At 41.6% G+C, this 72,089-nt stretch overlaps 1 protein-coding gene across 1 annotated transcript; it reads left to right on the forward strand.

The window, feature by feature from the left end:
* Positions 1–6,462: 6,462 nt before the first annotated feature.
* On the forward strand, positions 6,463–29,491 carry VGLL1 (vestigial like family member 1). Its single transcript, XM_012756348.2, has 5 exons — positions 6,463–6,619; positions 11,014–11,252; positions 21,603–21,881; positions 23,788–23,847; positions 28,253–29,491. The coding sequence occupies exons 2-5, from the start codon at positions 11,039–11,041 to the stop codon at positions 28,294–28,296; spliced, it is 597 nt and encodes a 198-aa protein (XP_012611802.1). The 5' UTR covers positions 6,463–6,619; positions 11,014–11,038; the 3' UTR covers positions 28,297–29,491.
* Positions 29,492–72,089: the final 42,598 nt, after the last annotated feature.

Below are 72,089 nucleotides of genomic sequence, written 5' to 3' on the forward strand. Positions count from 1 at the left end.
GTCCTTATACATGCAATATTCTCTTGGACATCTCTGAAGATGCTAATTAGAATTTTTTTTTTTTTGACAGAATCTCACTTTGCTGCCTGGGCTAGAGTGCCGTGGCATCAGCCTAGCTCACAGCAACCTCAAACTCCTGGGCTCAAGCGATCCTCCTGCCTCAGCCTCCCGAGTAACTGGGACTACAGGCATGCACCACCATGCCCGGCTAACTTTTTTTCTATATATTTTTAGTTGGCCAATTAATTTCTTTATATTTTTAGTTGTGACAGGGTCTCCCTCTTGCTCAGGCTGGTTTCAAACTCCTGACCTTGAGCAATCTGCCCGCCTTGGCCTCTCAGAGTGCTAGGATTACAGGCGTGAGCCACCGCGCCCGGCCCTAATTAGAATTTTTAAAACATATTGGCTTCTGTTTTCCACATTAACTTTTCCCTCAGGAGGCAATTGTTTGGCCTTGTCATCTTAGTCTTTCTATATCATGCTATCGGTTTTCCTTAAATGTCTGGTGATTGGTCATTCATAGGAAGGTCTAGATTGCTACAATTTGGTAACTGGTCTGGGGTCCTCAGCAGTTGTGGAGGTCACTATTTACCTGACAAGCCTCCTCTCTGAATGTGACAAAGCTGTGCAGGTGAATGGTTCGGGGTGTGCCAACAGGAGGGTTCCTGTTTATGAAAGGTGGATAGGGAGCTGGTTGAATTCTGAGAAGCTAGTAGTTCAGAGGTTGGCAAAGTGTTATTTGGATGTATAGTGCTTTAGAGGATTTAAGTGCTGGGCCAAGATGGATTTTCTATATATATCCTTATCATGGCCCCCAAATTACCTGGCACCCCCACTTCTCTCTCCAACCACAAAGTCCATGCTAGGTTTCCTCTCTGTGCACAAGAAGAGCTTTATTTAGAAAACTATTCTCGGCTGGGCGCAGTGGCTCACACCTGTAATCCTAGCACTTTGGGAGGCTGAGGCAGGAGGATCGTATGATCTCAGGTGTTCGAGACCAGCCTGAGCAAGAGCCAGACCCCATCTCTACTAAAAAAAAATAGAAAGAAATTAGCTGGACAACTAAAAATATATAGAAAAATTAGCCAGGCATGGTGGTGCATGCCTGTAGTCCCAGCTACTTGGGAGGCTGAGGCAGGAGGATTCCTTGAGCCCAGGAGTTTGAGGTTGCTATGAGCTAGGCTGACGCTATGGCATTCTAGCCCGGGCAACAGAGTGAGATTCTGTCTCAAAAAAAAAAAGAAAGAAAAAGAAAAGAAAACTATTCTCACCAGCTCACCAGCTATAGCCAGCGGTGAACACTACAGCAAAACACTGTACATAGAGTTGGAGAGTGGCCCAGTAGCTTTGGCAGACCTTCAACTCACTTCTCTCCTTTCTGCTCCGTGACTATCTCCTAGCCCCTCCTAACTCTGAGCTTTTTCTGGGACTCAATTTGGAAGATTCATGATCATTTCTCCAATACTTTCTCCTATTCCAGTGTGAGCAGGGTATCGATTCTACATTATAATTTCCAGAAATCTCCTACTATTTCTGGGAGGTCACATAACATAGTGGTTTAGCATGCAGCCCCTAGAGCCAGACTGCCTGGATTGGACAAGTGACATCATTTCTCTGTAGCTCTGTAGTTCTGTTGCCCAGGCTAGAGTGCCATGGCATCAGCCTAGCTCACAGCAACCTCAAACTCCTGGGCTCAAGGGATCCTCCTGCCTCAGCCTCCCGAGTAGCTGGGACTACAGGCATGCGCCACCATGCCCAGCTAATTTTTTTCTATATAGTTTTTAGTTGGCCAATTAATTTATTTCTGTTTTTAGTAAAGACAGGGTCTCACTCTTGCTCAGGCTGGTTTCGAACTCCTGACCTTGAGCGATCCTCCCGCCTCGGCCTCCCAGAGTGCTAGGATAACAGGCGTGAGCCACTGTGCCCAGCCTATTTACTCAATTTTTAAAAATTAGATAATAATAGCACTTGCCCATTAGAATTATTCAAATACATATAAACAGTTTAGTGAAGTACCTGGCCCACAATAGTTTTCTGGTCTGCTGGTGATACTTTTCTGAACTTTCTAGAATTCCTCTGGATTTTTTCCTTCTTACTTTTACATTTATTTTAACATTTTAGTGGGATTTTGGAAGGAAGATGAGATTAAATACATTGGTTCGGTTCATTACCTTGAACTGGAAGTGAACACTTGCATTTGAAAACCTAAAATTAACATTCTAAGTTAATAGTCTTCTACCATTTTGGACTTTACCTTCTCTTGATTTACTTAGACTAAAACAGCTGTGAGAAACCTTATAGATAATCTGATATAGCACCCTCACTTTAAAAATGGGCAAAGAGATGAGAAATAACTTTCCCAAGGTTGAGAATCTACTTGGGGGAAGCTCCCAGACTAGAGTTAAGATCTCTGGCCTTCTAGTCCAATTCCTGTATAACTAAAAATAAGTAAATAAATAATGTCTACCACATGTACCAAGGTTATAAACTTCACTGTGTCTGTGCCCATCCTATGCCCCTTTCCTCTTCTAACAGCAGAACAGTGCCTCCTCCTACAAAAAAGCAATCCTAGCCAGGCATGGTGGCTCGTGCCTGTAATCCCAGCACTTTGGGAGACCTAGATGGGAAGACTGCTTGAGGCCAGGAGTTTGAGACCAGGTTGGGTAACACAGTAAGAACTCATCTCTACAAAAAATAAAAAAGAAAGAAAGTTAATGGTTCCATCTGGACTTTGATCCTAGCCTCTCCTCCTGCTTTCTCCAGAATTTTATATTATTAATAAAACCATCTTTTTGTGGAATATTTAACCTCTTGCTCTCTACTGGATCCTTTACCTTGTCCTTTAATTATGTCAAAATCTATACTTTTAAGAAAAAGAAACAACAATCTCACTGGAGCCCTCCTACTCCCACCCCCAGATTCTGTTTTATCTCTGCACTCTTCCACCTCCAACTCCACATTGTTGTCTCAGCTCTTCCTCCCCTCTTCCTCCATCCCACTTGAATCTGCCTTTGGCCTCATCACTCCAGCAAACAGTTCTCACTAAGGTCACTTATGACTTCTATATGCTACTAAATCCAACAGACATTTTTATCAGATGTTCCCACTTCTTGGCAGCGTTTGGCACAGGTGATCAGTTCTACCATGTTGAAATACATTCTTTGGGATTTAGGATATTATCATCCTTCTCCTTTTCATCCTACTTCCTTGCCCATTCCTTCTCAGTTGTGTTTGCTGGCTCATCACTTCCACCTGGCTGACAAATGTTGGAGCAACACAAAGCCTGGTCTTAGTCCCTCTTTATGTCTCACTTTCTATCCTCCATGGATGAGTTAGACCCCAAGACTTCAACAGCCATCTATATACCATTGGCCCCCAGATTTATATCTCTGACTCAGACCTCTTTCCCAACTAACCAACTGCAGTCATATCTTCTTAGATGACTCTCAGACTCCTCAAAATCAACATGCTGAAAGTAGAAGTCTTTCTTTCCTCTCCTAAACCTGACATTCTTCCAATGTTTCATATCTCAATCAAAGGCACACTCATCAATTTATGTGACCCACAAACCTAGGAATTATCCTTGATATTCCTTCTTCCCTGTATCCAATTTAGTACCAAATCTGTCTATTTTATTTTCTAAATACCTCTTCAATCTATCCACTTCCCTCTACTTCCATCTCTTGCCCCCCCATTCCCCAGATGCAGCTATTAATACTATCATCACTTCCATAGACCATGAGAACAGCTCTCTAACTGGTCTATTCACATCTACTTACTCCCTTAATCCTTTCTGATGGAGCCAAACTGTTTACAAAACACACATCTGCTTATGTTACTTCCCTTCCCCTCTCCTTCCCCACACTCCTCAACGCAGTTCCATAAACTCCTTTAATAGCTTCTTATTCTTAGGACGAAGATAAAATTCTGCACTATGGCCTGCAAAGCCCTGTCAGCTTTGGCCCCTGCCTACCTTCCCAGCTTTCCTTGCGCGGCTCTCTCCCTCTGCCTCCACTCCAACCACACTGCTGCTTCTTCTCCTGTCACTCAGGTTTGCCAAGGCCCCTCCCACCTCTGGGTGCTGGGAACACTCCTCCCTCTCCTCTTTCCTTGGTTAACTCCTTCCCTGCCTATCACATCTGAGCTCAAGCACTATTTCCACAGGGAAGTTACCCTACTTTCCCAGATTAAATCAGGGGTCCTGATCACGGGCTCTTCTAGTACCAGGCATTGAGTCATCACTGTTGCAGTTGTACATTTACTTCTGGGAATACTTGAATAATTCCCCCCTCACACACACCCTTCTCATACGTTCATTCAACAAATATTTACTAAGTCCCCACTATATACCAGGTGTTATTTTAGAAGGGGTGACAAACTGTAAACAAATAAATATGTAATATGATATTGATAGCTGAAAAGTGCTATGAAGAACCACAAAGTGGAATGATAGGACAGAGATTCCAAAAGGCTACTACTTTGGATAGGATTGTTAGAGAAAGAAGAAGTGACTGAGAGGAGGTTTGAACACAATAATGGAACAAGTCATGAGGATGCCTGGGCGATGGGCATTCTGGGGAGAGGAAACAGGCCAGGGAAAGACTAGAAGGTGTTTAACCTATTCAAAGAGCAGCCAGGAAGTCAGTGAAGGGGAGTGGCCTGAAGGGGAGAGTGGTAGGAGATAAGGACAGAGATGGGAGCAGGGGCCAGTCAGGGAGGGGCCTGGCAGGCCATGCTGGGCGAAGAGAAGCCATTAGAAGAAGAGAAGCCATTTTTTAATTGATACATAATATTTTACATGTTTATGGGGTACATGTGAGTATTTGTTACATGAGCAGACTGTGTAATGATCAAGTCATGGTATTCGGGGTAACCACCACCTTGAGTATTTATCATTTCTATGTGTTAGGAACATTTCAGGTCCCCTCTTCTAGCTACTTTGAAATTTACAATACATCATTGTTAACTATAGTCACCCTCATTTGCAACAGAACATTTGAACTTATTCCATCTAACTGTATGTTTATACCCATTAACCAAACTGTCTTCACCCCCCTTTCACACACACACACACACACACACATTTCCCAGTCTCTGGTATCTATTATTTTACTCTCTATCTCCATGAGATCAACTTTTTTCATTAGAAGCTTGTAAGCAAGGAGTGAGTGCATTCTATGAATGTTCTAAAATGATCATGTATCTGTCTTGGGGTGAACGGATTAGACAGGGCAAGTGTGGAAGTGAGGTGTTGGGCAGGAGGCTGTGGAGGTGGTCTTGGGGAGAAATGATGGGGATTTGGGTGAGGGTGAGCATTGGGAAGGTGGTGAGAAAGGACAGATGGGAAAGTGTGTGGAAGGCAGAGCTTTTAGGATTTGTGGGCCTCCTTCCCACTTAGATGAAAAGCCAAAAAGCCTTAGCATGGCTGATGAGGTCCTATGTGATCTGGCCCCCATCACCCTCTCCCCTCACTCTCTCCTCTTCAGCCACACTGACCTCCTGCCTTCTGTGAACAGACTAAATGTGATCTCATCTTTTGCATGAGATGTTCCCTCGAGTATCAGGAAATCAGATATTCATGTGGCTTTTTCACTCAGGGTTTTGCTTAAATGTCCTTATCAGAGAATCCTTTCTTGGTCACCCTCTATAAATTAGCACTAGACCCCAGCACTCCCTCCTCCCCTTCACTGATTCATTTATCTTCATGTACTTATCACCATCTGACATTATACATATAATGTACCTATGCGTGTGCATATACAAACACATAATGTGTGTGTATTTATCCCATGAAGGCAGGGATTTGGTCTGTTTTGTTTACTATAGAACACAACTTCCATAATAGTGCCCGGCACATAGCAGGTGTTCAATAAATATTTTTTGAACTAAAGCTGTTGAAATAGAGAAAAAGAGGAACAAAGAATGACTCCAGGGTTTGGGGCCTGAATGACAGTGCCATTTACTGAGGTAATATTGAGGGTTTTTAAAAATGAGGATTAGGACCCCCCTGCTCCAAACCTCCTACTGAAGTCTCTGAACTGCTTTGTCTATGGCAAGTTCAGAGAAGTCCTCCCTCCCTCTGCAGCCCACAGAAGGCTGTGACTAGTCCAGAATCCTGGGGATCTGGGCTCCCCTTTTCTTCCCAAGGAGAGAGAGAAAAATTAGACATACCCAAACGAACTCTCAGTTCCTGAGATCAAATATGACATCAGTTTGATCTAAACCCCATAACTGATGTTTTAGATGTTATTGACCCTGTGTATGGTTTCAGGCGAACAATTGGCCTCCTAGTCCAAGAGAAAATCTCACAAAGTATTTTTTTTAATGCAAAAAGAAAGAAATAAAAAAGAGCTACCACTTTCCTCATTCCTGCAGGTGCCCAACCAGGTTGACTCGTTGGAGTGCATTTTCTGCATTCTTAATAGATAGCTAGCAGGAAACGCCTTGCGTTGCCCCAGCTAGAGGGGTAGAAAGTAGCAAGGAGGGGTACAAATTTCCAGCTCCTGCTTCTACAAGTACTGGACTGCTCCGAAGTGAGCCAGGCAGCTCTGGCCAGCAAAACGCACCTTTTCCAAGCCATAGACTCTTGCTCGGTCTCAGGTGATGGTCTGGAATTAAGGTAAGAGAAGCTGGGGACTTTTGGGGGGAAGAAAAATGGAAATTTAACTGGGAAGAAATGGGGGGCATCACGTGCTTTGCTCAATGAGATACAATCTCGTCCCTTTGGAGCTTTAGTTTCAAGTGATTGTTGTGCCAACCAACCCCTCTAACTTCCCACCCTAGCCCCAGAATGTTAGGTACCATTTTGCAGAAGTGTGGTGAGTGTGTCCATGCAGGCAGGCTGTGTAGAGTTCAGAACAAACTCCTGGTTTTGAATTCTGTGTTCAAAGATTTTTTTTTTTTTTTTTGCAGAAGTTGGGGCAATATTTTGAGGTCCACTTGGAGCACATGGTGTCTCTATAGATTGTGAGCTGGGGAAATTGCAAGCTGAGCGTGGTTTTGTAATTATACCATTCTGACTGCACAGCTGGCAAAGCTTAGCCTTGAGGTTTGGTCTACAAGAGGCTTTTGCTACCAGCCAGGCACTGATACAGAAACATCTTCTCCAGGACACTCCCACCCTTTCTTTGGCTTCACTGACATCCCCTAAGACCCAGCTCCATAGCATCTCCTTCTCCTAAGCCAGATCCACCCCACCAATTTGCTCATGAATAAAGAGACCCCTTATGGAAGGCTCGTTTGAGAATGAAGCTGCTCAAGTTTTTCCAGAGGTGCAGGGAGACACAGTTCTTCATAGGATTAAGCCGATGACAATTCTTAGAATTTTAATGTCCTTCAAATACAGTTCATCTCCACTCCGGTCTGAGTATAGCCTGGGGAGCTGCTTGTGAGCTGCATCCAGAGAAGTAACCCATGGCTTTTCTTTTGAGTGTGTGTCTGTGTGTTTGGGGAGGAAAGAGGGGCAGAGATAGTACTTTTGGATGATTCAGGATCCCCAGCTGCCTGAGGTCTGAGCCCTCCAAGGTGAAGCGGCTGAAACATAGCCTCCGACTTTCTCCATCTCTAACCTTTCCTGGCTGTGGCTGGTTGGTCTGTGGTCTCTATGAACTCTACCCAAGGTGACTAGGAACATGTTTCAGGGCCCTGATGTCCCTAGGATCCTGCCAGCTCCTTCCCTTGTGGCTTCAGGGGGAGTTAGCAAAGAGAGATTGCAAGTTGTGTCAAGTCTGAGCCTAGAGCAGTGGCCACTGGCAGTTCTGAGTAAGAGGGCAAGTCCTCCAGAGGTGCTCACTGGCCTTTGCATTAGCAAGCAGGGAAGTCCTGAGGGGGCAGACTGAGTTTCTGCCTGCATTCCCTGACGGAGACCAGATAGCTGGTTTGGGGTCCTGGCTTGAGGCCCCATAGGGATTAGAGGCTAAGCCTGCCCCCACATTTGATAGATGGAGAGACTGGGGCCTATAGAGGAGTGGGGACTATTAGACCCAGAAGTAAGGGATGGATGGGGGAGGAGAAAGATCTGAGTTCAAATCTCAGCTCTGCCACTATCTAACTGCATAGCCTGGGCAGTTTATTTTACCCTCTCTAAGCTCCAAATTGCTCATCTGTAAAAAGGAGCTAATTAATGCCTATTTTGAAGGTCGTAAAGATTGGAGAAGTGGCTGGGTACAGTGGTTCACACCTGTAATCCCAGCGTTTGGGGTGCTGAGGAGGGAGTTCAGGGTTACAGTGAGCTATGATCATGCTACTGCACTCTAAGCTGGGTGACAGAGCAAGACTGTCTCAAAAAAAAAAGGATTGGAAAAGATATATGTGTAGTTTCTGGCACAGATTAGGTATTTTGTAAACTGTGGCTTTTAAAAAAGTGCTGCCTCCACACTTATCATTACTTTATAGTTCATGACACCTTTGCTTTGTTTCTACCACTCCAAGTATCTGAAAATAGCATGTGTTTTTTAAAAAATGAGAAATAATTTACCTACAGTGAAATGCACACATCTTAAGTGTAAAGTTTTATGAGTTTTAACAAATGTATACATTCATGTAGTAACCATCACCCTCATCAAGATGTAGAACATTTCCACACCCCTGAGGGCTCCCTCATGCTCCTTCCTGGTCAGTCACCACCCCACAGGCAACCACTGTTCTGACTTCTATCTGTTCTGACAGATTATTTATGCTTGTTCCATGTAGGTGGAATCATACAATATGTGGTCTTTGGTGTCTGGCTTCTTTCCGTCAACACAATGTTTTTGAAATTCATCCATGCTGTTGTATGAATTAGTAGGTTTTTTGTTTATTGCTGAGTAACATTCCATTGTATAAATATGTCACAGCTAGTTTATTTCTTCTTCCGGTGACAGACATTTGGGTAGTTTCCATATTTTGGCTGTTATGAAGAAAGCTACTATGAGCATTCATGTACAAGTCTTTGTTTGGACATAGTTTTTGTTTCTCTTGGCTGCATGTACCTAGAAGTGAGGTTTGCTGGATCATATGGTAAGAATATGTTTAACTTTATTAGAAACTACCAGTTTTTCAAAGTGGTTGTTCACATGTTTTTTGAAATAAGGGTGCAATGGATTCATTTTTGAGGTAGTTCCTGATTATGCTTAGCATGACTGCCAACCAGGAGAAACAGAATAATGGTGCTCAATCAAAGGCTTCTCTAGACATCACAATCCAGTTGTAACTGAAGATAGAATGATTCTAAAACAAGAACATTTTTTTAAAAGGGTGGCTTGCTTATTGCCAGATTCCTTCCTAATGTCCCTACCATTACCTGTTGACACATTCAATAGAACCGTAAAAAAATTCACATACTCCAACTCCTTCCTTTTACGCAAGAGTAACATGAAGCCCAGAGAAGCTATGTGGTTCCTCCAAAGTTATACAGCCAAGGAAAACCTCAGGCCTTCTGACTCCTAATCTGGTGTGATTTTTTTTTTTTTTTTGAGACAGAGTCTCACTTTGTTGCCCAGGCTAGAGTGAGTGCCGTGGTGTCAGCCTAGCTCACAGCAACCTCAATTACCTGGGCTCAAGCAATCCTTCTGCCTCAGCCTCCTGGGTAGCTGGGACTACAGGCATGCGCCACCATGCCCGGCTAATTTTTTCTATATATATTAGTTGGCCAATTAATTCCTTTCTATTTATAGTAGATACGGGGTCTCGCTCTTGCTCAGGCTGGTTTCGAACTCCTGACCTCAAGCAATCCGCCCGCCTCGGCCTCCCAGAGTGCTAGGATTACAGGCTTGAGCCACCGCGCCCGGCCTGGTGTGATTTTTTGACATTGCACTTTCTCTGCATGAAATAGCATTCAGTTATTCAGCCATGGGTTGCTGAACACCTACTTTGTACTAGATGCTCGAGATGAAGAAATGAATAAGAAATGCTCTCCATCCTCAAGGATCTCATAAACTAGAGAGGGAGACAGTCTATTAAACTCTAGCATTTTCTTTATATTGACAAGAATGAATAGATTAGATACATCTTTAGCCAGAGCACCTGGCAAATCAGATTGGGTAAGGACGGTAAGGAAAGGTAAGGAAACATCCAGACAGGCAACTTCCTTAGTAAAGGAGGGCCACACCATGTCTTATGTGCCAGGTCCTGTCCTAGATGCAAATGGATAGCCTTCGCTTCCCAGGAACTCACAAGGTCGAATATGATGATGCCACTACTAGGGAACAGGTCTAAGGCAATTCAGCAGATAGCTTTTGGGCATCTATTAATACTTTTTTCCAGGCACTGTTCTAAATACAGGAGCTATGGTAGCAAACAGAGCTTACAATCTTACGACCTTTCAGGAGCTTTCCTCCAATATTGCCATAATACATCAGCGTAAACCTGGTTTTTGGATATCTGTATTTTGTTCAGAATATATCTGTCTGGAGACCACAGAGCTGGCAGTGTTTGTAATTGCTATTTTCTAAGATGGGTTGGGGGTAGGTGCAGGACAGGGTCTTTTATAGAGTAGGGCAGCAGAAAGAGTGGGAAAATTTGATGTGTTTTACTCTCTTGCATGGAAGTAGTCAAGATGGAAAGCGATGCTTACTGTGCAAGCTGAAGTTGGCAAGCAACTGCTGGATTGCTTAGTCTAGCTTGCCAGGGGACCCTGTGCCTATAGGTAGTTCTGGGCCGACCTTGGCTTATTCTTTTGGGAGGAAGGCACCTCCCCAGAAGGCAAGTTACTCTACTATTTGGCCTCAATGACCTCCCACCTCCCCATTTCCTGATGCTCTTCTAGTCATGTTGCCTGATAATTCTCATTTGTAGGAGAAGGCCCCTCTCAGTGCCTTGTGGAGCTTTTTCGTGTTGTTCTCTGAACACTGATTAGACAAAGGTCCTCAACAGCATTGTTGTTGACCTTCAGGAGTTTGGTGGCTCCCTGGGACCCCAATGAGAGCCTGTGCTTGGTAGGAGGAAACTTCTTACCCCCAAGGATGCCACTTGTCCAAACTACATCCAAGCCACTTGGTAAAATACTGCCAGTGACATTTTGCATTTGGTCTGCAGCTATCACCTGTGTCACTCTCCCACAATGGAAGAAATGAAGAAGACTGCCATCCGACTGCCTCGGGGTAGGCAGAAACCTATAAAGACTGAATGGAATTCCCGGTGTGTCCTTTTCACCTATTTCCAAGGGGACATCGGCAGTGTAGTGGATGAGCACTTCTCCAGGGCTCTGAGCAGCGTCAAGAGCCCCCAGGCATTGAGCCCCTCGAGGCAGAGTGAAGATGTGATCCTAAAGAATGGTGAGCTTGTCGGGAGGGAGGTGGCTGGAATCCCCTGTCAAGGCTATCACTCAAAGATCCATTCTTGGATGCACTTAACACACTTGGACATGTGCATATATGATAAAGGCAGTCAGGCTGTGTAGTGAGAAGCCACACTCCTTCTTAAAAGTTGAATGTATTACAAAAATGGGTGCTGTTTAATCAAATTAGTTCACCTATTTTATTATTTCCTCAATCGTGTTAAGTGCTAGGTTCATTGCTTTTGAAATGTGCAAATAGATCAGGGTCTGGTTGATTTTAAGAGCTCTTTATTGCTGTTGCTGAGAGCACATGTTGAACGTCTTGCTCCCATTGGAGGACATGTCTGCCTCCCAGTGGGGGCTCTGCCCATGGGCGAAGAGCTCACCTCTTTGCAGATGCCTTCACTCTGGCATTGCTCTTTGGGTCTGGACAGGAAGTTGATGTGTATCTGATCTACTCACCTTTGTAGAATTCACTTCTCTCTGAGAAACAAACCAAGTGACATGATTTTCTCAGAGGATCTTGTGGGTTAAGTAAACGTGTGGAAGTGCATGTAGTAGCAGCAGATATTAAAGGAAGAGATGTGGAGCTTGCTGTTAAAATGGGCAGGTGAGGGTGGGTGCAGAGCAGGGAGGTGATGTCTAAGAGTGTGTGGAATAATCAGAGCAGGAACAGGAAAGACTGTGATCTTGAGTCATTTGGGGGATTGACATGTGGTAGGAGCTCAGAAAGGTGGTATGTGGGATTCAGAGAATCTAAATGACTCCTTGCAAGGGTCAAAATCCCAGGCACTTAATGCAAGGACAAGTATGCTGACTTTGGCTATTTGACTGTATTGCTGAAGACATTGGCTTGGATTCATTACAATCACTCTCTTGTAGGCACCATCAATCCATGGTCCCCCACGTCCTCTATTCTACTTACCTGGTAAACTCAAGATGGGATCAAACCAACTCTTGGCCAATTGACCCATTTCTCCACTTCATTTTGCAGTAAAACTCAAAAGTGGTGTTCATGCACACTCTGTCATCCTCCTCTCATACTGTCTTGACTCTATTCACCTCGTGCTTTCAACTTCATCACTTGAGACCACTCTCTCATCAAGGTTAGCCAGTGACCTCCACTTACCAAATCTAATGGTTGCTCTCTGCACTCATCTCGTGTGACCCATCAGCAGCACTTGCTGCAGTTGACTTCTCCCTCCTCTGGGAAACACCTCCTCCTTTGCTTGGATTCCACAACATCACATTTTCGTGGCTTTCCTCCAACCTCCCTGGTTACTACTACTCCTTCTCAGTTTCCTTTGCTGTATGTCCTCTTCTCTTCAACTTCTAAACATTTCAGGGCCCCAGGACTTAGATCTTGGTCAATTTCTTTTCTCTACCTACACTCACTCCCCTAGATGATCTCCCACTGTCTTGGTCATAAATGCCATCTACATGTTGATCAATTCCAATGCATATCTACAGCCCCAAATGGATTTCTGACCTGCTTATCTAACTGCCTGCTTGGCATCTTCATTTTGCAGTTTTAATAGGAATCACAAACAAAGCAGCCCCAAACTGAACTCTTAATCTCCCCTTCAACCTCTCCCACCCCATCTTAATAAATGGCAGTCCCATCCTTCCAATTACTTGAAGTCACGTTTAACTCCTCTCTTTGTTTCACATGCCACATCCAATCCTTTGGGAAATTCTGTAGGTTCTACCTTCCAAACTTTCAGCATCTGACCACATCTCCCCGCCCTGGGCTGGAGAAGCTACCATCCCCCTCCCTGGATTACTGAAGCCTCCTCATTGCTCTCACTGCTTCTGCCTTTTCTCTCCTTCAGTCTAATCTCGAGATAGCAGTCAAAATGGTAGTGCTAAAGTAGAAGTCATACCATAGCACTCTTTAAAATCCTCCAACAGCTTCCCATCTCACTTAGAATCAAATCCAAAGTCTATAATGAAGCCCTACTTCATCTGGGTCTCTGTTGACTTTCTGATCCCAAATCCGACCACTTTCCACCTCACCCACTCCAATCTAGGCTCCTCACTATTTGTAGACTATGCCAAGGACAATCCTGCCTCAGGCTCTCCCTTTGTACTTGGTCTCCCCTCTCCTTGGAATGCTCTTTCCCCAGATATCAGCATGGCCTTCCTTTCCTCCATTCAAAGCTCCCTCTGAATGGCACTTCAAGACAGGCTTTCTTCCTGAACAGTCTATTTATTTTTTATTTTTTTTTTTTGAGACAGAGTCTCACTTTTGTTGCCCAGGCTAGAGTGAGTGCCGTGGCGTCAGCCTAGCTCACAGCAACCTCAAACTCCTGGGCTCAAACGATCCTCCTGCCTCAGCCTCCCAAGTAGCTGGGACTACAGGCATGTGCCACCATGCCCGGCTAGTTTTTTTTTTGTATATATATTTTTAGTTGGTCAATTAATTTCTTTCTATTTTTAGTAGAGACGGGGTCTCGCTCAGGATGGTTTCGAACTCCCAACCTCGAGCAATCCGCCCGCCTCGGCCTCCCAGAGTGCTAGGATTACAGGCGTGAGCCACCGCGCCCGGCCTGAACAGTCTATTTAAAAAATAGAAGCCCCTGTTCTGTTGCTCTCTGTCTTCTTACCTTGCTTTATTTTTCTTCTTAGCATTTGTCATCATGGGGCACATTATATGTTGATGTGTTCCTTTTTCGACTCCTCCCTTCCCTTAGCCTCTGAGCTCTGTCCAGGGTGGACTCTGTTAACTGCTGCTTTCTAAGTACCTAGCACAATGCCTGACACATGGAAGCCCTTAATGCATATTGCTTGAATGAGTGGAATTGTGATTCGGATCACAGGGTATTTTCCCTACAGATGGGTCACCACAGAGAGGGGGTAGGGTGTGTTCTACAGCTGTAGAACCAGGCAGCCTGGGTCTAGACCAGTTCCACCACTTAATAACCATGTGGTCTTTGGGCATATCATTTCACCTCTCTGTGCCTTGGTTTCCTCATCTCTAAAATTGAATATTATTTAATTACAGAAGTGTGCTTGCAAGGAGTTAATAAGATAAAGCATGTCAAGTGCCACATGGTGCATGCTATGTAGGTGTTAGTTATTTTGAGGGGGGTGCCAAAGCTCGACACAATGTTTTGGAAGGCTAGGATAGATGTGAGGACCTGCATTCAAAACACAAGGATCACCGAGCAGCAGGCCTGTCCTATAAGCTTCCACACTTTCAGGGGACTCCCCTGTGGCTGCTGTAGTGTTTCCTGTGCCTTCTGACTTACCCTGTATCCTTCTGTGAAGACCCTGCCCACTAAGGGAGATTGGGCATGGCCCTGTTTCTTGTTCAAGCCAGCCTTTGCAGGCCAAATAGGGAGGCGGCTTTCTTCTCCACCTGCATTCTTGGGAATTGCATTTTCCCTGTGACAATCTCACAACCCCCTTGAGTATGAAGATGTCTCTGGCACAGAACATGCTGTGGGCTTGGTAAATATTTGTCTGCTGATGGAGCAAATGAAGGAAAGACTGCCTCCCTCAAAGCCTCTCTTATCACCACTGGGAGTCCAGTTTCTCATAAGCTCCGCTGTCTCAGGAGAGGGCCTATGAAAAACTTCCGGTTCCCTAGAGGTTCTCGCTGGAGGTGTTACATGACATACATGAAGCTTTGAAAATGGTGGGAAATCTATAAAGTGGCCTTTCATTACTGACTGTTAGCATCCTCTCAACCCCTGTGGGCCAGCGCCAGGCCACCAGCCCAGCCAGGCCATGTAGGAACAGGCTCCCATTCATGGGCTCCCCTTGCTGACTGGCCTACATTCTCAGGGTGCTGTGTCAAGCCAAATATGCAAAGCCCAAACACGGAGACCCGGGTGGCTAGGAAATGCCATTGAATTTCCTGTCATCTCTTCCCAAAGCTATTTTTTTTACTTACTTACGTATGATTTATACTGGCTGTACTTCAGAAACCACAAGTTGAAGGTATCTTTTTGAATTATTTCCCTTTTAAAAGGACGTTGGGGATTTCGGAGTTGGTAACGAGAAGCTTCAGTGACTATGGTTTCCAGGGGGTGGGGCGCACGGTCCTGGTGCACAGGCCACTCTGAAATCTTCCTGCCCTCCCCGAGCCACAGTCCCCAGCCTCACCTCAGGCCTGGCAATGTTGCTCAAAGGCTGCCAAAAGAAGGTGAGAGGACGTATATCTGAGCACCCAGTGGTCTTTTATAGCCGCCTTCTTCTCTCTCCCCTCCCATCTGCCATAATCCATGGGGGTGAGGAAGAAACACTGTCTTTCTTTTCCAAAGTGAATATCCATACGAGCTATAGTCACGCTATTTGTTTATGGCCCCTGTGAATACTGACAACTTCGTGTCTTCCTTTCCAGTGGGGGAAAGGAATCTGTACAGACATATATTGAGCCCCCACTAGGTGCCCTAAAATTATCACATTTAGCTCAGGCCTCAAAGTCACTGTGACTTACAAAGTTCAAAGACGGGCAAACCGAACATATAGTATTAGAAGACAGGCCAGTGGTTACCTTTGTGGGGGCTCGCGGCTGGAGGGGGCTGCTGGGGTGGTGCTCAGAAGTGAAAACCCCCCCAGGCTGCACACTTCTCTTTGTGCATTTTTTTGCGTGTTGGTTGTACTTCACAAAACCTCGTTGCAATGGGTATTATTATCCTCATTTTATAGAGCAGGAAACTGCAGCCCACCAAGGGTAAGTGTCTGGACATGGGCCACACAGCCAGTGAGTGATAGAGATTGAAACCCAAGAGATTGAAAACCAATTGTCAGACGCCAAAGCCCGTCTCCTGACTACCCCACTGTTACACCTTTGTAGACCCCAACAATCCCCTAGTGACAGAATTGATAGCCATGAGAACTATCGCCAATAATGTTTATAATGGCTAACACTTAGCAAGTACTTCCTGTATGTCAGGCCATTTGCCAGGGACTGTCACATGAATTACTTCATTGAATCTTCACACCAATCCTAACTCTTACTGTGCCCATTCTCCTGATGAATAAACTGAGGCTCAGAGAGTCAAGTGACCTGCCCAAGATCCCACAGTTAGTAAGGGGTGGCTATACCAATCACCACCAGTTGTGTTTGATTCCAGACCCTGAGCTGTTATCCACTCAACTTTCAAAACCCTAGAGCATGTTCTGTATTTGATCTCCATTTTCAGTTGGAAAGAGGAACCTGAATATACATCAAAAAACTAGGTACCCCAGGGAGGCAACTGAAAGAGAAAGTGAAACTAGACAGACCCTCCTGCTGCCCTGGAACAAGACTGTGTCCTCTAAGCTGCCCATCTGCCTCCAGTGTTATTTTGACCTCAGCTAATGCAAAGAATATCCTCTTTGTTCCTGGGGTGAATGAATGAGAGATAAGTATCACCAGCCAAGAGAACAGAAAGGGGAGAGTCAATGTGTGCAGATTGCAGAGGACAAAGGTTGCACTACCATGGTGCAAGATGTATGTGTATATGTTCAAAGGGTTCTTGGTTTCAACTTCACTATAAAGCAGGGTTTGTATTAAAGACACAGATAGAGTGAAGAGAAGGAAGGAAAGAAGAAAGGATACATGGAAGGAAATCAGGCAGTCATGGATTGGTTCTTCATGACTGTGATTTATCTTTTGGGAGATTCACTGGTCATGTGATTTCTTAAGTTTTTGCTCAAAAATAACTTTTCTTAACTACAAAAATAATATGTATTCATGTTTGAAGATTTAAAAAACACAGATAAGCATTCGGGAAACAAAAACTACGTGTGCCTCTCTATATAATATACTAATTTTTACAACATGGTGTCACTTTGCACATAATAGGTCATAACCTGCTTTTTTATTTTGACAATAAGTCATGTACATCTTTCCATGCCATTACATGTTCTAGTACAACACCATCTTAATGGTTCAAGTATCATTTTATAGATGTATCTAATTTATTATAGATTTTGGACATTTAGGTTGCTGCCATTCTTTCATTCTATTATATACATCATTTTGAACATCCTTGTAGCTAAATTTTTGCATGCATCATTGATTATATCCCTAAAATAAATTGCTATAAGTGGATGATTGGGTTAAAGAGCATGCACAAATTTTAGGGTTTTGATATATACTGAAAAATTGCTCCCCAGAAATGTTCTGCCAATCTGCCAACCCTTCAGGTCCAGGAGCATGTGAAAGTGCCCAGGTCACCACATTCTTTGCAACATTGGGGAGGCATGGCCTGTAGGAGTATGAGGTTTGGAATCAGACAGCCCTACCCTTTGCTAACTGTGTGGCCTTAGGCAAGTTACTTCAGCCACTCTGGGTCTCTATTTTCTTATCTGGGTGCTGTGAGGAACACATGAGATTGTCCATGCAGAGTGCTAAGCAAAGTGCCTGAATCACAGTCAGCGCTCAATACATAAAAGCTATTTTATATTTACAAATTGTTCCTGCCCGCCTTGGATGTATTATTCCCCATGAATAATGATAATAGTAATAATAATTCCATACATAGACTGAGCAAAGTCTTCTGACATCTCTTTTTTAATTTTTATTTTATTTATATTATTTATTTATTTATTTATTTTGAGACAGAGCCTCGCTTTGTTGTCCAGGGTAGAGTGAGTGCCGTGGCATCAGCCTAGCTCACAGCAACCTCAGACTCCTGGACTCAAGCAATCCTCCTGCCTCAGCCTCCTGAGTAGCTGGGACTATAGGCATGAGGCACCATGCCCGGCTAATTTTTTCTATATATATAGTTTGCCAATTAATTTCTTTCTATTTATAGTACAGACAGGGTCTCGCTCTTGCTCAGGCTGGTTTCGAACTCCGGATCTCAAGCCATCCACTCGCCTCAGCCTCCCATGACATCTCTCTCTTATAGCTACTGTCTACTCCATCCTCCACACCAGCTCTGAAGTGCTGCCACTTCTGCTGCTGTTGTGGGCTTCTCAGCTCAGTCGTCTCCACCCCTCACTTTTCCAGCACTAGGTGACTCTTGGCAAGAAGGATTCTCTGGCCTCATACGTTAATTTCCGTCTTGCTTTTTCCTGGGTTGGTTATTCTCAGTGTTGCAAACCAGTAGAGAAACCCAAGGTGGGTTTCTAAACTGAAATGATTAATAACAATAGCCACAGCTACCACTTATTGGGTGCCAATTGTGGACCAGGCACTGTGCTAAGGCTTTTACGTGGGTTGTCTCATTCAATCTTGGAACAGTTTCAAGAGGCTAGGAGGTGGCAGAGGACTTGCTCAGGGTCACACAGGTAGGAAGTGGCAGATTTGGGACTAGACTCCCAGCTTGTCTGACTTTAAAGTCTGTGTTCTTAATCACTTTCATGCTGCCATCCTCAATATAGAAAAGTTCAGTGGGGAGGGGTGTGTATGTGTGTGTGAGAGAGAGAGTGTGTGCATGTGTTTGTGAGTGTGTACATATTTGCAACTGTGAGTGTGTATGTGTGTGTTTGTGTGTATCATGTGTGTGCGCATGTGAGTGCATGCATATGTGTGCCCTTATTAGAATAATATTTAGTCAGGGCCTACTACGTACCAGGCACTGTGCAAGTTCCTGGGGATATAATGGTGAACAAAAGAGAAATGATCTCAGCTCTCTCAAAGCTCACTGTATAGTGGGAAGAGCAATAGTGAACGAATCAAGAAATAAGGACATTACAGGATTACTGCTATGAAGGAAATAAACAGGGTGTAGTCACAGAAAGTAACAGGGTAACAAACTTTAGATTGGAGGTTCAGGGAGGGCATTCCTGAGAGGGGACCTTTAAGTTTGTATGGCTAGAAACTAGCTGAAATAGGAAGTCAGGGTCCCCACACAAGGATAAAGTGGAGGGAGGGTCCTCTGTGGTGGAGACAAACTTTTCAGTACTTGGAGATGCTTTGAAAGGTTCTGGGCCTTCCAGAAGTATATGTGAGTGATTGTGGGTGGTGTCTCTAGGTGTGCTTGGGAGACGGGGGAATGGCATGCCAGTTTAACCCTAAAGAGACATAGTGGGAAATGGAGACTAACACTCTCTGGCTGGGCCTGGTCTTGGCAACAAGGGCCTTTGATCTAGAGACATGGATAAGACTAAGATGTAGGGTCTAGATGCCCAGGGTTGGAGTCTACAGAGTGGAAGCTTTTTGTATTCCTACTGAAAGAAAAATCCTAGCCTGCTCCAAGTGTCCTTGAATGAAAGTGTTGTTCACCTGCTCTCCATTCACTAATGAGGTTTGGGGTTTGAGAAGGAAACAGTGTCTCCTTTGGGGCTTCATCTCTCACTTCCAGAATAAAGTAAGAGGGAGTACTTGGGTAAGAAATGTCATCAGGGCCACTTTTAATAGTAGTGACAGCCTTGAGCCAGTGCAGGCTCCTGGTGTAAGATGACTTCACCCATCCACAGAGTGGATGGGTATGGTTGCTGGAACAATTGGCCCAAGAGCCCTAAGAAAGAGTGGCCCACCCAAATTCAGGGTCTCCATTCCATGGCTCACCAACACCCAAACGTGGTCGGGAAAGGTGGGTTTCGCTAGGCCACCCAAGGCCTGCCATTGGGTTGCTGTGAGCTTAGGGTTGGGACACCCTGTGCATCCTCACAAGCTCTCATCCAAACTATGCTTTGATGCACTCAGTAACCACATTGGACCTGGGACAGTGGCATACCACCCATTCCCCTTAACATTTCAGTCAGAGAATTCTGGAAAGGAAGCAGTTAAGAGAAATATTCAAAATACTCTGGGGTCCTGCTTTTAACATTTCAAACATTCAGCACGTGGTTCATATGTATGAGATCTGTAAGGCCAGTTCAGATGGAAACTGCCCAGTTGTCAGGGACTATACTTTGTTTCTAATTTGTGCTTAGGACATGCAGTACCCTCATTCAATGCGAAGCACAGACAGCGATTATACCAAATCAGCTTAATCGCTCTATTTGTGCTACACAGTGCCCTGAATTGCTTCTGGCCTCATCAATTTTCAAAAGTAGCATTCACTCCCAGAACATATCTTAATATATTGCCTTGGTTTTGGTTTCATTAGAAGAGGCCAACCACTGCCCATCACTCATTGTGAACGCTATGAGAAGTTGGGCCATGTGGACTTGGGCTTCTGTTCTTATCATTTGTGTTACACAGGAAGCAACGGTAGCGGGTGGTGGCAATCCAGTAACACTGTGCAGGCCTCTCAGATGCTTTTATCTTGCACAGAATCCAGCCAAATTGAACATTCAGGAGAGCTGGGAGAGGCGCACGTGGAGGGAGAGAGGACCAGTGTCCCAGACAGCCTCTCCAGGCAGCCAATCTTCCTTTGTCTCTGCACCCACAGCTCCCTCCATTATCTTGGACAGATGAGAGGCCCCAGGCTTGAAACACCGTCTGGCAGAGCTCTTTCCTTCTTCCCCTCTTGCCTGAGTGGATGTTGACAATGGGGAAAACATCCATCTATGTCATGAACTCTCCTAGACACTTGAGATCTCAGATTGAGATGCTATAGTAGGCACAATTAGAATAGTGCCTATAGGACCAAAGGAGACTCCATCCCAATTAGCCAGTCCATGTGAACTTTGCAAGAAGAAACTGAGTCACCTCTTGACCCTGAGCATTCTGCTTTTGCAGAATGAGGTCCAAGCAGCTACTTCCCTACTTGTCACTCTCAGGCCAGCTCACTTCCCTACTTGGCTACCATGATCCACTTGGTCCAGTCTCTTACCATCCCTGTGCCCCAGATTCCTCTGGAAAATCAGGTTTCAACCCCCAGAATTGTGTGAGGGACTAACCCAGGTAAGCATTAAACCTCATTTAAGGTTCTGTGGAATCCTCCTGTTTGGTGTATTTAAAACACCAGCCATAAAATAAAGCTAAACGATAGCAGCAACCAAACACAAATCCAGCACTTATACTTCTAGAAAAATGTCTTTAAGGTGCCAATTGGACCAGGGTACAAAGATGTCTATGAGAAAATGCTCGTCACATTGCTATTCATATAACTGAAAAAATGGAAATAATTGAGCTGTCCACAAATTTGACATCTGTTAGTCACATTACTGCTTTATGGTAGAATATTGCACATCCCTTTAAAAAGCTGATGTTCGGCTCTATTCATTGCCATGGGAGGATATTCATGATATTTCAATGAAGCAAAAGCAGCTTGAATAACAATGTGCTGTGAAAACAATGCATACATGAATAGAAGCAAATCCTAGAGAGAAGTATACCTAAGGAGGACAACGGCTGTTTCCGGATATTATGATCAAAGTGATTTTTTTCCGCCTTTTCTATATTTTCTTCAAGTTAAAAAATACAGTATGTATTAACCAGAAAAATATTAAGCTACTTCCATTTTGAAAACAATAAATAAACACCTAATGTATCTTCTAAATCTTTCCTTCTCAGATAATGACATGCCTCCAAATCAGTGGCGTTTTTCTTCTCCACGGACAAAACCACAGCCAGAAGTATCTCCTGCAAACCGTGCCTCCAGCTGCCGCCTAAATGTGTCTGGTCCCCTGACTGGGGACCAGTTCCCACAGTCGTTGAGTGGGAGCCCCTTCACTCAGTCTGGGGGGCTGTGGCATTTCTCCTCCCTAGCCAACCCCAGCTCCTCGGAGCCTGGCTACTCTCAGGCCTTCCTCGCTGGGCAGCTGGTTCCAGAGCCCCAGCCTGATGGGAAATGTGAGTCCCTCCTAAGTCTCCTCCCACAAGACAGATGCCCAGCCCGTCCTCAGGAATCTGCCACAAGGGAGGACTGCAACCCTGTTCAGATAGCTGGAAGCACAGGATTACTCCTCAACCTGCCTCCCAGCTCAGTCCACTGTAAGGAAATGACTACAGATACTTGGAGGATTGCCTCTGAGGGGTTGTGGTTGAGAGGGAGTTGGCACGAGATGGGTTGCCAAGACTAATTGCTGCCACTCTGGACATGGGACTGCTGGAGGGACAGAATGTTCTGCTTACATGTTCTATATATCTTCACTAGGCTTCATTGACATTCACAGTTTAATGGCTAAAGTTTACACAGATAGCCAGCCAGGCGAACTTGGACTGAAATATTCACTCTAGTATGTCGACTTAGCCTTACCCTAGAAAAATGATGCCTAAAAACATAGGGTCTGCGTTTACCCCAATGTGAGCCACTAAATAATCGATTTGCAAAACAGCTCTGTGATGTACTGACAAGCTCAAACTCTATCCTCCAAACAGGTTGGCAACTTGCAGTGATGCCAAGCTCCTGGGCAAGAACAAGGGCAATCTATACCAACCATCTGCTCCACACATTAAAATTCAAAGCAACTATAGAGGCAGCCACATCGCTGCTTGGAGACGTAGCAGTGCCTGGCTGTCATTGGCTCACTCCTGCACACTGGAATCCTCCTGCTTGGTTTCACTTGGGTGCCTACTCCCTGACCACCACTCCTCCCCCTAAACTAAAAACACCCCTAAGGCTCACTCCCTACTACATTCACTCACTCACTCACTCAGAAAATATTGAATTAGTGCCTACTAGGTGCAAAATACTCATCAAAAAACAAGGCTCCCTTCTTTGTAAAAGGACGGGGAAGGATTGGCCTGAATTATACTCTCACCAAAAAAGCAACCTACTCTGCTACAAGATTTGCCTTTCCTATGAAACATTTGTAATAATATGTATTTTACAGTTTCATGGGGCCAAGTCTGCATCCTCTGGCATTCTGTACTCTGGATGAGTTTCCTTTTGCAGCTTCCTAGTCCATACATATCTGTGATTCTAGTGTTTCATGCCTGAAAAAAATTACTGGAAGCCGTCTTTACTCTTAACTAAGCATATAGCACACAAAGGGCCCATTCAGCAGAGCCTACCTAAGTCAGGCACTGTGTTCCATTCTAATGTTGAAAACAAATTTCCCATTAAAATGCCACTCTGTCACTTCCAGAGTTTGATTAGGAATGTATTTAGAAAAGAAATCATAAAAATATCATGCTTAGGAAACCTGTGAAAATTTCCACCCCTACACTTTTTCAAAAATCTTCTCCTACTAGATTCAGAGGGGAAATTTGGCCAACTGTGCTTGCACACGTGCCTGTGCATACACACAGCAGAGCCCTGCTTCAACAGTTGGTTAGAACACAGATGGCTCAAATCATCACCTTCCAAAAATAACAACTCTATACAGTTCAAATCCAATTTGGCAAATATTTAGTGAGCATCTATTATAAGCTGGGCACATCATGGAGAAACTATAATTCAGGCAATATACTCTTCCTGTATACCTCTAGACACACTCACAAACAAATGTTTATCACCAAGGTATTGGATGTTATCAACTCTCCTACTAATGTTGACATCAGTTGTATTAATTGGTGACTGACAGTCCAGAACTGTTGAGGAAGTCAGTGACCCTTAATTAGGAACACTGCCTAGAAGTTGGGAACGAGGTTCAAGGAGACTTAAGGACAGAAATTCCTCTGTTTTTGTAACATCTGCTAAGAGAAAATTTGCCAGGTATCCATAAACTGATGGTCAGACAATTGGGGGTCCCTGAGGCATTTTCCAACCCAGCCCCAGAGATTGCATTTCCAATCATGTTTTCTTCTTTTCTAGATAAGAAAATATATCTCTCCCCCAATCGTGGACGTGCCAGTACCAGCCTTGCAAAGGAAAGTAGGTATTGGGTTCAGCCTTTGATAGTGTGTCTCTGTGTTCTGAGGACAAACTTGTGGAGCTTGTAGTGTAAACACTAGGGTATCCAGCAGTGGACAGGAGCCTTACTTCTATTATTCAGTATCTTCATAGATAGAATTTGTTTCATCTTACTCTGAAAGAGGAGCCCAAGCACCTCCCATCTTATAAAATTTCTTAAATATATTCTCATTTTGCTATAGAACAACTTATTATTTTTTTTTTCACCTGAGCTGAACTTCACCAAGGTAAGCAAGGTGACTCAGAAAAATGAACAAATTCATGAGGATTAGCTTGCCCTGTCCCAGATGTTCAGTTTTCAGCCTAGTACATAGGGCCACCCCAGGACTCTGCACTCAGGGCAAATGCCAACTGAGGCCCAAGGCCAGGACTCTGGGCTCCACACTCAAATTTGCAAGTGGTGTCAGTAGGAACTACACAAGAGGATACTCTGGGTGGAATGACAGCAGGATCGTCATGGCCTGGGTTTGGGGTTCAAATTCCAGCTTCATTATTTACTAGCTTTAGGAACTCACACTTCTTAACCACTCTGTGGCTCAGTTCCCTCATTTGTAAAATGAGCATAAAAATCGTGTCCATCTTATAGGGTGAGATGTGAGGATTAAATGAAATAATGTACACAAGTGCTTAGAATAATGTCTGGCACATAGTAAGCCATCAAGAAGTCTTTTTGGAGGGCATCCTGTGTGCCCCAAGCTGTGCTCTGTGCTCTGTGTTTAAGAGAGGACCAAAAGGAAGAATCCCTGATCTTAGGCATTTTACAGTCTAGTGTGAAGTGGGCATGAGGGAAACATATAGGCCCCCACTAGAATGCTAGCTCCATGAGGGCCGAGACTTTGAAGGGTACACCAGCACCTGCAATGGTACCTGGCACAGAGGTTCACACATATTTATTGAATAAATGAATGAATTAGTGAATGCTGGCAATAATAAAAGAACACTTTAAAAAGAAATGGTAAGAAAATATCTGCCAATGTAGTAAAAACTATTCTGTTTGAAGCCCTCATGTGAGGCAAACAAACAAAACAAAAACTGACTTCAGTGATTGATTGGCCATGCTAAAGTGAGAAGTTACAATTAGGGCTGATTTGAAAGCCTTAGCATGGCCGAGTCAGGCTTCACATAAGTCCCTGCCCAAGAGAATGAGCGCTACCAGCCTTCTAACTTGTGAAAGTCAGGATTGTGATGTCTCCTAAGTACTTGTTACTAGTTTCTACATTTGTTTATTGTGAGTCTTGGAATTATTGATAACTTGATGGTTAAAATTGTTCATAGGCCAAAAATAACAGGAACAACATTTATTGGGTATTGACCAGGAACCATATACCACATACCCCATCCTGCTCATTGCCCACAATGACCTTGTGAGATGTTTATGAACTTTACTCGATAGATATTCAGTAATAGTGATTGAATGAATAAATATCCCCATATTATAGATGATGAAACTGAGCCTCAAAGAGGTAAAAGGACTTACCTTAAGATCACACAGCAGCAGGTGGCAGATGCAGTATTATCTCTTTGAGCTCACAGTGTCATAAAATCATCAAAACCAATCCCAACTGAAATCAATTGTACAGCTGTGAAAATTAGCAACTGGTGAGAGATTATTTTACTATCCATGAGTTCACTGTCCATCTGTGGCCAAGTTACTATCCTAGAATAAAGGAAAGTGGATGCAGAAGGCTCAGACAGCAAGCAAAAGAGCAAAGAGTGATATTACCTTGAGAAAAGGGCAAGGGGATGTCGTTCCCTTGCAAAGCATAGTCTAGGGGAGGTGGGGAATGGAGGCTAAACCAACAGTCCCAAGTCTGCCATTCTACCACCATAGCTCTGGGCAGAGGGAGGCTGCAGGGAGCTGGCAGTGGGGAAGGGGAACTTCCTGGGGCTCCAAGTAAAAGGACTGCAGAACCCAGAAAAGCCCATGCTCGTAAGCAGGACACCTATGTCCCAATCTTGCCTGATGGTAAGAACCACTGGTGAGCTTGTTAACTGCCCAGATCTTGCACCCCGCTACCTGGTTGGGTAGCTTTGGCAAAGGACCCAGTTACCTCTTCATATGTTTTATTCTTTATATAATTTATATTAAGCTCATTTTTTTGCTCAAAGTGAAGCAAGAAAGTATATATTAAACTCATTTTGAAGTGAAATTGCATAAGCCTTTTTCAGTAGGAATTTCAGTAGTTCTGAGAGATTTCATATGTGAGGCCCCAGATAAATATTTATCAAAGGAAGGAAGGCAATGTGTCCTCCTCCTCCTGCACTATGGACCTAAGTCCCCTCATGCAGGCTGTCACACACCTAAGAGACAGGGGCCATGCGCAGCAGAAGAGAAGTTAGAGCCAGAAGGGTGGTCAGACCTTGGAGAAGGACGTTCTGGATGTGAGTCCCACAAACACTGATGCCAAAAGTTTTTGTAAATTTTATTTTTTTTAATCTGTAGAAATAGACACTGGTTATGCATTGTTTCAATGTACACAGATAATAATGACAGTTGGTGCTTGCTACTTGCCAGACACAGTGCTGTAATACATATGGGCGATATAACAGTGAATATGACACTGTCTTGGTCCCTGCCCTCATAGAGCTAATAGTTTAGCAGGGGAGACATATCCCTCTCCCAAAAGGAAAAGTACAAAATACTTGCAAGTTATGATAAGTGCTGTGAAGAAAACACACAAGGTGTTGAAATAGGGGAAAATTGGGGCCCACTTTAGATAACTTTAGACCTGAATGGAGGGAGAGAGGCCAGTGTGGGGAAGACTTAGGGTGAAAATGGAGGGAGATAGAGGAAGTTGCCCCTGCAAAGGCCTCGGGTGAGTGTGAGGAAGGGAAAAGCAGATCGTGTGGCTGGAGTGCAAGGAGAAAGGGAGAGTGTGGCATGAGACAGGCTGGAGAGGTAGGCAGGGGCCAGGTGATGCAGGGCCTTATAGGTCATTTGGGGAGCTTCAATTTCATATTCTAAGTGATTTAGTGAGCCATGGAAGGGTTTTAAGTGTGACCCAATTTGCATCTGCTAAGGTCACAAAAGCTGCTGTGGGGAGGATGGATTGAAGAAAGGCAAGAATGAAAAGAAAGAGACCAGTTAGGAGGCAAGCTTGAGAGGATGATAGCCTGGAGGAGGTGGCAGCAGCAGAGAAAGATACAAGTAGCTGGATTTGAGATCTATGCAGAAGGGTTAGCTTTTAGGACTTGCCAATGGATTAGGGTGGGAGAAAGGGGAAGAATCCAGGTTACCTTTCAGGTTTCTGTTTGAGCAACTGGATGAATGGTGGTACATGAGTTAAGATGAGGAAGACTAGAGGAAAACACAACTCTGTTCTGGCCGTGTTAAGTCTGGGGTGCCTATTAGACATCCAAGGGCATATACCTTTTAAATAGTTGATCTGAAGTCTGAGATCATGAATTTCAAGTGCAAATAGTTGGCTGGGTTCTGTGATTTTCACCAGTGGTGTTAGGTTAGTGTAATATGCAGAGATGGGGAGCCTCAGCCAGAGGTGAGGTTGTGTCAAGTGTGCATGGTAGATAGAAAATAAGGAAAAGGAGATGAAGGTAATCGCAAGTGAATGATTGTAACAAGAGACCGTGGTATCCAAGCTGCACAAAGAAGGATATGGAGGCAGATGGAAGTTGACAGGCTAATGGAGGTTGATGGATTGGAAATTATGTAAAAATATGGTGATGAAACTATTTAAGCCAATGATGCAGGAGGTGGTGGTTGGATAATGGGTGCTTTAAACTGAGATTGCAAAGGTCTCACCTGTGTGGGCAATGACAAAATCTAGCATGTGACCATGGGAATGGATGGCTGAGGTAGAGTGAAGTACAAGGTCATCGGAGATGAGGAGAAAGACAAAAATCATGAAAGTGAAGCAAAATAAGAACCAGTAGCTAGCTACCTACAACATAGGTTTTGTTTTTATCCTCATTCATGCATGGGAAAATTAAGGTTTAGGGGATTAAGTAACTTGTTCAAAGTAAGTGCCAGAGTCAGTTTTCACTGACTTCAAAGTCCTTGGTCTTACCCACAAAGCTAAAATGCAGCTTGATCACACAGTAATTTGACTCTAACACATATAGAGACACTACGTTTTTAACAAAATAATAGTAAACATTTATTGAATATTTATGTACTGGCCACTGTTCTAAGGGTTTGATACGTGTTTAACTCACTTAATCCTCACCAGACTCTTGGGAAGTAGTTATTATTAATATCCTCATTTAACATGAGGAAAGTGGTGCTCAGATAGGCCATGTAGCTTTCCTAAAGTAACACAGCTAGGCAGTGGCGAAGCCAGGACTCAAACCTAGTCTCCTTTGACCTGAGAGCCAGCTTTTTCATCATCATGCTTATCCTGTTTTTCAGGAAGCCAGTCTCCAGAGAGAAGAAAAGATCTGTTCTTTTACTGAACTTCAGTTTGAAGAAAAGAATTCTTTTTCTCAAACCTGCTTGTGATTTTCTACTGTGAATCCAGACGGTCTAGAGACGTCACTGTCCTCTTTTGTTTCTCAGCATTGAATTAGGAGCAAGTTTATGCTCTCCCTAAAATTGTGCACTTCTCTTCCTTGGCACCTATGCCTTACAGTAGGGCTTTTCAAGCTTATTAAGTGGTTAAAAGAGTTGATCTGGAATGGGGAGCATAGAGGCCGACCTGCTTGTTCATCCCACCATTCACCGCCCTTGCTGCCTTTTTACTTAGAAATCAGAGGCCCCTGCCACTGCCCTAGCAGGGTCCTTCAAACCCAAACTGACCACATGGTATTCCATGGGGTTGTCTCAATTTTCCAGCTGAATTGAGATACCAGAACAGCATGAAGCTTTCCAGCCTTAACCAGACTGTGGCCTCTACCAAAAGCAAAATTAAAATGGGGTGGGCAAAACCCATTGAGAATGGATTGAGGCTGTGGGTTTCCTACATCTTCAAAGTCTGAAAATAAGCTGAAAAGTCTCAGCCTGGCCCTGATGAATGAAATACTTTCACTGGAAAAATTTGGTTCTTCATTTCTAAGAAAAGTGATCCCAAATGGAATAGTTGAGAAATCTAATAATTTATTTATTGGAAATTAAGCAAACTGCCCTGTCCCAAGTTGGGCCTGTGGCTGGATCAGTACTTATTCTGCATCCAGAGCATTTCTTAGATGCAGTTCCATGAGTTTCTGTCTTCCTTTGCTCTGTGTACGAGGATTCTGGCATCTGACACCCCACAGGCATTTGTCTGGACCTTGGCAGAGCTTTCCAGCCTTCCAAGGGGGCCTCCATTAACAATGTAACTTTTCCTTTAGCTCTTTCACAGTAATTGCTATCTGGGAAATATTTGCCTTCTTTTCAACACCAAACTTTTGGGGCCACCCACATGGATACCCCCAGCATCTTTAGTTAAGTCGAAGGACAAAGGCAAGGCTTAATCCAAGACATGGCAGCAGGACCTCCCTGCAGATTATTCCAGATAAAATGACAAGTTCTCAAACTCATTCATTTCCCCAATCTGATAGATAGCCTTGTGTCTAGTTTGAGCTCGGTACTCGCCCCATGACAATCCTGGAAGTCCCTGCTGTCAATGTTTCCAATCTACATCCTGCTTGTTGCTGTGTAATAGCTCAGAGAGTGAATAATAATAAAACTGAATTTTTTCGGAAGGCACTGTTTTGAATTCTAAGTTCTTTCACATCCATCACTCAAACTTCCAGCAACCCTGGGATTGGAATTATTACCTTCATTTAATATATGTGGATACTGAGGCTAAGCAAAGGCAAATGACCCGTCCAAGATCACACAGCCAGTAGCAGAGCCAAGATCGAAACCCAGGCCTCTGAACTCAGTGATCTTTTCTCTCTACCGTAATTCTTATCAAAGGTTAATATCAGGATGGCTCTTACATATTTTTCCCTCCCATCTGCTATGTAAATAAAGACTACAACTCTTGCATGAGTGGATTAGTGATCTTGGCTTTAATACAGTAATTCTCCCGTCTCAAGAACAGTTTTTCCAGTGTGTTACGATACATATATTTACTAGATTTAGTAAGAGGAGAAAAGACTTAACTAGTACATTTTCTCTCAAAGTTATTTACCTTCAAAAGCCATGTTCTTTTTTAGTTGATGGTCGGGAAAATTCAGGATGGAGGCTGATTCTAGCCCTTGTGACATATAGCTCATTCTAGAAAGATTCATCTGTGTTAGAAGATAACATATCATCAGAATTGAACTCTTAATATATAGTTTAGGTAAAAGAAGAAATGATGGGGGGGAGGGGTGGCAAGGGCAATATACGTAACCTTAACAATATTTGTACCTACATAGTATGATGAAATAAAAAAGAAGAAGAAGAAATGATTCCAGTAAAGCTGGCATCTTATGTAGCTTGGGTGATCTGTTAACATTTCTCTGCAAATGCCTGGAAGCTCTCTCTTGAATAAAGCTGAAAGCAGTAATCAATTTTCCTGCTTTAATAAAAAGGAAAGAGAAGACTTCCTGGCCCTGAGAGACCCCCGCTCCTCTGACACACAGGTAAACTTCTGGCCACATCAACTGCTACTTAATCTCAGACTTTGATTTCTGGCTTTCTATATCCATCTTGTTTTTCCTTTCCCACCTTACTTCCAAAGAGCTAGCTTGAAAAGCATTTCTTTGAGTCACTTTGGCATTTCACTCATGCAATTAAAAAAATACCCACTCTCCTGCCACAAGATGCATACCACCTTTCACACACTAACGTGGGGTACTTGGCTCCTGTGTGTTGCCTGTGTGGCTTCGTCTACACTCTAGTTGCCAATCTTGTGAGATACTAATTGGGCAGAGCAGGGGAGGTAGAATTTTTTCCACCAGATCAATCAAGGAAGGTCTTGAAACTGGAAAGTTGGAGCCCAATAGGACAAGAGCGCATAAAACCCATTCATGTTTCTCTATACAGGCTTAAGAAATTGACAAGTGGCCTGATTGGCTGCTGCTCACTATCTGCCTCCGCCCTCCACCAACGCCCCCAAATGCACACCCATTTCTGACCTTTACAATCTGGAAGAATTGAAATCATTTCAAATAGACTGGAAACTCTCACATACTTGAATGATGCCTGTCTCTGAAAAAGAAAAGAAGGTGACAATTTCCTATTTCTGTTAGCAAAGACTATCTTTTAAAAATCCCAAATAAGAATGTTCCTTGCAAATCCAATTGAGACTTGTGTTTAAGTACTTTTCCATTCTAAAAGCCAATAACATATATACAACTGAAAATAAAATCACTCCTCCACAAATAAATGCTAGCTAGAACACAACATTTATTTTTCTCCCATGTAAACAATGAACACTGAACTTTCACTAATTATTTCCCTAGCTTAACATAATTAATTGAAAAGAATCTTGTAAGCCATTTGTATTTTCTAAATGTGAAGTGATGCAATGGTGCATTTCAATCCTTTAATGTGTAAGATTTTAAAACAGCATGTTACTGTGAATTTTTATAGATTAATAGTGATTATAGAAATGAACTGGACTATAGCATTTTCATAAGCATTATAGTTCTATTACTATTTCTTTATAAATATATAAATTAAGCCTGGGAGATCTTCCCAAAGATATGCTTGCTTTTTTTATTCTTCATTTTCATGATACTGCAGGCTTAGGAGCAAATTAATGAGCCTATTTATTTATAGCAATTACAGTTGCTTTTTAGTTGAAAACCATGACCCTCTGCTAATTTTTTAAGATGGGATTCCTTTTTATTACTGCTGCTACAAACCTGGACTGAGAGTTAGGACTCCTGGGTTCTGGTCTTGGCTCTGCCACTAGCTGACTTTGTCATCTTGAATCAGTCACTCCTCCCTCCCCCATGCCCTCCCCCTAGATCTCAGTCTCTCCATGTGTAAAATGAGATGATCCCTAAGGTTGTTTTCAGCTCTGAGAGCCTGTATTTTGAAATAAATGTAGTAGTTATGGCAAGAGCTATCTACAGCTGCCATACTGAGTCTCAAAGCAGCAGCCAGGATCGGGATAACTGAAGAGCAGAAGGGAGAACTGTAGCAGCCGTGGAGGGGGCTGCCAGGAACTCCCTTCAAGAAAGAATTTGCCACTTAGCTGCAAGAAGTGTAGTTAGTTGAATGCATCCATCTATTAGCACCTTAGGGTCTGCTTTGGCTACACTCCTTGTAGGTGTCCTCCATCCAACGACTGAGCATTATAGGAGTAGTAGGTTCTGGCCATTTCTGTGCAAATGTGGGACCCCTCTAAGGGGCATATTTGTTCCAGAGCCCCCATTGACTTGGCTGGGACTTTGTCAGATCTGCATTGTGGTCTGAGTACCTCCCTGTTTAATCCTGTTTTCTCTCCCTTTTCTCTTTCACAGGTGTTAGCCACCAAGTCCCAATAAACCTCTCACACCCCTAACTTCTCAGCACTGCTTTCCACAGAACTCAGCTGACAAAAGCTTATACAGAATTTTAAGAGCAAATACAGAGGAAGAAATCCCAAGACCTGTCAAATAGGTGGTGACTAGTCTGGCTGGAGTGCAGTGTTTGGGTTGATGAGAAGCTGAAAATCAAGCTGGAAAAGTAGATAAGGCTTAGATTGATGAGGTTGAATGACACCGTCTCTTGGGAGGTGGAGTTAAGGTTGGTGCCAGTGTCAGATTGGAGGCCCAGGTCAGCCCCAGCCACTCTTCAATCCCCTACCTAGACCCTTCTCCAGGCCAGCAAGTGACTGTCTCTGTAACAGGAGATGGTTACTTTTGCAGACCTATGTGGTCTATGTCAGTGCTTCCTCAAATCCCCTCTGGATGCCTCAGTATCACCTGGAGAGCTTGTTGAAAATAAATACTCCTCTGCTCTTTCCTAGACTACTGAATCAGCGTGTCTGTGGGTAAGGAACATCGCCCCCCCAACACCCTGCCCTGAGTGTTATGTGCAACCTTAATAATAATATATAAGTGATACACCTTAATATATAAGGTGTATCACTTTCCCACTGCTGCTATAAAAGATTATCACAAACTCAGTGGCTTAAAGAAACACTAATTTATTAACTTATAATACTGGAGATTAGTGGTCCTCCTACATGGGTCTCATTAAGCCAAAATCAGGCTGACCACAAGGCTGCATTCCTTCTGGAGGCTCTAGGTGAGGAATTGTTTCCTTAACCCTTTCTGGCTTCTAGAGGCTGCCCACACTCTTCATCTCATGGCCTCCTGGCTCCATCTCCAAAGCCAGCAACATTGCATCTCTTTGATCATTCTTCCATAATCACATCTCCCTTGACTCCCTTCTTTTGCCTTCCTCTTCCATTTTTCAGGATCCTTGTGATTACATTGGGCCCCAGATAATCCAGGATAATCCCCCTCTTATAAGGTCAGCTGATTAGCAACCTTAATTGCATCTTCACCCTTAGTTTCCCCTGCCATGTAACATAACAAACTCATAGGTTTGGGGGAATAAGATGTGGACGCCGCCGTTGGGGCTGTTATTCTGCCTACCACACCAGGTTTGGAAACCACCAACCTATGTGATGTAAATCTTTCTCCCCTAGGCTAACATATCTGAGGACCTCCATTCAGTGAATCTGCACAACAGAATTGACAGTCTTTTCCTTTAAATGAAGTGGCTACTTTTAAAGTATGCACACTCTTTGACCTTGCAACTTTACCTCTAGAGATGTATCCAAAGAAAATAAGTTTGACCAATGCACAAAGATTAAAATACACAAATGTTTAACACGACATTGTTTATAATAGTGAAAAATCAAGAACAACATAAATATCCAAAATAGTAGGACATTCATTATATAAATTATATGATATATAATATAATACACAGCCATTAAAATGATGCTATAGATCTATATTTATGAAAATGCATATTAAGTACAAAAACTTATGTGCTGTACACATGCATATGCACCTTAAGCTTATAAAAATATACATATATAATTTAAATAGGTATAATAATTTATCACAGTTAGTAGTAGCAAAAAAACTGGAAGTAACTCCAATTTCTATCAAAAACAAATTGGCTAAATAAGTTAAGATACATCTATACAATTGAACATTATGAAGCAGGTAAAAATGATCAAGCAGATTTGTGTACACTGATATGGAAAGACATCTGAGATATATTGTTAATTGAGAAAGGCAAGTTATAAAATAATTTATTTAATATTACTCCATTTATATTTTTTAAAAGAGAAATGTTAATGTGTGTGTGTGTGTGTGTGTGTGTGTATACTCTTGTTCCTTTGCACAATGCTGCACAATTCCAGGGGACACTATTCACATTCTATCCCATGATAGTCTATGTGACAAAGGCTCTCTGAAACACAGGGTGCATGCATGCATGTATGTTTATGTATATATGTATGTGTGTATGCACACATATAATATGTGTACACGGTATGTGTATATTTGCACATGCATAGGAAATGCATAGCTAATGACTACAATAATCCCAAATAATCTGTTAACAATGGTTTCCTTTGGGAAGTGTGACTGGGAAGACAGTGTGTGTGTGTGTGTGTGTGTGTGTGTGTGTGTGTGTGTGTGGCGTGGGATCAGGGAAATGTTACTTTTCACATTATACCCTTCTGTGCTGTTTGACTCTTTACAAGCCTGTGCTGCTTCCATGAGAAAATCCTCTTAATTTATGTCTTACACAGAAAAGTTTTAGAAATTGAGCAGTGGCCATATCTGACTGGTCATAATTGTGAAGCAGTAAAATAGGCTCTGTTCTCTTGAGGCTTCTCTGATAAGCCAGACCAAGTGTTTTTTTCTGTCTTGTTCCTTTTGTAAGACTGGGAAAGAATCATTCACTCCAAGGGGTGGATATAGCTTCAGGAGATTACCTAGATAGGCCTTTGCCTTCAGATTGACAAATTATTTAAATGACCCAGGAAAAATCATTGCTTATCAGGAAAATCATAATAACCTTCTTCAGGAAATACTAATTACCTTTATTCAGTGATTATTTTCTTTCTTGGTTAATTACAACTTCTGTAGAAATAAATATGAATTTTTAAAAACTTTTATTGAGTGTCTATTATGAAATGACTTTCACATATGTTGTCACAACTTAAACCTCACAGTGCCCCTGTGCAGTTGACCTAGGAGGAAACGGAGGCTCAGGGAGATGTGTACATATTGCCAAAATGGGAAGGGGGGAAGGAACCAATGTTTGATGAGCATCTACAATGTGCTCATTACAGTATATAACTTACTACATTTTATCTTCATGACATATAGGTGTTACTATTCCCATCTTGCAGATGAGAAAACTGAAGCTGGGAGAGGTTCAGTGATTTCTCCTGATGTCACACAGCTTAAAACTTCACACAGCCATAATTCCAAGCCATCTTTTCCCTTTCTAAGGGAAGTGTTCTCTCCATTAGCCTGCTGGGATCTCTCTGCAACTATCCCCTGGTGGGCTTTGAATTCCCTTGATATAACTCTGCAGTTAAGAAAAAATTTAACTTTTAATTTTTACAGATTATAGAATCTTGCATTTAAGGGCTCAAAACTTCTGCTTGTGAACAATGATGTTTGTAAACATAGACCCAGGTCTGAGATTCAGCTAACAAAATGATACTATTTCAGAATAATTCTTTTGTTCCTGAAGTGGTGGGCAGGGGACAGGAGAGAGCACTTTACTTTTGCAATAATTACTGCTTTTGATAAAAAACACTGACCCATATAGGAATGTCTATGAGTGATCCCTTGATACAATGTACTAGAGAGGGGAAAGAGAAATGGCAGTTGCTGTTTAATAGGCATGGAGTTTCAGTTTTGCAAGATGCAAAGGTTCTAGAGATCTGTCACATAATAATGTGAATATTCTTAACACTACTCAACTCTATACTTAAAAATGGTTATAAAGAGGGGATGATTAATGGGTACAAAAACACATGTAGAAGGGATAAGATCTAGTGTTCTGTAGCACAACAGGGCAACTATAGTTAATAATTTATTGTATATTTCAAAACAACTAAAAGAGTGGAATTGGAAGGTTCTTAATATAAAAAAATTATCAATGGAAAAGAAGACAAACTCTGTAAAATAATTTAAGTAGGTTTACTCTAAGCCCAATTTGAGGACAATGGCCCAGAGCCACGCCTAAGAAGCCTTGAGCAAGTGAACCCGCTGTGGCTGTGTTATAGTTTGGTTTTATATATTTTGGGGAGAAAGAAATTACAGGTAAAGTCATAAATCAATACATGGAAGGTGTACATTGGTTTGGCCCAAAAAGGTGGGACATCTCAAAGTGGAGGCTAACGAGTCATAGATGAGTTTAGGGATTAAGGCAGGACAACTCAAAGTGGGGGTTTACAAATCATATGTCAATTTAGGGATTCTTTAGTTGACAATTGGCTGAAAGAGTTAGGCTTTGTCCAAAAGACTAGGAATCAGAGGAAAGGAATGCTTGAGTTAAGATAAGGCTCTTCTACTTTTTATGTGATGCTATACCAGAATAAGGTTGGGAAGTAAACCACATCATAAAAACCTGTTTACTGAGATTTTATCATTTGTAGGCATGACTCACCAGGCCCCCTTAGAAAGGAATTTTGGGGCAAAGAAAAATCAGAGTTCAGTCCTCAACTGAACTCTTGAGGTGATGAATATCCCAATTACCCTGATTTGATCATCATACATTGTATGCTTGTATCAAAATATCACACACATCCCATAAATATGTGCAACTATTATGTATCTATAATAATAAAAAATAAATAAAATAAAATTTTAAAAGATGGTAAATTTATGTTATGTGTTTTTAACCACCATTTAAAATTAAAAATGAAACCTATCAGAGAGTTCTGGGAACTTTTAAACAATGTCCAAGAAATAAAAAAGACAGAGGTGATGGACATGTTATTTTCTTTGCTCTAACAGTGTGAGTTTATTGCTTGTCCTAACCCTTGTAATCCATGCAGCTGTAGAATCTTTAGATTGCAGTTACAGAGCTCAGTAATAGTGAAGAGTGAGGGAGCTGACCGTTTCTTGGCACTTCTAATCCACATATGAAACGATCCACAATGACTTGGGCTCTCAAGGATTCTCTTAAAGACCTGTTAACTTAAATATTTACATGTCAGTTATATTTGGACACACAACTAGATGCTACAAAAACCTAGTTTCCTGGTAATTATTCATTCATGTTGTGAAGGCAATGGCAGAGTATTTAGTTTGAAGTGATCTGAATATGTTCTATGTGAAGTTGGAAAGTGAAACATGTTAGAATAACATCTGGAAAAAATAGCATTACATTCTTATTTTCTGTCAGTTTGCTTCCAGCTTATTGATGACAAAAAAGGCACATTGGGGAAGACAATTTAGATACTTTTTTTTTTTTTTTTTAGTTTCTCAACTCTTTGGCTGGGATTAATCTCGTTTCAATGGTGATATGTGTGCTCTAACTGGCTTAACCTCAGTAATTTCTAGAATTATTGAATTTATGGTAGAAACATCTTCAACTTGGAGTCAGAAAAGCTTGATACCTTGAGAGTATATTGTCTTTTCTGAAAAGAGAAATGCTCCTTTTCTTTCATTGACATAGCGCTCACACAAACATGGTGAACGTTCCTAAAACCTGCAGGACTTTCTGTAAAAAAAATGTGGCAAGCATCAACCCCACAAAGTGACACAGTATAAGAAGGGCAAGGATTCTCTGTATGCCCTGGAAGCAGAGTGGCTATGGTGGGCAGACTAAGCTGATTTTCCGGAAAAAGGCTAAAACTACAAAGAGTTTGAGGCTTGAGTGTGTCAAGCACCACTGCAGATCTAAGAGAATGCTGGCTAGTAAAAAATGTGAGCATTTTGAACTGGGAGGAGATAAGAAGAGAAAGGGCCAACTGATCCAGTTCTAAGCATCTTTTGTTTTATTATGAAGACAATAAAATTTTGAGGTTGTGTTCACTTCATTTGGTTGTGGTTGATCTTTTAGAAGGGAATAAACTAGAGCCATGAATAAAATTGCCCTTGCAGGGAAATTTATGGTTAAAAAAAGAGAGAGAGAAATGCTTTGAAGTCCCAAAAAATGACGTATAAAGATTCCATTTATATAGAATTAAAAAACAAACAGGCAGAACCAACCTATGGTGTTATATATCAAGGTTCTAAATGAAATAAAATTAGAATTTTAAAATATTAATAAAAACAAAAAGGCCCTTCCATCTGGAAATCTTTTTTTTTTTTTTTTAGACAGAGTCTCACTTTGTTGCCCTGGCTAGGGTGAGTGTCATGGCGTCAGCCTAGCTCACAGCAACCTCAAACTCCTGGGCTCAAGCAATCCTCCTGCCTCAGCCTCCCAGTAGCTGGGACTACAGGCATGCCCCACCATGCCCGGCTAATTTTTTGTATATGTATTTTTAGTTGGTCCATTAATTTCTTTCTATTTTTAGTAGAGACGGGGTCTCGCTCAGGCTGGTTTTGAACTCCTGACCTCAGCAATCCGCCCGCCTCGGCCTCCCAGAGTGCTAGGATTACAGGCGTGAGCCACCGCGCCCGGCCAGGAAATCTTAAAAACCTTGTATTAAACAACTCTTGAATGAAAGGTAAAAAATAAAAAAGTATAGATTTCCTGAAAAATAATGGTAATACTAATAACAACACTATACATAGCAATGTAGGCCAGACGCGGTGGCTCACACCTGTCATCCTAACACTCTGGGATGCTTAGGCAGGAGGATTGCTTAAGCTCAAGAGTTTGAGACCAGCTTGAGCAAGAGCGAGACCTGTCTGTACAGAAAATGGGAAAAATTAGCCAGGCCTGGTGGCAGGTGCCTGTAGTCCTAGCTACTCAGGCGGCTGAGGCAGGAGGATTGCTTGAGTCTAGGAGTCTGAAGTTGCAGTGAGCTATGATGACATTACTGCTCTCTAGCTGGAGTGACAGAGCAAGACTCTGTCTCAACAACAACAACAATAAAATGTAAAAAAAAAAAAAAATGCATGGGATTCATTTAAAGCCATGGCCAGAAGAAATTTCATAGCCCTAAATATCTACAACAATAAAAATAAAGGAATAAAAATAAATGGGCCAGGCACAGTGGCTCATGCCTGTAATTCTCACACTTTGGGAGGCTGAGACAGGAGGACTGCTTGAGGCCAGGAGCTCAAGACCAGTTTGAGCAAGAGTGAGACCTCATCTCTACAAAAAAGCAGAAAAATTAGCCAGGCATGGTGGTATGCACCTGTAGTCCCAGCTACTCAGGAGGCTGAGGTGGGAGGATCGCTTGAGCCCAGGAGTTTGAGGTTGCAGGGAACTATGATGACACTACTGTACTCCACCCAGAGTGACAAAATAAGGCAAAGAAAAAGAGAGTACAAGGAAGGACATAATAAAGATAAAAATAAAAGTTGAAGTTTCCCTTGGAGGGAGTGGGTAGTGGCTGAAAAGGGGCTTTGGGAAGGAGCACCTCAGGGGTGCTGGTAATGTTCTATATCCCGAGCTGGGTGCTTATTACACATGTCTTTTCACTTTCTGATAATTCATTGAGCTGCCCACTTAAGATTTGTTCCCTTTCATCTACCCAAAAGAGCACAAGACATTCTCTAATAAAGACATCTGCACCCGAATGTTTATGGTAGCACAATTCACTATAGCAAGGACGTGGAAACAACCCAAGTGCCCGTCAATTCATGAGTGGATTATTAAACTTTGGTTTATGTTTACAATGGAATATTACTCAATTATAAGAAATGACAGTGATCTAGCACCTCTTATATTTTCCTGGATAGAGCTCAAGCCTATCCTCCAAAGTGACATATCACAAGAATGGAAGAATAGGCTCCACTTGTACTCACCACCAAATTGACACTAACTGATCAACACTATGGTGCTCATATGGTAGCAATATTCTCCAGGGATTAGGGGGTTGGCGTGGGTAAACTCACAACTAATGGACGTGGTGAGTGTTGTAGGGGGGAAAAGGCTCACCCCAAATCATGGTTTGGGTGTGGCAAAGTCGTAACATGTATCCAAAATGTTTGTACCCCCATAATATCCTGAAATAAATTAACAAATTAAAAGATTTGTGCCCTTTTAAACATCATTAAAAAGTTTACCAAAAAAGAGAAGTTATTATTCTGTTTTCCCTAGTACCTATTTTTCCTCTGATGCTTAGCATAGTATCTTTCACAGAGTAGGTACTCAATAAACATTGAACCTCTTTTAATGGCTTTGTATATCCTACTACTGAACCTGCCGTTATTATTAATAGAATGTAAGACTATATACTAAGAGTAATAGTACTAGTTTAATCACATTCAGCATTTGACAATTCAAAACTCTGAATCACTAACTTTAATGTAAGTGGAGCGGGTTGCCTGGATCTGGGATGTAGATCACATGTCTGTGCAGAGGGAGGGTCTCCTGGCCTGAAAATGGTGGCTATTATAGTGATAACAGCTAGAAAGGGTAACAGGTGACCCATACTCATCTAGGGTGACCAACCATTCTGGTTTGCCAGGGACAGTCCTAATCTTAGCACTAAAAGTCCTGTGTTCCAGGAAACCCCTTATTTTCAGGTAAACCAGGACAGTTGGTCTCACTATGTCACTTTACATGCATTATCTCATTAACTTTCACAACACCTTATCAGAGAGATACTATTATTATTTTGATTTTGCTGATGAGAGAATGGAGGCCCAGAGGAGTTAAGTCATGAAGCTGGGAAGTAGTGGCATCTCAACTTTACCCCTGGTTGGACTGACTCCAAAGTCAACATTCTTTCCACTCTACTCAGCTACAGAAAGCCAAAATAGATAGGCAACCTTAGTCAGTGGGGACTGAATTACTGAAGTCCTCCTGTTAGAAAGGATACTCTTCAACTTGTCAAGAGAATTACAGAGAAAATTTAAGGCTAGCTAGAAGTGCAAATTGGTATAGTTCCCTTGGCCCAGAGCTGAAAGCTGAGGTTTAGTGCATTCATCCTGGGCAAGGTGTTCATTAAAGCCTTCCATAATAGATAAGCTTTGCAGAGTCCTCCCTAGGTAGAGGAGTGAATCCCTATAGCCTATTTTGTTTGTTTGTTTTTGAGACACAGTCTCACTCTGTTGTCCAAGCTAGAGTGCCGTGGCGTCAGCCCAGCTCACAGCAACCTCACACTCCTGGGCTCAAGCAATCCTTCTGCCTCAGCCTCTTGAGTAGTTGGGACTATAGATAGGTATGTGCCACCACGCCAGGCTAATTTTTTTTCTATATATTTTTAGTTGTCCAGCTAATTTCTTTCTATTTTTAGTAGAGATGGGGTCTCGCTCTTGCTCAGGCTGGTCTTGAACTCCTGAGCTCAAACGATCCTCCCACCTTAACCTCCCAGAGTGCTAGGATTACAGGTGTGAGCCACCATACCCAGCCCCTATAGCCTGTTAAATTTGTTAGCAAAGGGCTAAATTCCCAGAGGACATGGAGGAGTTCCTCTAAGCACAATTTCTAGATAACCTACCAAGCAGAATGCTCAAACTCCACCCAGAGTGGAAATTCAGAATCACAGTTACAGTTTGAGCTAATTGTTGTTGGATTTTTTTCCCCAAATGATCCGCTAAGACCTAGCAGGGAGCATTGTCGTATTTCATCGGAAATTCAGAATCATGACTATTTTCTGATCTTTAAGTTTCATAAGCCCAGCTTCCCATTATAAACTCAAAGATTCAGGAGGAAATGCAGGATTGGAAGCTCTAGGATGGAACTTTCAGGAGGTCCTTGGACAGAAATAGCAAAAGATGAACAAGAGAACAAGTAAACAGAGAACATAGAATGAAGCAGCTTTGCCTACCAAACTACTGAAAGAGTGTAGGAAATTATACCTAAGAGTTACCATGGTGGTACATTCTGGGGTGAATAATAAGTGCACCGTTCAAACATTTTCCCAGATGCACAGCTAGGAATGTCTCAATTCTCCAGCAAAGCAATTTAACATGTCCTACTTAAGTGCTCTGCACCCTGGCAGGTAGAGCAAACTTCAGTATTAATATGTCTGTTCATATCACTGACATTGATTTTGATTTCATCTTCAAAAGCTGAAGGATGTTCAGTCTTCAAGACTCCATTAACTAATGCCATAACATACAACCGTGCAGGAGGATTCAGAAACTCAAGTACGCTTTCCTGCTCGTGAGCCCACAGACTTTGTGATACAAAAATAACAAATAATCAATGGATGTTTTAACCAGGCAGAAATCCAACGAATGAATTAATTCTTCAGCCTTGGTTACCTGTTACCTGAAGCTGATGGAATTGATAATTTGGAATTAACTGAAGAGCATCATTGCCACCCACTTCCTAAAGGAAAGAGTCAGTTTTTAGAAAGGCAATGTCCATATTTAAGCCATCTCTTTATTTTATTGTGCCTAGCACAATAACCTAGTTCAGTAAGTTATTTCTCAAAAATAAATGAATTAAAATAGTATTATGCCATTGGCCAATTGCTATTACTTTTGGCCAAGAAAGAAAAAAAATGAACTTGACAGATACTTTTTGGACCTTCCCAAGACTGGAATAGCAGCCTTCCTCTGAGATCCCATGGCTGCCTGGGCTTCCCCTATCTCCCTGACACCAAACCATGGCACTGGTCACACTGCGTTTATTCCAGTGGACTATTTCCTTATCTGTCTTCCCCACTGGATGGTGAGTGAGGGATGCCCTGACCATCACTGCATCCCTAATGCCATGTCTGTGAGTGACTGAATGCATGAAATACTAATTCTGCTCTATGTTCTAGAAGCACAAGTTGGAAGCTCAGGAATAGCAGATTTACCACCACTCTTTCTCCAGCTGTCCTTGCTCAACCAACTGTGTGACCTTAAGCAAATAGCTCATTCCTGGGAGCCAGCCTCAGTTATAGTAGTGGGCTCAGAGATGGACCTCCAAGGGGGCATAGGGCATTCCCTGACACCAGAGCTCTGAGAGAGACCTAAAGCAGGAGGGAAGAAGAGTAGATTGCTCCTCCAAAACAAAGTTGACAGGAGGAGGCTTAGTTTTCTAGTGACTAGGTGTAGGGTCTTTGGCTTCAGGTAGACAAAGGCTAGAAGTACATTTCCAGCACTTTCTAACTAACTTTGAGCAATTACCTTATTCCTCCCCCCAGCCTCATTTCTTTGCCAGGGCTTATTTTGAACATTTTATTATTATCATTGACTATCCTCAAGGTAAATTCATAATTGTGTGTATGTGTGTATGTGCACGTGAGTGCGTTTAGAATTTTTACAATGTTTAGGCAATAAAGGCTACAATTTACTGAGCACTCATTATACAGCAGGCTCTGGGCTAAGTGCTTAAGATACATCATCTCATTGAATCATCACAATAACCCTTCAGGCAAGAATTAGTGTGCTATTTTATAGATAAGGAAATTAAATCTTGGAGTGGTTTGGTAAGTGGCCTGGCCCATGTAGCTAGTAAGTTGCAGAGCTGAGATTCAAGTCTGGTTTTGTCTGACTCCAAAGCCTATACTTTTAACCCCTATACTCAAATTCTGTAGAGTAATTAAGTGATATTAAAATGGAAACCTGCAAAAGCCAAAGAATAAAGTAAATAAATAGAAAAGCTTTTGCCTTCTCTTGAAAGGCCATTAGTCCCAGCAGCATTTTGGTGTTAAATGGAAAAAATAATAAGATTGGCCCATCAGTTAGTGGAAGCAAACAGACCACTTTACCAGTATGCTGGGCCTTTTTTCCCATTGCTAGCTAAAATAATTACCATCCATTCAATCACTTTAATGACTCCTTCCCTGGAGATGTGGAGCTTTCTTTTGGCTCTCGGCTTAACTGTAGAACATCAAAATAATATGTAGCTAGACCTCTTTCTCTAGGGGACCTTCGCAAGCACTGTTTTTTTTTTGTTTGTTTGTTTGTTTTTGTTTGTTTGTTTTTTTTTAAAGCAGTCACCAGTTCTCAATCTTCTAAAGCCAAGAGTTCTTTCAAAATTCTATACGACCTTTTGTCTAAGGCATTTAGCTCTGTATGAAAGAAGTGGTAAGTGCCCTTTACACTGTCCTTCCCTGGAAGGTCTCAAATTTCCTGGATGCTGTGACTTAGTTAACACTGGAAATGGTTTTGATAATCAAAACTGGTCCTGTTGCCCTTGTTTCAGGACAAACTTTGCAAACTGCTTAGGTGATGGGGAAACACATTTTTAGTCAAACCAAGCTTAATTTCCACCCCTTTAGAGACAGGTTAATTGCTGTGCAAAGTACGGGCACAGGGACTTGCATAGAGACATACAACATATGCTTTGGGGTCTCTGCTGCTCTCTGCTGGCCACAAGCCATTGCTGTGGTTGCTGAGAAAGTGACTAATTCAAAGAGTCACTGCCCGGGTTTCTCCTACTATTGCCACTATCACTGCCACTAACTAGTACCATTTTCTGAGTGCCCTCTTGGTGAGACGGAGGTGACAAGTCCTGGTCCTCATTCTTGGCAAGCCCAGTCTAGTGGGGAAGACAGATTCTCAAACAGAGAATTAGAATAAAGCGTAGTGTCGAAAGAGAGCATGAAAAAAGATCCCTGTGTTCCCTCAAGCAGCAATCAGAATTCCTACTCTGTGTCAACTGCCAAGTAAGAGTCTGGAAAAACAAGCACAGAGCTTTATCATTTTAGTTGTCCGCTTGGTACACATCTCATCTCATTTGATCATCACATTTTAGCTGTCCACTTAGTACACATCTCATGTCATTTGATCATCACAACAAACGTGTGATGTTTGCAGGGCAGATATTAATAGCCCCATTATATAGATTAGGAAATCGAGGCTCACAGAGGTTGTATGAGTTGCCAAATGTAACACAGCTAGCTGCTGGGTTACAGAGGCTTGAACTTGACTGTCTGACTTTGAATCCACTGTCTTCATTGCTGCATTACACTGCTTTGTGCTGCTTGCTTGGGGGTCGGTAGGGTAACCGATAAGGCCAAGTGCTCCTAAAGTCATGCTGCCTGGGACCAAACTGTGGCTCTGCCACTCTCTAGCATCAGGCAAACCACTTAACTTCTCTGTGCCTCATTTTCTCCATCTTTTAAATGGGAAGGATAACAGCGTTTAATTTATAAGGTTATAAGGACCAAATGAGTGAAATATTTATGCCAGTCATATAATACACACTTAATAAATGTGAGCTATTAATATTACTGTCAACACATGAGGCAGAAAAACCTCGGGAAAGTGTGACTAGGACGTGCAAATTCAAGGAAGGTGCTAAGTGCTGCTGAAGTAACATCTGATTAGTTACTCTTGCTTGATTAACAGGAAGAACACTTCCGGCTCTCTATGCAGAGTCCACCCTGATGGCTCATTTTTCGGTTCTCCAGGGACAATACCCCTTCTTGTCTCCAAGAGCATCCACAGGAGTAGTGGGGCTACAGAGAGTGGAGGAACTAATTCTGCCCTGGAGAGGTGACCTCTGCTTTTGCAGGGTTAGGTGCAGAAGGAAAGTGTCAGAGGGACCAGGATTTGTAAACATTTATTATAGAGGGTTTATCATTGAATAAAGTTCATCTTATCCATATCTGCAAAATAGGGTCAGTATGGGTTGGTACTGGGAATATAGACAGAGACTTAATTTTATAACAGTATTTAAATTGGTTCTTTTCTCTATCTCAGTGCCCTGGGAAGCCATGACAAGCCCCTTCTTCCACTGTGCTGCTTTTCCTCAAATCTGACAGCTCCTCTTCTGACTCCTTCGTGAGTTCTTCTATCACCTGCTAAAGGTTAGTGTTTCCCAGGGATCTTTCCTTGGCTTATTGCCCTAACACACTCCACTCTTTCCCTAAGTGATTGCAATCCTTTCGCACGACTATCTATCTCCAAGATGATGACTTCAACATCTCCATCTCCTACCAAGACCTTTCCTCAAGCTCCAGCCTCACCATCCACCTGTCTACCAGGCATTGGCACACAGAGGTCCCGCAGGCACTAGTCCTTGCCAAATGTGTCCCCTCCACCTGTGTTCTCTCCATCATTAATGACATCATCATTAACTCAGCCAACCAAGGTAAGAACATGGAAATCATTCTTTTTTTTACTGAGATATAATTCACATACTATAATATTCACCTTTTAGAGGCATGCAATGCACTGCTTTTTAGTAAATTCATAAAAGTGTGCAACCAGACCTGCAATCTAGTTTGAGAACATTTCATCACTCCCCGAAAGAGTCAATCTCCATACCCATCTCCTCCCAGTCCCTGGAAATAACTAATCTGCATTCTATCTCATTGGATTTGCCTACTCTGGATAGCTTGTATAAATGCAATAATACAATATGTGATCTTTTGTGACTGGCTTGTTTCACTTAACATAATATTTGCAAGGTTCATCCATGTTGTAGCATGTATCAGTCCTTCATTCCTTTATGTGGCTGAAAAATATTCCATTGCATAGATATACTACATTTGCTTTATTTATTCATCAGTTGATGGACATTTGGGTTGTTTCCACTTTTGGTTATCATAAATATTGCTGCTATGAACATCCGCATCCAAGATTTTGTGTGGACATATGTCTTCAGTTCCCTTGAGTATATGCCTGTTATCAGAATTGCCGGATCATATGATAACTCTATGTTTAAACTTTTGAGGAACTGTTCAAGTATTTTTCAAAGTGAATCCACCATTTTATAGTCCCACCAGCAATGTACAATGGTCCAAATTTCTTTGGGAGTCATTCTTGATTCCTCCCTCTCCCTCAATCCACACGATCAATCACCCAAGTCTTACCAATTTAACATCCTAAACAGCTCTCAAAACTGTTCCTTGCTCTCCAGTACTGCTACTGCTGCTCTTGGTCAGTCCTATGCATTTCTCACCTGGACTATTGCAATAGTCTCCAAACTGGTTAGCTGCTCCTCCACCAGCCATCAGAATGAGCTTTTTAAAACAGGCCTCTGCCAATGCCATTGCCTTCCTTGAAACCCTTTAATGCAGTGACTCTAAACCATGGCTGCTCTGTAGAATCACCTGGACAGATTTCAAATATCCTGATGCTTGGGCAGCACCTCAGGCTGATTAAATCAGAATCTCTAGGGGTGGTATCCAAGCATCTGTAGTGTTAAAGCTCCCCCAGGTAATTCCAATATGTACCCAAAGCAAACACTGCTTTAATCGTTCCCTATCACCCATAAGATAAGTTGAAGCTCCTTAACATGGCCCACAGGTCCTTCATTGTCTGACCCATGCGCACCTCTTCATCTGTGTCTCATATCCATCCCTGCCTTATACTTAACACCCCAGACACACTGATCTGCATATGTTCTTCAACAGAAACATATTTTTCTTCTCTGTCTCCCATGCCTGGAATGTCCTTCCCAGCTCTCTTAGCCTAGGGAGTGCCTACTCATTCCCTAGGATTCAACACCTCTAGGAACTCTTCTTTATCATGTCCTTCTTATCCTGTGTACTCTTTCAGTCCTATTGGAATTGTTTGTCCTCTCCAGAAGACTAGGACCTCTCCAGCTTAACTGATTTATTCATCTTACACTAACGCCTAAAATTTATCATGAACTGCATAGAGCTTTTGGGTGAATGAATAAATGAATGTCCTTGAAACAACTGCAACATAATACCTCCAGGAGGTATTCCAGAAGAAGGCATTGTTATCATAGGAAATGAGAGCTCCATGCATGAGAGTTCTGGTGGGACAAGATATGGAGGTGGAAAACAGTGATATTGATGATTTTAATCCTTTGTAGGCCTAGGCTAATGTGTGTGTTTGTGTCTTAGCTTTTAACAAAAAAATTTTTAAGTAAAAAAAATTAAAAATAGAAAAAAAGTTTATAGAGTAAGGATATAAAATATTTTTGTACATCTGTACAATTTGTTTGTGTTTTAAGCTAAGTGTTATTACAAAAGTCAAAAATTAAAAGCAAGGGCAGGGTGTGGTGGCTCATGCCTGTAATCCTAGCAATCTAGGAGGCTGAGACAGGAGGATCTCTTGAGGTCAGGAGTTCGAGACCAGCTTGAGCAAGAGTGAGACCCCATCTCTACTAAAAATAGAAAAATTAGCCAGGTATGGTGGCGCATGCCTGTAGTCCCAGCTACTAAGGAGGCTGAAACAGGAGGATCTCCTGAGTCCAAGAGCTTGAGGTTGCTGTGAGCTAGGCTAACACCACGGCACTCTAGCCCGGGCAACAGAGTAAGACTCTGTCTCAAAAAATAAATTAATTAAATTAAATTAAAAAGGAAGAAAGAAAAAAAAAGTTAAAAAACATATTTAAGACCTTATAAAGTAAAAAAGTTACAGTAATCAAATGTAAGTTTATTACTGAAGAAAGAAAATTTTAAAATAAATTTAGTGTAGCCTAAGTGTACAGTGTTTATGGAGTCTACAGTGGTGTACAATAATGTCCTAGGCCTTCACATTCACTCACCACTCACTCACTGACTCACCCAGAGCAACTTCCAGTCCTGCAAGCTCCTTTCACAGGAAGTGCCCTCTACAGGTGTACCACTTTTCATCTTTTATGCCGTAATTTTACTGTACTTATGTATCTATGTTTAGATATACAAATACCATTGTATTACACTTGCCTACAGTATTCAGTACAGTAATATGCTGTACAGGTTTGTAGCCTAGGAGCAATAGTCTAGGTGTGTAGTAAGCTATGCCATCTAGGTTTGTGCAGTACACTCCATGATGTTTGCACAACAAAATCACCTAAGGACACATTTCTCAGACATATGCCTGTCATCAAGCAACATGTAACTGTACTTCCTAGGCCTAAAACACCCTTCCCCTGACTTGGTTATAGGGAGCCAACAATGGCAATGTTATGATTTGGTGTTAGAATGGCTTTAGTGCCTCCCCTCCTCTTAAGCCCAGGATCTTAGAGACTACTTCAAGGGCATTATTTGGGCATGGAATTGACCACCTCGGTGTGTTTCCTTCCCTTCAGGCCTTGAGAGTTTATTCTCATCGTTTCACTTCTATTTGCAAAGGAGCTTGGAGCTCATCCTTGTTTGCAGCTTGTCCTTTTAAAATTGTCCCTTCTGGCTTTAATTTTTGGCTCATTCTTACTGTGTCCAAACTGAAAGCCCGAAGTGAGAGAAACCCATGCTACACAGTGACTCACTGGGGTTTGGTGCCAAATCTTACAACGCCCACTTTCCAATCAAGGCTGACTAAATTATGAAGTAGCACCACCCTCACCCCCTCCTTTTTAGTTCCTCACAATGCCTGCTATCACCTATTTTATAATTAGTAGTTGATTCGCATGAAAAAGATCTTCCTTCCTGAATTAGGCTTGCAACTGTATTTTCTAACTTCTGACCTAAATAGCAGGCCAATTTAGGGGTTTTGCTTGTTTGTTTGTTTGTTTGCTTGCTTGCTTTATTTTTTTTTGCTCCCCAAATCCTTGAAACACATTTTGTTTTGTTTTGTTTTAGCCACTAGACCACCAGGGATGAAACACATTTTGAACAAAGCAGCTTGACAGCAGTGTTAGGCTGTTTCTGCACACAAATTAGAAGAGCAACTAAGCTTGTGTTTCCACCAATGATCTTTTGTAGCAAAAGATACAGGGCAATAGCTGTAGGGGAGCAAGTCTCAAGTTTCACTTAAAGGAAACTGAATTCACTTCTCCAAGTGACACTGAGAGTTTCTATTCCAGTGGTAGGACTTAACAAATCAGGGCTCTCTTGTTTTCAGGAAAAGTGTGGGTTCTACATATTGGGTTTTTAAGGTGTGCATGATGGATAGTTTTGAAACATTTCCCCACCAGTTTATCACTGGCCAAGACAGAGGTACCGCTGCAGCCCTTTCCCTGAGAAGGTTTCTCCCACAAAGTATCCCACTTCCTTTTCAAAATGTACTTATTTTGCTTATCTGAAGAAAATGAAAATGTCTTTCACTTCTTAGCAAGAAAATGAAAATGTCTTTTTCACTCTCTATAATCTACCCAACTCAGCAACTTAAGGTGCCTCTGTCACTTTGATTTATTCAAATGATTTGAAATGTCAACCTATTGAAGATCCGTAGAGGACCGTGAGTAATGTCACCCACTGCCCTGAAAAAACAATGAATTTTAACTGTCTGAACGGATGTCAGAGAAGGGCAAAGCTGAACCCGTAGGATCTCTTCCTGCCATGCTTCACAGTGGAGTGATTCAAGGTGACTTGGGCACACTCACTGAAGAAGCCACATCTCCTGCCAGTTTGAATGGCACCATCTTGGCACAAAGGAAACCAGTCACAGAGGGGACACTTTTCCCCCAGCTGTGATTTCTTAGAGAGCCATGGCATTGTTTGGATGTTTCATGAAGCAGAACCTTTTGATCCCAACTGTAGTCTGATCTTACTGGATTGGCAACAGCCCCAGCAAACTGACAATTGGGTGAGGACTTTATATGAGGCCTTATTAATTAGTCTATGAGGATGGCCTTACATGGTGCTTGGCACAGAGGTAGAAAGCACTGATGGCATGTTAGCCATTGCTGTGATTATTTCATTTCTATTGGTGAATCTTCACTGCTAGGTAAGAAAAAACAGTTCATTTCTATAGGGTTCTACCAGTAGTTGAAAGGTAGGCTTACTGCAGCTGGGATTTAGCAGCAAGCACATCATAATTATTCCTGTGATTCTATCCTACTGGTGGCTGGCTTGGTGTTCTGGGACAGTCAAAACCATTACAAGAAACCTCAGGAAAATGTCTAGATTCTCCTACTGGGTTGGAATTAAGTTAACTCTAATGGATCTTGAAATAATAGGATCAGTGTCTGAGGCTTGAAAAGGCAGGAGTTCTCTTTTGCTATATGGGATTTGGTGCGAATTTGGCATTAAGATCGGACCTGTACTATCTTGCTTGCTTCTTTAGGAAGAAAGCTGGTGCTAACCCCTCAAGGAAAGGATAAAACACTTAGCAGAGCCTCGTCCAGTTTCTCCATCGGGAGTAGCACATTAGCTTAACATGCAGGAAGTTGGCGGTAAAGTGCTCTAGATGATGGAGATCTGACCTTGTTCTTAGCTGAGATTGGTATGGCTTCCTCTAGAGAACTTGCCCAGTGGCCTTTGCAGCTAAACAGCACATTGAGCTCCCTCTTACTTAACTCTTTTTAAAGTGAGGACAAAAGGATGGATATGCCTGGCTGCCTCCAATGAATTAGTGAGTACTCCTCTGTGCTAGGTGCTGGAGGTGCAATGAGGAGCAAGACAGGCCCAGTCTTAGTTCTCAAGTTCACAGTCTAGTCAGGAAGACAGTAACGTGCCAAAGCCAGCTCCTACTGACTCATGTGAGTTGATAAATGTTCAGAAATTTTGCAAAACGATTGTTAAATACACAATTATTAAAAATAAGTTTATACAAACTTATAATTAAATAAAATATATCAAAAACCAGGGTCATAAATACCCCAAACTTATCATTTCCCAATTAGTTTACTGCCTTTTATTATCTATGTCCTTAAGGTTATCTATTCCAGCAGTATGGTGGAAATCCTTTTAACATATAATGGTGTGCTGCTGAGCATTTCTCCCCAACTCATGTTGTGTGACCACATATTGGTAGCTTGAAATTTTTTTTTTTTTTTTTTTTTTTTTGAGACAGAGTCTCGCTTTGTTGCCCAGGCTAGAGTGAGTGCCGTGGCGTCCTAGCTCACAGCAACCTCAAACTCCTGGGCTCGAGTGATCCTTCTGCCTCAGCCTCCCGGGTAGCTGGGACTACAGGCATGCGCCACCATGCCCGGCTAATTTTTTATATATATATCAGTTGGCCAATTAATTTCTTTCTATTTATAGTAGAGACGGGGTCTCGCTCTTGCTCAGGCTGGTTTTGAACTCCTGACCTTGAGCAATCCGCCCGCCTCGGCCTCCCAAGAGCTAGGATTACAGGCGTGAGCCACAGCGCCCGGCCTGGTAGCTTGAAATTGGCCATGGTAGGAATATTTACACCATGGAAATGGGCAATCCCTCCAAACTAGGAATTGTTTTCCTTTCAGCAAATAAGTTAGTAAAAATTTACCAGCATACCCCTGGAGACAGACTAGCAAATAGATGGTTAAAGTAAATCCAGTGGGCCATATGGATGTGGGATTACAGCTCAGAGTGGTGTTGATAAAGGCCTCACATAGGAAGTAGGTACCTGAGCAAACCCCTGAAGTACAATTAAGAGTAAAGGCCCAAGGCCGGGCATGGTGGCTCACGCCTGTAATCCTAGCACTCTGGGAGGCTGAAGCCAGTGGATCACTCAAGGTTAGGAGTTCGAAACCAGCCTGAGCAAAAGCGAGGCCCTGTCTCTACTAAAAAATAGAAAGAACTTAATTGGCCAACTAAAAATATATAGAGAAAAATGTTAGCCAGGCATGGTGGTGTATGCCTGTAGTCCCAGCTACTCAGGAGGCTGAGGCAGAAGGATTGCTTGAGCCCAGGAGTTTGAGGTTGCTGTGAGCTAGGTTGACGCCACAGCACTCTAGCCCAGGCAAGAGAGTAAGACTCTATCTCAAAAGAAAAAAAAAAAAAAGAGTAAAGGCCCAGAAACAAGATAGGGCGGAATTGATTGAATGAAAAAGATGTGGTCCTTGCTCTCAGCAGCTTTCAGTCTATGGGGAAATGGCAGAAGGAAGCACAGGGCAAGTGCTCTGTGGGGCCTACTGGGGCTGCTCTGGAAGCATAGAGGAGGGCACCGTACTGGTGGGAGTAGAGGAAGGCTTCCTGGAGGAGGTGATGTGACATCTTATACTGAAATCCAAAGTCAACTAGGAGTAGCCACCTCTCTTGGAAATAGAGGTAGAAAATTATGTCTTTTAATATATTAAAATATATTGCCAACATATTCAGCATTAAAGAGTAAGCAATATTTTTAAAAGATATTCTCAAGAAGTGCCTTGTTCTTTTTTGTGAGTTTATGTAATCCTTGAAATATTGCCTTGTGAGTGGGTGGTGGAGTTTAGTTTCTAGTGCAGCCTTCCACCTAGTATAGGGCTTTGCAGCACAACAGCCCTGGCCCAGGGCTTCCAAGTTCTGCCTGAATACTGTAGGTGAGGGAGAAGGAGATCAGGTGCATTTGTTAAATACTGAACTATTAATAAATATGACCAAAGACCTCATTTGGGAGAGCAATTATTAAATCCTGTATTCGAAAGTCTGGTGTTTGCTAAGCCCTTGGGTTTCATGGATGAAGCATAAACAACACCATTCTCTTCTCTACAAACACCGCAGCCTAACTTTTTCAAGAAAAATTGGCCCCGGGATAAAGATGGATTACATTCTGGTATATGTATGAGGAACAGGGACCTTGAACTGTTATCAGGCCCCTAACTACAGGGAATCTAAGAACTGATGTTGTCTCACATTGGTAATGACATCTGGGGAAAATACCTACTTTCTCTTTGCATTCAGTGCCTCTTTTTCTAAAACTAAAGGTCAGATTAGCAACCTAAAAATGAAACTAGAATGGAGGTGAGGAAAGAAGGAGCAGTGTAACATTTTATGCTGAGACTGAGAAGAGGGAGCAGAACTAGTTATTTGAGCATCCAAGTCTGAAATGCAAGCCTTTAGTGTTACAAACAGGATTGATCTTTTTGCAAGTAAACTCTAGGAAATAAACCTGAGCTGAGTTTTCTCAGAGACTTTCAGTTTTTATTTATTCCTTTACGTTCTACTCAAGTTTCTTGTTTGCAAGGAACAGAAGCCCATCGATCTAGTTCAGATAAAGGATGGGTGGGGAAATTGAGTTAATTCAGAAATATTAACTGAGCACCCACTATGTGCCAGGCCCTGAGCTAGGAGTCCCTGGTAAGCAGTGACTAAGATGGACATAGTCCTTATCCTCAGAGTATACTGTCTAGCACAAAACCAAAGCCCTAAGCTAACAATTACATACTTTGTTATTTAATTATAAACGTGTTGTGTGCTCTGAGGGAAAGAAGTGAGGGACTGTGAGATCCCATAGAGCTTAAACCTAATGAGGCTGGAAGAAAGGTCAGAGACAGCTTCCCTGGAGAAGTAATATTTGAGCGAACGCAGGAGCATCCATTTAGCTGGGCTGAAGGGGACATTATTTGGTACCTTCATTTTTCTTCCTAATTCCCTTATCAGGCAATACATTACAAAATCTCCAAGAAAACAGAGAAATTAAAACTCAGAAACGATGTAGAAAAATAACCCTCTTAGTCTATGTTATACTCACAGGCTCCTTCGACCAGTATGCCGAATTATTTTTCCTGAACAGATGTTCCTAGACCTACCATTAGCCCAGGGTTTTATTTCTTGACTACCCCTGACAAAATTGCTGTTTAGCATGGCATTTAAAAGGTGTGCATCCATGTTCTCACTAATAAGGGGGAGCTAAACGGTGGGTATATGTAATCATAAAGTGTTCTAAAGGATGTTGGAAACTAAGAAGGGGGGAGGTTGGGAGGTGGGGGAGGGATAAAAATTTACCTATCTGGTACAATGTACATTATTCTGGTGAAGGATACACTAAAAGCTCTGGCTTCAACATTATACAATTTATCCATGTAACAAAAACACTTGTACCTCCTTAATATTTTGGAATGAAAATTATTTTTTTAAAAAAGGTGTGCATCTATAGGGCTATACCCAGAAGGCATCCCAGAAGGGTGTTTTCATCGGTAAATATATTATATAACCTGAGTCATGGGTATAATGACTAAAATGTGGGAAATTATTTAAAATGTTAAAATTATTTAAACATGATATTATTGAGTTTTAATTCTCCATCTTCATGAACAACTCTTTATTTTTATACTGCTGTAGAACTAATAACACTGTTGATTTGTGTTTCATACTTTACACAACAAATTTCCCGTACTTTTGACAGGTCTATGGTGTTTCCATAGTTACTTCTCATCTGAGAAGTTGGGAATATGCATTTGCATTGACCCTCGCCCACCTACAGCCTCAGTCAAACACGCCTCTGACTAAAAGAAACCGCCCAAAGGTGACTTGGTACATCCAGCAGACACTGAGCAGGACAGGATCCCATTTTCACCTTCTTACAACCATCTCTCCTTCTCACCCGGGGTAACTACCAGATATAGGAAAGTGATTCTTTTCTTCCCACACCTATTTCTTTCCTTTGGGCTTATGGCTCCACCCTTGTAGACACAGTTGTCTGGCCTAAGAAAGCAAACTGACCAAAGATTTGTGCAAAACTCAGCAGTTTCCATTTTGCAAACCTTCTTCAGCTGTAGTTGCATAAAAGTGTTCGATTTCACTTTGAACTCTACCTTTGACTGAAGCCAAATATCAAAGTGAAACTCAGTCAAAACCACAGGGGAGACCCCAAGTAAGTAAAGGTTTACTTGAAACCTGGAGATTTTCTCAAAAGCTTTTGAGAAGATGCAGATAGAAAAGATCAACCTCACTTAGACTTATAATAAGGAGTGAAATCCAAAAGCATGGGTTCTAGGCATTGGCTACCACTAGAGGTGGGTGGTAAAATAATAATAATAATAATTACTACTACTACTACTACTACCACTTATAGTAAGCTTTTACTATATGCCAGGAGGTGTACTGCTAGGCATTTTTTATCTCACTGAGTCATCCCAGCAAACCTCTGGGGTAGGTGTGATGTGATCCCTCTTTACAGATTATAAAAATAAGGCTTATTCAAATTCTACCAATTATACTTATACTCATGGTGTTTGTGTGTGTGTGTAGCTCTATGCAGTTTTATCACATGTGAAGATTTGTGTAACCAGCACCACAATCAAGATACTCAACTGGGCCGGGCGCGGTGGCTCACATCTGTAATCTTAGCACTCTGGGAGTCCAAGGAGGGAGGATCGCTCAAGGTCAGGAGTTTGAAACCAGCCCAAGCAAGAGTGAGACCCCGTCTCTACTGAAAATAGAAAGAAATTAACTGGCCAACTAAAAATATATAGAAAAAATTAGCCGGGCATGGTGGTGCATGCCTATAGTCCCAGCCACTTGGGAGGCTGAGGCAGGAGGTTCGCTTGAGCCCAGGAGTTTGAGGTTGCTGTGAGCTGGGCTGATGCCAAGGCAACAGAATGAAACTCTGTCTCAAAAAAAAAAAAAAAAAAAAAGATACTCAATTGTACCATCACCACAAAACTCTCTTGTGTTGTTCTTTCATAGCCACACCCAGTCCCTCTCCTCCATCTCTGGCAACCATTAATCTGTTCTCTATCATAATAGTTTTGCCATTCTGGGAATGTTGTATAAATGGATTCATATAGTACCTAACCTTTTGAGACAGGCTTTTTTCCCCCTTGGCATAATTCCCTCGAGAATCATCCAAGTTGTTCCATACATCAGTAATTAATTTCTTTGTATTGCTGAGTAGTATGCCATGGTATAGGTATACCACAGTTTGTTTAACCATTCACCCATTGAAGAACATTTTCCAGTTTGGGGCTATTATAAATAAAGATGTTATGAATATTGTGTGGCACAAGTTCCTGCATGTGAATTTATAACTGTAAAGTTGTTTGTAGTATCCCTTTGTTATCCTTTTAATGGCTATAGAAGCTGCTATGATAACTTTATTTCATTCCCGATATTGGTGATTTTTGTTTTTAAGAGAGACAGAGTCTCACTATGTTGCTGTGGCTGGAGTGCAGTGGCCATTCACATGTATGATTGTAGTGCACTACAGCCTCAAACTCCTGGGCTCAAGTGATCTTCCTGCCTCAGCCTTCCAAGTAGCTGGGACCACAGGCATGCGCCACCGTGCCTGGTCTGATATTGGTGATTTTTATCCTCTCTATTTTCACCTTTGTCAAACTTGCTAGAGTTTTATTATCAACTTTATTGAGTAATTTCAAAGAACCAGCTTTTTGTTTCAGTAGTTTTTTTCTATTAATTTTTTGTTTTCAATGCCAATGATTTCTGCTCTTACCTTTACTTTTTTTTTTATTTCAATAGATTTAAATAGTACAAATGGAGTTTTGTTACATGGATATATTGTACATCAGTGAAGTCTGGGCTTTTAGTGTACCCATCACCCAAATAGTGTACATTGTACCCAACAGGTAATCTTTCATCACTCTGCCCCCTCCCAACCTCCCCGCTATTGAGTCTGCAATGTCCATTATACCACTCTATATGACCATGCCTACTCATAGCTTGGCTTATGGTTATAAGTGAGAATGTACAGCATTTGGTTTTCCATTTCTGTGATACTTCACTTAGGATAATGGCCTCCAGTTCCACCCAAGTGGCTGCAAAAGGCAATATTTCATTCTTTTTATGGCTGAGTAGTATTCCGTGGTATGTATATACCATGTTTTCTTTATCCACTCATCAGTTGATAGGCACTGAATTTGATCTCATATCTTTACAATTGTGAATTGTGCTGTGATAAACATACAAGTGTGGATATCTTTTTGATATAATGGCTTCTTTTCCTTTGGGTAGATACCTAGTAGTGGAATTGCTGGATCAAATGGTAGTTCTACTTTTAGTTCTTTGAGAAATCTCCATGCTGTTTTCCAAAGAGGTTTTACTAATTTACATTCCCACCAACAATATATAAGTATTCCCTTTTCACTGCATCCATGCTAACATCTATAGTTTTTGACTTTTTAATAATGGCCATTCTGACAGGGATAAGATGGTATCTCATTGTGGTTTTAATTTGCATTTCCCTGATAATTAGTGATGTTGAGCACTTTTTCATGTGTTTGTTGGCCATTTGTATATCTTCTTTTGAAAAATGTCTGTTTACTTTGTAATGGGGTTACTTGTTTTTTCCTTGCTGAGTTGTTCAAGTTCCTTGTAGGTTCTAGATATTAGTCCTTTGTCAGATACATAGTTTGCAAATATTTTTTCCCATTCTTTAGATTGTCTATTTAATTTGTTTTTTGTTTTGTTTTGTTTTGCTTTTGAGACAGAGTCTCACTCTGTTGCCTGGGCTAGAATTCCATGGTGACAGCCGAGCTCACAGCAACCTCAAACTCCTGGGCTCAAGCAATCCTTCTGCCTCAGTCTCCCGAGTAGCTGGGGTTGCAGGCGCAAGCCACCATGCCCAGCTAATTATTTGTTTCTATTTTTAGTTAACTGGCTAATTTTTTTCTGTTTTTAGTAGAGATGAGGGCTCACTCTTGCTGAGGCTGGTCCTGAACTCCTGAGCTCAAGTGATCCTCCTGCTCAGCCTCCCAGAGTGCTAGGATTACAGGCATGAACCACCATGCCCAGCCTATTTACTTTGTTGATTATTTATTTTGCTGTGAAGAAACTTTTTAGCTTAAGTCCCATTTGTTTATTTTTGTTTTCACTGCATTTGCATTTGGAGTCTTAGTCATAAATTCTTTGCCTAGGCCAATATCCAGAAGAGTTTTTCGTAGAATTTTTATGGTTACAGATCTTACATTGAAGTCATTGATCCATATTGATTTAATTTTTGTATGTTGTAAGAGATAGGGATCCAGTTTCATCCTTCTGCAAATGATTACCCATTTTCCCCAGCACCATTTATTGAATAGGACATCCTTTCCCCAGTGTATGTTTCTGTCAGCTTTGTTGAAGATCAGTTGGTTGCAGGCATTTAGCTTTATTTCTGAGTTCTCTATTCTGTTCCATTGATCTATGTTTCTACTTTTATACCAGTGTCATGCTGTTTTGATTGCTATAGTCTTGTAGTATAATTTGAAGTCAAATAATGGGATGCCTCCCATTTTGTCCTTTTTGCTTGGGAATATTTTGGCTATCTGGGCTCTTTTTGTTTCCATATGAAACAATCTGATTTACATTTTATTAATAGAAAGATCACTCTGGCTATGATGTAGAGACTGGATTGGAGTGGGCCAAGAGAAGAATCGGGGAGAGAAATGAGGACACCATTTCAGTGGTCAAAGTATGGCATGACTAACTCTCTCTGGACCAGGCTTCAACTAGGAGGCTAATGATGCAGGTGGTGAGAAGTGGTCAAATTTTGATATATTTTTTAGATATAGTCCATTGGAATTTTTCAGGGTTTAGATGTAAAGGTTGAAGAAAAATTGAGGAATCACAAATGACTCCTAGGATTTTTCTTGAGCAACTGTTGAACTATGATGCCATGTACTGATATGGGGAATGCTGTGTGGGGAGCAGGTATGTGGGGATGGAGTAGGAGGTAGGGAGTCAAATGTTTTGCTTTTCCCATATAAAATTTGAAATGTCTATTAGAGATCTAAAGGAAGTGGTTAAGCAGGAGGTATGCTATATCAATGTGGAGCTCAGAGAAGAGGTCTGGACTGAAGATAAAAACTTTGGAGTCACCAGAATACAGAGATAATATATAAAGCCATGGGACTTGATGAAATCATTTAGAGAGTATAGGCAGATGAGAAAGCTCAAGGTCAAACTGTAGAGCATTCTAACATTTAGAGGTGGGATAAAAGAGGAGAAACCAGCAAAAAACTGAAGGAAGCAACTGGTTGGGTAGGAAAATATGGTGTCACTGAAATCCAGAAAGGAAAGTATATCAAGAAAGAAGGAATGGTTAATCATGTTGAATGCTTAAGAGGTTGAATAATATGAAAATATAGAAGTAACCATTTCAAATCAATGTGGAGATCATTGGTGTCATTGACAAAAGTATTTTCGATGGACTGGTGAAAATGAAACCCCAATAGGAGAAGGTTAAAGAGTGACTGTGTCAACTGATGAATAAGCAAAATATGGCATATCCAAATGACATGTTATTTGACCATAAAAAGGAATGACATTTATAATTGGTATTGAATTTTATAATTCAATAGATTCCATCCATGTGCTTAAGAAAGAACCCAGGAATCATCCCAGAATCCTCCTCCTTCCATCACTTCCCTTTCTAAACTATCACTAAATTCTGTCATTTTTATTTCCTTGGGAGCTTTCAAATCTGCCCTTTACCTCTCCATTCCCACTGACACTACGTTATTTCAGATTCCAATATTTTTATCTTTTTAACATTAAATATATTTTTATTTCTTAAAACAGTTTATTGAGATATAGTTTATGTACCATACAATTTACCTATTTAAAGTGTACAATTCAGTGGTTTTAATATATGAAAACTTGGCTCCTAGCTTCTAAATTCCCACTGCTAACCTGCCCTTTATTCTGCTGCTGGAGTAATCATTCAGAAACAACTATCAATCCACATCATCCAATTTTGCTTAATTTTTCAGTGTTCCCCCCTCTCCCACTGCCTACAGCAGAAGTTCTTAACTTGGTGTCTATGGGCCTCCAGTGCCCATGTCCAAAAGAGAACTCTCCGCAAAGCTGCTGCTCCCCCAGTCTTGCTCATTTTATCATCCACTCAGTTGTTCCATCCCCAAACCTAAAAGTCATCTTTATTCTCATTTCTCCCTCACTCCTCACATCCAATCCATCAGTAGGTCCTATTGGCTCTAACTCAAAATTATAATATGCAAATCCATTGAATTCTACCATTGCCCCATTGATACAAGCTATCATCTTTCTCACTGGACTACCATAGTAGCCTCCTAACTTGATCTCTCCACTCCCATCTTGGTGCTCTCAAATCCATTCTCTACCCTGTAGCCACAGTCATCTTTCTAAAATATGAATCTGATCTTGATTCCCTTGCTTAAAACCCTTCAGTGGCTCCCCATTGCTCTTCCAATATAGTCTGAGCTCCTTAACTTGGCTTACAAGACTCTCCAAGATAGGACTCCAAGTCTACAGCCTCATCTCTAACCTTTCTCCCCTTTACACATTAGGCTCCAGTCACAATGACCTTCTCTCTTTTCCTGGAATGCCTCATGCTTCTTCTCACCTCTGAATCTTTGCACACAGATATTCTCTTCTCTCACATGCCACCTCCCACCCCATCATCCTCATGGCATGCCTTACTTCTACACATCCTTTGGGATATTAGGATATTTTTTCTAGGTGATCTTCTCTGACCATCTATATTAAATTAGATCCCCCTGTATGAGTTCCAGTAAACCCCTCGGCTCTTGCTCTCACAATGCACAGCATATATTTTTGTATCTGTTCAGTCATCCCTCTTTCTCACTACAGTATAGGCTCCAAGAGGACAGAATCCAGGTTTTCCTTGTTCACTGCTTGTATTAGTTTGCTAGGGCTGCCATAAGAAGGTACCACAGACTGGGGGCTTAAACAACAGAATTTGATTTTCTCACAGTTCTGGAGTGTAGAAGTCTGAGATCAAGGTGTCAGGAGGGCTGGTTCCTTCTGAGGGCTGTGAGAGAGAAATCTATTCCATGCCCCTCTCCTAGATTTTGGTGGTTTGCTTGGTGGATATTCTTGGCATATCTTGGCTCATAGATGCATCACCTTGATCTCTGCCTTCATGTTTACTGGGTGTTCTTCCTCTGTGTGTGTGTATGTCTGCGTCTAATTTCTCCCCCCTTTTTTGGTTAAATTTACTTCTAATTGCTTATTTTTTAATTTTATAGATTTGGGGGTATAAGTGCAGTTTTATTACATGGAAATAGTGTATAGTTGTGAAGTCTGGACTTATAGTGAAACCATCACCCAAATAGTGTACATTGTACCCATTAAGTAATTTTTCATCCCTCAACTTTCTCCCACTATACCACCCTCTAATCTTTCTGAGTCTCCAATGTCTATTATTCCACTATGTCCATGTGTACACATTATTTATCTCCCACTTATAAGTGAGAACATGCTGTATTTGACTTTCTGTTTCTGAGTTGTTTCCCTTCAGATAATGGCCTATGGTTCTATCCATGTTTCTACAAAAGACATGAGTGGTTTAATTATTTTTATGGCTGAGTAGTATTTCATGGTATGTATATGCCACATTTTTTAAATCCACTCATCTGTTGATGAACACTTTTTATAAGGACATCTGTCATATTGGGTTAGGACTCACCTTAATGACCTAATTTTAACTTGATTACCTCTTCAAAGATCCTATTTCCAAATAAGGGCACATTTTGAGATACTGGGGTTAGGACTTCAACATATCTTTTTTGGGGGAGGACACAATTTGACACATAACACTGCTCTATCTTCAGTACCTAACACGGTGCCTGACTCCTGGCATCTAATTCCCTCAGTGACTACTGAATAAATGAATATATGGACGGGCTTTAGAGCTTCTGTGAAATAGTAAGCAATGAATGTTGCAGGATGTGTGTATGTGTATGTGTATGTGCATGTGTGTGTGTACATGCATATGTGCTCATGCATTTCTCTGGGGAGAAGGCCACTAGCCTTTCATCCAATTATCAGTAATCCATGACCCTAGAAGTGCTAAGACCCACTAGCTTATAGTGTAACCACCACATCCTCACTGTGCTATAGGGGGCCCCTCATCATATAGCCCTGCCTTGCTCTGCAGCCTGGCCTCTTAAACCTCACATACCCTGTCTCCAGTCACACTGAACTTCCTGTGTTTCCCTTCATGGGTCATTCTCTTGTTCACCTCTGAACCTTTGCATATTCTGGTATCACCTCTTCCTATTCCAGGATTCATTTTTGATCATCTGGCAGATTCTCAATCATCTTTCAAAACTTAACTTCAAGGTTAGCTCCACTAGGAACACTTTTTTGATCTCTCTGGAGAGAGATAAACATTTCCACTTCTGGGCCCCTATGTTCACACCTCGACTAAAACACCTGCCATACACAAGTAAATCTGTTTCTTCCACTGAAGACTGAGATCCTGGAAGATGGGGACCAACTCTTACTCACTTTTGTATCCCTAGACTACATGGGTGTCAGTCAGAGAACAGGCCCTCAAGAGTGAATGAAAAATAAAAACAAAAATGAGTGGGCTGCCCTGAAGAAAACAAATTCCAACTTAAAGAATAACCTTCTCATTCCAACAACAAAAGTGTTTCTTAGTGAGCTAAAGAGTGCCCAGCTTATGGACACTGCATGACCACTCATGGGTTAAAATGGGTGAAAGAGAATGTGCACTGGATTGGAGATTGAGCTACATCTGGTCTCCAAGGCCTCTTCCTAATCTGAGAATCTCTGATTCCATGACAGCCTGACCTTCCACTTTTCTTTTCTTCTGCCTGAAATCAGGCTTCTGGACTAGAGGGCACTTCAACCTTGAGTTCCCACTGACTAGGCCAGGGTTAGAAAAGGTACTTTCCAGAAGTTCACCATCCCAGGCAGACTCGCGGTGCCTGATTTTGCCTTCTCAGCACCTCTGACTTCCCATCTGAAAACTGACTAATACTTGCTAAGTGTATGTTCTGAGATCCTTTGATGAAAATGCCATAGTATGTAAGTATCGAGTATTGTTATGAATAATAAAAAGGGATGAAGTTTCTGTTGCCTACTCCTTGAGAGACATTATAGAAAATGGATGTCTCTTGCCAAACCACAGGGCATATCTGTATTATAGAAAAGAGACTGGTAAAATATATTCAACTCCTCAATCCTTTGGATTCAACATAAAAATATTTGCTTTTCCAAGACTCTCCTGATTTTAAACATGTCATAAAGCCTTTGGAATCACTGTGGGTTGTGCTTAGCAGTCTTCCATCAAAGACAATGAAAATCCACTGCAGTGGATATCTAGTCTAGTGTTCTGTCTACCCAGAGAAGCTCTCCCCTTCTTGGAAATGCTCCTTTCTCCATTCTAACTACATGTTTGAGGGGTGACTGCTTTGTTCTTATAGAACTCTGTTGCCTGGACACAGTGACTAGTGAAGACATGGGCACCTGATTCAAGCTTTGCCAATCAAAATCCTTCCAGGGACTTTAAATAGTTGGGGTTAGAAAAAGTAGAAAGTCCTCTCTGGTAGCAACTCTTGGAGGTATGAGTATAGAACTGGCCAGCTGATATGTGTCCAGCTGTGTGGAAGAAGTTGAGAGAATGAAACTGACACTCAGAGAGGCTGAGATGGGAGACAGAAAAAGAGAGGGAGGAAAGGATGAAAGGAGGGAAAGAGGGAAGGAGGGAAGGAGGGAGGGAGACAGAGAGAGAGAATCCAATTAGTTCTTTGAGTCCTTTGTATTTGAGTCCAGTTGTCCCTGCCCTTCCAATGGCTTGGTTACATGACCAATAAGTCTCCTGGTTTTTTTGCCTGAGCAAAATTCCAGCTTGGTTCCAGTCACCAGAAACCACAAGAATCCTGATTAATATACACATGGAACATGCGATTAGCTCTAGAAATGAGTAAAGAGCCTTATAGTCTCTAAGACAGAGTTTTCTATCAAAGGGACCTTTCTTAAGAATGTACACTCTTCTTCTTATGGCAATGACCTGGGGAGAAAAGGAAAGAGAGTAGGATTACATTCTTAAGTACTTGTACATGAAAGGAGCTTTACAGATCACCTGGTCAAGCTCTCATTGTACAGAACGGATGACATGCTCTTAAAGTTGCACAGTAAGTTAGCAACATAGCCAGAACTAGATTCAAGCTCTTCTGATTTCTTCTAACATCCTAGTTTCCTACAGGCCCCCCATCTGAAATTCTATAAATGAAATTGAAATGTATTTTTTAAAACACCAAACTAAAGTCTCCAGATAACAAATGCTGGCGTGGATGTGGAGAGAGAGGAACTCTCCTACACTGCTGGTGGGACTGCAAACTAGTTCAACCTCTGTGGAAAGCAATATGGAGATACCTTAAAGCGATACAAGTGGATCTACCATTTGATCCAGCAATCCCATTGCTGGGCATCTACCCAAAAGATCCAATGACACTCTACAAAAAAGACACCTACACTTGAATGTTTATAGCAGCACAATTCATAATTGCAAGGCTGTGGAAACAGCCCAAGTGCCCATCAATCCAAGAATGGATTAATAAAATGTGGTATATGTATACCATGGAGTACTATTCAGTTCTAAGAAACAATGGTGATATAGCACATCTTATATTTTCCTGGTTAGAGCTGGAACCCATACTACTAAGTGAAGTATCCCAAGAATGGAAAAACAAGCACCAGATATATTCTCCAGCAAACTGGTATTAACTGAGTAGCACCTAAGTGGACACATAGGTACTACAGTAATAGGGTATTGGGCAGGAGGGAGGTGGGAGGAGGGCGGGTATATATATACATAATGAGTGAGATGTGCACCATCTGGGGGATGGTCATGCTGGAAACTCAGACTTGTGGGAGGGGGAGGACATTTATTGAAACCTTAAAATCTGTATCCCCATAATATGCCGAAATAAAAAAAAAGCAAAAAAAATAAAAATAAAAATGGTGAAAAAGATGTAATTAAAAAAAAACCAAAAAAAAACCACCCCAAAAAACCACCAAACTTTATTTTCCTCATGAAATACACATCAACCCCCACCCCAACTCCTTCCATCCCTTCAAAGTCCATGAATATGTAAAATGCCTAGAATTTCAAGTTATATATCTGCTGGAGAGTTATTATGGCTGTGACACTTAAAATGTTAGTTCTACAAACCATTTCGGTTTTTATGGTCTAGTGAAAAATCATACTCAGCCGTTTTGTTTTTCATCTTGGAAAACTACTACTCTATTTGGCCTTTTAAAAAATGACATGCCCAGGTTTCATTTTGACAATTGTATCCTCAAGACTTCCACAAACTGATGAAATTGTCATTGCTGTGAAATTATCCTGCAACCATTGTGAATATATGTATGTATTTTGGAAATTGTGAAGTGACTTGTGTCATTGTCAGGCCCTTTCTTCAGGAGGAAATTTGTGAAAGTAAGATATTATTGCTTGTCATCAATCAGTCAATTGATCAATCATTGAGTACCGAGTAGGTACCTAGCACTATTCTAGTTGTTTGGGGAACAAAAGAAATGTAAGGCCTCGAGAAAATGAAAAGTATATGAATATAGATATATTTTCCATCTTAAACATACAGCAGCTTCCTCACGGCAGCTTACTTTTGACTTAATAGGGAGCTACATGGTAGAATGAAAAGAACATGAGCTTTGGAGTCAGGATTTCATGGGTTTGATAGTCCATTACTAATTGTGCAAACCTAGAGAAATTACAGCCCGCCACTGGTCCTCACTCTCCACATTTGTAAAGTTGGGATAATAGTAATAATAGCAGTAATATCTACCTTTCAGTATTGTTCTGATAATTAAATGCTATCATTTACCTGACATATAGTAGGCATATAGTAGGTACCCGATAAATGCTAACTAGTACTGTAATCAGTGACTGATCTATGTTTAGGCCCAGCTGTTCAAGAGAGTGTGGTAACTCAGGAAAGTTTAGCAGGCCCTTTAGGCAGCAGTGTAGTGTAAAAATTCAGAGCATGGGGTCCCAAGTCCCACAGAACTTGAGTTGGATCCCAGCTGTACCACTTCGATTCTCGGGCGACCTTGGAGAGATGACTGAACTTCTGAAGTCTTAATCTTCTCATCTCTCAAATAGGGATAACACAACCTACCACATAGAGCTGCTGGCACAATTTAATGAGATAGTGACTGGAAAAAAACTAGCACACTGCCTGACACAAAGCAGTAGTTGCTCACGTGTGAGGTTGATAGCATCTGTGCTGTAGAAACACGACGACCACTTTATGAATGACTGGTAATGAGGCATCACTTTGCTTTTTCCAACATCCACAGGTAGGAAAAATTGAGCCACTGTTTTCACCTGCTTTTGTCATTAGTAACTGAAAATAGCATCAAAAGCAGAGATTTAAGGACTACTTTTAAGAAGCACTTAAAGATTTTTAAGATAATGCATCAACTTGCAGGAAGTCTCTTTATGATTTTTCAGAGCAAGAGAGTTATAGATCTTAAGCGGTTACTCTTCCAGGTACTAATAATATACTATGTAATTTACTGTTTGAGGGACTTTCGTGGAAAAGGCACTTTGTAAATATATAAAAATGCTTACAATGAAATAGGATAAGTCCCCTAGGTGTACAACTAATATTTTATCATTAGCATCCAACTGCTAATATAGTTCTAAATGGAAGAAAATACAAGGTCAAAATATTACACCACTTCAAATGCATTTTGTAAAAACAAAATAATACCAATTTTTTTATTACATTAAAACTTTTAAAAGTTAAGTTTCTGAAACTAAATGCATTTTTTAAAATAAAAATTGTAAAGCTGGCATTGGAAGCAGAGTTAGGGAGGAAACAGAAGACACCTAACATTCATTGACTGTCAGCCACGTGACATGATCTCATTTAACCCACACAACAATCCTACGAGATGGGTGCTTGTGTTATCTCCATTTTACCGAAGAGAAAACTGAGGCCCAGAAAGGTGAAGTAACTTGCCTGAGAATACACAGCAAGTTAGTGATTCAAACATACATCTATTTAACTTCAAGCTCCGTATTCATTGCAGATTTATCCCTTGTGCTGACACAAACAACCCAAGTGCTCTAGACATGTCATTAAGCTTGTTCGTGTCTCGTGTTAGTTAGGTTGCTTTTGGATGCAACTAATAGAGTAACTGACACCAGTTTAAATCATAAATACATTTAATTTTCTCACATAATAAAAAGTTTAGAAGGAGGGAGTTCCAGGGAAGGGACAACAGCTCAAGCCCCCAGTTCTACCTTTCCACTCCGCCACATTCTGTGGGTAGGCAATGTCTCCCTTGTGGTCTAAACTGCACTCAGCAGCTCCAAGCATCATGCCATCACCTGACAACTTCCAAAAGCAAGCAGTGAGTGTAGAGAAGAGACTTGTTCTCTGTATGCCTCTCTCTTTGATCAGAGAGGGAAGTATTTCCCAGAAGTCTTCCAGTAGACTTCCTCTTGTCTCATTGCCCCAAACTGGGACACACAGCTACCCATAAATATGGCAAGAGGAGTGGGATGATCATGCTTGGCTTGGGCCAGCGATGATAGTGGCTGGGGACACCTTCCCTGAGATCAAGGGAAAGGCTGGCACAGTCAGGGTTCTACTATCAAGGAAGATTTGGAGACAGGCAGGCCAATGAGCAGATGCCCAACAGTGTTTGGCCCAGGCTTCCATTTCCCTATCAACAAATAAACAGTGCTCTGGGCCACCTCTCAGTGAGATAAAGGAGAAGGCTCTAGCTGCAGTTAAAAACCAAATGAAAACAAAACCCCAAGACACATAAATAACACCTCACCAACACAGTACTGTCAACTCAGCTCCTGAATACTGCTCCTTCCCCAGCCCTTAAACTACACTGATCTTTTTGTAAATTCTTTCCCCTATCAAAACTGCCCTTGACATTCCTTTTAAACTGATGTTTACAGAAGGTAGTTCTAGGGATGGGAGGGGATAGACAGGTCCTTGTCCTTCCCTGTCCCCCTCCCCTGCCCACTCTGCCATTGCAACATCTGATCTCAATTAATCTGGGTTTCTGAAGTTGTCCTGTCTCATGCTACTCATAGAAAGAAATAAGATACAGGCCGGCTCAGTGGCTCATGCCTGTAATCCTAGCACTCTGGGAGGCTGAGGCGGAAGGATTGCTGGAGCTCAGGAGTTTGAGACCAACCTGAGCAAGAGCGAGATCCCGTCTCTACTATAAATAGAAAGAAATTAGTCAAACAACTAAAAATTTTAAAAATAGCCAGGTACGGTAGCCCGTGCCCATAGTCCCAGCTACTTGGGAGGCTGAGGCAGGAGGACTGCTTGAGCCCAGGAGTTTGAGGTTGCTGTGAGCTAGGCTGATGCCACGGCACTCCAGCACAGGCAACAAAGTGAGACTCTGTCTCAAAAAAAAAAAAAAAAAAAAAAAGAATTAAGATACAGTGGAAATGATAGTCTGCTGCAATAGGATAATAGATCCAGAACAAATTTGTTTTCTATTTTATTTCTAAGGAAATTATATTTGTCCCCAAATCTATCACAATCAGAAATTTTCTATCATATTTTATATTGTACTTTAAAAAACATCAACAGTTATCATATTTTCTTTAAAAGCAGCTGTCATATTTAATCTTGTAACAGTTTAGTAGCTTAAAACAGACCCAAATAATGGTTTGGGGATCTGTGCTATGGCAAGAATTCTTATTTATTATTTTGGATTCAATGTTTTAACCATAAGCTTCTTACCTTAAGGAAATGTAGAACCTGAATGCTTTTAAAAATATTTCATAACCTTTCTAAAATTGCAGCACTATGAAAATGGCATTTTAAACTCTTCTTTAAATGTAACTCAGATTCTTGATAACACTATCATCTTTACACACATAGAAGATTTGTTTTGCTATGTTTATAGGAAATGTTTTGTCTTTTCTTTTCCCACAGATTTTTCCAAAAGATTTGGAAAAAGATAAATCTTTTTCCAAAAGATTTATGGCAGACCACCTTTACATCTCCAATGTAGTGACTCAATCATCTTTCAACCTTTTCCTCTTTTCCCTTTAAATACTTCCTGAAGCAGGAAAAAAAATGAGCACCTGACTCTTCTGCGTAAGTAGCAACTCCAGCTATTTCCTCAAGAAAAATGAAAAGGAGAGGGAATAATTATCTTGTGAAGCCAATCAGTACTCAATGTTGACAGCCCAACTAGAACACTTCTCCTCAATTTGATCTCAACAGCCTTGGGGAAGGAAAGGCAAAAAGGTGCTCAGATTATCAGGACTAATGGCCTCCTATCTAGCCTTGATTTTGCCTTCATTTATTCATTTATTCATGCATTCACAAAGACTAAAATTGCCCCCCTTATGTCTCAAACACTGACTGTTCTGGGCACTAAAGAAACAGCTAGACCAAGATCTCTGTCCTCGACAAATTTATACATACCCTGTGTTGGGGAAAATTAACATCCTCCAGTGAAAATACAGAAAGTGAAAGAATGAAAGAACTTTAAAGAGCCTCCAGGTGGTTCCACCTCCTCAATGGATAGATGAAATCTCTGGGACCCAGAGGACAGGTATAACTTATGTAAGGTCACACAACTGGTCCATGGAGCTGGATTTGGAACCCATGACTCCTGAATAATCATTGCTAATGTTTATAAAGTGCACTGTGCTCTACATGTGTAAACCATAAAAAATTGCTGATATTTGATTGGGTTTTACCTACAGAAATGAGAATTTCAGAACATTCAATCTATTATTATCACATTAAATGTTCACGATTCCATAAGGTCAATGATATGTCATCTCCAAATAACATATGGGGGAAACGAGGCTGAGAAGTTAAGTGACATACCCATTTGACACCACTGGGTTTTGAAAATTGATCCGTTTGGTGCTGTGGCCAGAACTTTTAGCCTCTGTGTTATGCTGCCTCCTGAGTCAGTGGCTACTACTTTCCATTGTGCTGTCTCTCATCCCAGCAATCATACAGTCAATCAGTGACACATCTAAAAGCAAAAACCTGGATTTCAAAAATTCAGCAGTTCTAATGAAGTCAATTAAATGGACCCTCATTATACAACCTGGAGCTGAAGTGTCAAATAAATTCCTGTGAAATTCCCTATAGATTTCAAAAAGCTATTTTGAAAATAGTGTCATCTTTATGTTTGAAATAAAATGATGAGAGCAATTAAAGCTATTACTTTTAAAATATGTGCTTTATGTAGAAGCAGGATATTCTAATCACATCCCCGGTCCTTCCCAACAACTTGATCCTCCTCTTGTGCGGATCACGTCTAATGATATCATTACTATATTCTCAGGCATCCAGGCTAAGAAAATTCAAAGTCTTTGTCTTTGTTACTCTTCCCTCTTCATCATTTGACAATACCCACTAACCAATTATTCAACTAAGTCTGATAACGTTATCCTCAAGTTCGTCTCTTAAATTCAACATAGCATCCCTATTACTACTTCTCAAGTTCATTCATCGCCCCCCTCTTTTTTTTTGCCTAGGTGTGAATTGTCATGATGCATTTTTCAAAGTGTGACAAAGTAGAAGAAAAACTCCACAGCAGTTAGATTCACCTCCTTCCCACCCTGCCAGAAAGTCTGTAGTTTCGCTTTACTTTTGGAGGAGGCACATTGTAAATTGTGTGAGGAGTGAATCAATCCCAGCAGTATGAATGGAAGAGCAGAAAAGAACACTGAAATTCCAGCTCCTCAGAGGTCCCTGTTTACTCAGATACATGCACAAGAAAACTACAGGGTTTCTTGACATTTCTCCACCTGTTTGTCTTGTGTACATGGGATGAGCAGAACATCAAGGGAGTATGGTCCTCAATTGGAATTCTTGAAAGCAGAATGTGCACAATACTCTGAACAATTCAAGGACCAATAAAAATTCCAAAATAAAGTTGCCTAAATGGGAGGCTCCTCGATGGAGAATGCATGTTTGGTGGTCTACGGTGGTCTATCATTAAAGGTCAAATATCAGATGATTGCAACAATGGGATCAGGATAATGTTGAAGTGGCTTATTCATCAGGCATTGGTACTCTCCGAAAAGGTCTCACCTTATGCATTAGTTTCCTAGGGCTACCATTGGCAAATTACCACAAACTGGGTGACTTGAAACAACAGAAATTGATTCTCTTAGAGTTCTGGAGGCCAGGAGTCTGAAATCAAAGTGTTAGCAGGCTTGGTTCCTTCTGGAGGTGCTGAGGGAGAATCTGTTCTATGTCTCTCTCCTAGTTTCTAGTGGTTGCCAGTAACCTTTGGCAATCCTTGGCTTATAGCTGTTATCACCCCAATCTGCCTCCGTTGTTATATGGCTTCTTCCCCGTGTATGTCTCTGCATCTTCCTGCAACGTTCTTATGAGGATACCAGTCATCAGATATAGGGCCCACCCTAATTCAGTATTACTTCATTTTAATTTAACTATCTATATCTGAAATGGTCCTATTTTCAAATAAAGTCACATCCTGAGGTTCTGAGTAGATATGCATTTTGGGGGGATTCTATTGAACCCAGTACACATTATATTAGGATTTAGTACCAGCATAATTATGGTAACCCACAAAGTAGATGTCTGAAATGACACCTAGACTTTCCTTTAACTTTTATTCCTAGAGGAAAACAAATAAACAAAAACAAAATTCCTGTTTTGAAGGGAATGCATGCAATAGCAAAGTCTGAATGGAATGCATCTGGTTGCTATTTGTAAGTTCCCAGTTTCTTGGAAAATACCTAAGTGTGGAATCTGATGACTGCTTCTTTTTTTTTTTTTATTTCGGCATATTATGGGGGTACAGATTTTAAGGTTTCAATAAATGCCCATTTCCCCCCATCCCCCTAAAAGTCAGAGTCTCCATCATGACCATCCCTCAGATGGTGCACATCTCACTCATTATGTATGTATATACCCGCCCCCCTCCCCCCTCCCACCTGCCCAATACCCTATTACTGTAGCACCTATGTGTCCACTTAGGTGCTACTCAGTTAATACCAGTTTGCTGGAGAATATATCTGGTGCTTGTTTTTCCATTCTTGGGATAATTCACTTAGTAGTATGGGTTCCAGCTCTAACCAGGAAAATATAAGATGTGCTATATCACCATTGTTTCTTAGAGCTGAAT

Source organism: Microcebus murinus, chromosome X, assembly GCF_040939455.1.
Source record: "Microcebus murinus isolate Inina chromosome X, M.murinus_Inina_mat1.0, whole genome shotgun sequence".
Lineage (NCBI taxonomy): Eukaryota > Metazoa > Chordata > Mammalia > Primates > Cheirogaleidae > Microcebus > Microcebus murinus.

What these genes read in the sequence shown, in the direction of transcription:
- VGLL1 (XM_012756348.2), top strand. Translation starts at nt 11,039, where the DNA reads ATGGAAGAAATGAAGAAGACTGCCATCCGACTGCCTCGGGGTAGGCAG. An exon ending in AGATGTGATCCTAAAGAATG is followed by an intron (nt 11,253 to 21,602) that starts GTGAGCTTGTCG and finishes TTTCCTTCTCAG; the next exon opens with ATAATGACATGCCTCCAAAT. An exon ending in TACCAGCCTTGCAAAGGAAA is followed by an intron (nt 23,848 to 28,252) that starts GTAGGTATTGGG and finishes CCTGTTTTTCAG; the next exon opens with GAAGCCAGTCTCCAGAGAGA.